General features: G+C 40.9%; 3 protein-coding genes and 1 long non-coding RNA gene across 5 annotated transcripts; all 4 read left to right on the top strand.

The window, feature by feature from the left end:
* Positions 1 to 28200: 28200 nt before the first annotated feature.
* Positions 28201 to 29761, top strand: LOC147453355 (uncharacterized). Its single transcript, XM_086517115.1, has one exon. The coding sequence runs from the start codon at positions 28253 to 28255 to the stop codon at positions 29612 to 29614; it is 1362 nt and encodes a 453-aa protein (XP_086373241.1). The 5' UTR covers positions 28201 to 28252; the 3' UTR covers positions 29615 to 29761.
* Positions 29762 to 30786: 1025 nt separating this feature from the next.
* Positions 30787 to 34767, top strand: LOC147453354 (uncharacterized). The gene is made up of 3 exons (XM_086517114.1): positions 30787 to 32203; positions 32481 to 33983; positions 34094 to 34767. Exons 2-3 carry the CDS (start codon positions 32514 to 32516, stop codon positions 34208 to 34210), a joined length of 1587 nt encoding a protein of 528 aa, XP_086373240.1. The 5' UTR covers positions 30787 to 32203; positions 32481 to 32513; the 3' UTR covers positions 34211 to 34767.
* Positions 34768 to 36974: 2207 nt separating this feature from the next.
* On the top strand, positions 36975 to 38303 carry LOC147453353 (uncharacterized). 2 transcript variants are annotated; one of them, XM_086517113.1, is made up of 3 exons: positions 36975 to 37901; positions 37971 to 38138; positions 38216 to 38303. In XM_086517113.1, the coding sequence occupies exons 1-2, from the start codon at positions 36979 to 36981 to the stop codon at positions 38053 to 38055; spliced, it is 1008 nt and encodes a 335-aa protein (XP_086373239.1). In that variant the 5' UTR covers positions 36975 to 36978; the 3' UTR covers positions 38056 to 38138; positions 38216 to 38303. The 2 variants fall into 2 exon arrangements, with proteins under 2 accessions (XP_086373239.1, XP_086373238.1); XM_086517112.1 differs by having other exon boundaries at positions 36975 to 38138.
* A 26471-nt stretch (positions 38304 to 64774) lies between these two features.
* On the top strand, positions 64775 to 65266 carry LOC147453352 (uncharacterized). Its single transcript, XR_015188740.1, has 3 exons — positions 64775 to 64868; positions 64966 to 65067; positions 65169 to 65266. It is a non-coding gene; the product is annotated as an uncharacterized LOC147453352 (long non-coding RNA).
* Positions 65267 to 72089: the final 6823 nt, after the last annotated feature.

Below are 72089 nucleotides of genomic sequence, written 5' to 3'. Positions count from 1 at the left end.
AAAATTCAGCATGCACAAGAACAACAAGTGGTAACCTTTGCTCAGCAACCCCAGAAGAATCTGCTGCCAGCAATGCAATCCCTCAATAAAAAGCCAAAAAGAAGCGTACCACTAAAAATCAAATAGGGAACTACCAACCATGGTCACTACATGAATAAGAAGTTACCTACCACAGTGAGAAGATCGGGGTTACCAAAACAAGAGAAACAAGTATGGATGCGGAAGGATAGAAATGACATGGTAGACAGAAAACAAGACACCAGAACAATTCAACCGAAGCAGATAATTCAACCAAAAACCAAGGGAATAAAACAGATATAGATCCCAAAGAAAATGCTCAGCAACAACTCAAATGCAACTCGCATTTGGATACCGAAACCAAAGCAAAAGGAACTCCCTTCAGTACAAGCAACATCAGCAGGCAGACAGCTGCAACTGCAACCGGCAAATCGACTTATGTGGATGCCAATAAGCAACAAAACAATGGCAATCAAGGAAGTAGCAAGAAACCTACAAAAACCGGCAAAAACAAGCTACCAATGGAAAGCAAAAGAGATAAGGTCTACGAACATTCCGGCCAAGCCAATGCTCTCCAAAGAGATAACTATGCCCATATCAACAGTAGCGTCAAAGCAAGCGACTTTTGCCCCAAAGACAATCAAACAGAGAGCAGTAGAGTTACAGCTTTTGCTTGCAAAGAAAACAGGAAACCTCAACGACGAATGCCAATAAGCATCTTGCTTATACCCTTCTCTTGCACAGCATTAATTTTTCCATGCATTGACCGAGTATGCATAAAATAGGGCCACAGTACACGGCCATGCATTAGCATAAGTTTTTCAGCCTATGCACGGAACATACTCCGAGGCAATACCTTGTTGTCAGTAGCGTCAAAGCAAGCGACTTTTGCCCCAAAGACAATCAAACAGAGAGCAGTAGAGTTACAGCTTTTGCTTGCAAAGAAAACAGGAAACCTCAACGACGAATGCCAATAAGCATCTTGCTTATACCCTTCTCTTGCACAGCATTAATTTTTCCATGCATTGACCGAGTATGCATAAAATAGGGCCACAGTACACGGCCATGCATTAGCATAAGTTTTTCAGCCTATGCACGGAACATACTCCGAGGCAATACCTTGTTGTCCGGGAGGACTCCGGCTAAGAGGGGGGGAGGCATTCCCAAATGCGGACCCAATAGCAGAAAGAGCAAAACAGGACATGTTTTTCAACTATTTTTAAGGGTTGTTGTTTGATTGCGAAATTTTCTAGACTAACCCAAGTACATATGTCCTTATACAACATGTTTCTACAGGTATATGGGGCCAAACGCCAAATCAAGTCCCTAGGTGTGTGTGTATATGAGTAGAAGTAGCCATTTTTCGGACATTACAGGTTTCCATAGCAGCTCACAATGATCTATCTTGTATGGTAGATGAGTATGCTATTGATCCCAATTTTAGAGATGTGATTTCAGCCCTTGCACTACGGAAGAAAGAGGAACCATTTACTTTACAAGATGGTTATCTTCTCTATGGAAATAGACTATACATTACTAGATCACTACGTGAGAAAGTAATGTATGAATCTCATGCTCCTCCTTATGCAGGACATAGAGGGATTTAGTCTACCATAAAGGAAATTGAAACATATTTCTATTGGCCTATCATGAAAGAAAACATACAAGAGTATGTTTCTAAATGTGTGGTATGCCAAAAGACAAAGTTTGATAGAGGGAAGCAACTTGGATTGCTTCAACCTTTGCCAATCCCTAATTCACCATGGGAGAGCATATCCATGGATTTTATCTTTGGATTCCCTAAGTCTATCCATGGGAATACGGGAATATGGACGATAGTAGATAGGTTCAGTAAACAAGCTCATTTTATACCTGTCAAAAAGACTATCAAAGCCCATCAAATGGCAACCCTCTTCATTTCACAAATCTTCAAGTACCATGGCTTGCCAATGTCCATAGTGTCAGATAGAGATCCTAGAATGACCGGTAATTTTTGGAAGGGTCTCTTTGAGAATTTAGGAACAAGGCTAAACTTCTCTTCGGCCTATCACCCGCAAACAGATGGCCAAAGTGAAATAGCTAACCTAACAATTCTTGATCTACTAAAAGCCTATGTAACGGAAGTAGATCAAAGATCCCAATGGGAGAAGTACTTACCATTAGTGGAGTATGCTTACAATAACACTGTACATACTTCCACGGGAAAAGCACCTTTTGAGGCAATTGAGGGAAGATCAAAAAGTCCCTTGCTACTTAAGGTACACGGGAAGATCTTTGCTGCAGATGAGTATAGCCAAGACCTACAAGAATCTTTTCAAAAGATTAAGGATGCTATCTCTATCTCACAGCAAAGGAAAAAGGCTACTGCTGACAAGTATAGAAGAGCCCAAGCCTTTAAAGAAAATGATTGGGCCTTACTCAAATTTCCCAAGGCTCGATTAAGGCACACAACGGGCAAGAATCCTATGGGACACCAAAAGTAATATGCTAAGTCAGTAAAAAGGTACTATGGTCCCTTTTAGATTCTTAGGGCAATCAATGAGATGGCCTATCAACCCAAGTTGCCCAACCATTGGCTCATACACAATGCTTTCCATGTGAGCCTACTAAAGCCTTACAAAGGAGAGCCACCTCAAGAACCGACTATTGAAGACCCACTGGAGATCGAGGACCAAGAAGAGGTGTTGCAACCCGAGTCCATTCTTTGACATGAAGATAGGGTACTAAGAGGCGGTAAGACTATCCGACGATATCTTATTAAGTTTAAGAATTATCCTTTTGAAGATGCTAGATGGATGCAAGGCATACAATTAAAGGATAACCTACACCTTGCTTACAATGCTTTCCTAGAGTAAGCAAATGTACAAACGTTAAAAATGAACAAATTTTTTGTCTTATAAGACTCTCTTTTTATTTATTGTGTACAAAAATGAAGTAGTATGCATGCTTAGATCAAGTTTGCGGAGACGACGCCTCCCAAACACCAAGTAGAGCTTGCCACTCTAATATGGAAGATTGATAGGACTAATGTGCAAACATTCTTGCGGAAACCTCAGGCTCTCAAGCGCCAAATGGACTAGTCATCCATTGTGGAATGATGTCGTAGGGTAACATAGGGATCCTCTACCTGCTAAGAAAAAAGACTCATGAATATGCTTTATCTTCTCTACATCATAGTCGAGGACAACTATAATTTCAAGAGAGAGGTAATTTCATAATAATCAATATCTAATTCTCCTAAATGATTTTCTCATGTTAAACTGATCATTTAATATGGGGAAGTGCCAGGGGAGAAAAAGCTAGAATAATGGTTAAGTTAGCAAACCGGCCATAGTAGGGATCCAAAGGGGGGGCCATCTGCAAAAGAGCTATGTGCAACAATGGTCTTAAAAGACCCCAAGGTTCAGCCCATTAAGACCTCCAAAATGCTAAGGTTCTAAAATTCAAAGATTGTGTCGAAAGGTCAACATTAGGGAAAATTTGATGCTTTGTGTGTGTTCCTAAAGTCTTTGTCAAGCCATACATAGGAGGGGGCGAGCCCAAGAAGTAGGGGATGGGAGAGAAACTCACACACACGCACACACAAGCTCCCTTTGTGCACAAGGTGAAAGAGGGACACATGTCAGCTCCCTAGCCCAGATGCCCACAAGGTGTACTCGAATCCTATTGGATGGCCTTTGAGGTGGACCAATGAGAATTAGGCTAGAGTAAAACTAGTTTAATTAATTTAAAAACATTTAATAAAAGAACCAGTGGGAATTAATCTCTCTAGAAGACTATTGGATAGTCTCCCAAGGGGACCAATGAGCATTCAACAGCCGAATGGCTTGCCTGATTTCTATTGGCCAGGAGGCAAAGGGGTCCAATGAGAGTTTAGTTGAATTATTAATTACCTAAAGCTCTCACAAAAGGGGAAAGGGGGACACATGTCAGAAGTCTATCACCTACGCTACTTAATTACCATTTGCTAAGCCTGGGGAGGTCCAATAGGCTGCTAGCAAGAGCAAATAGCAAGAGGGGTCGACCAAGAGAGAGAGGGGCTGATTTTTTCAAGGCATTATCACACACACACTAACACAATCTCATGTGTGAAGTAAAGAAGACTCTCTCTCCTTCTCAAGCTTTAATGAAAAGATTATCACCTACTCCAAGCTTGTGAGAAGGAAGGCCTACACCAACAACTCTTGGATTTGTGATGCAAATCCAACCAAGAGCCAAGCTTCAAGGCATGCTCATCTCCTCTACCATGATAATTTTTAAGCTAAGCTATGCTTATATGAGTGATTATGTGAGTAGATGTACATCTTTCTTGTAATAATACTCCTTCTTCCTCTCAATCTACTCTCATACCCCGCTAGCTCTCACCATCTTTGAAGGTGTGTGAGGTATTGGGTCTGAGACCGTGAGGGAATTGATGTTGTGTTTGATAATTGTTTTGCGTAGTGCATGAAGTTTCCATCTTCATTGCACTGGCTAGTATTGAAGGAACACAAGAAATTGTATTGTAAAATGTCTCTCTTGATGGGAGAAACCATAATACAAAGCCTTTTGGAGGGGGGACTAGCTCTATGTAAATCCAGTCCTCAACTGTTGTCAATAGCTTAATTTCTCTCTCTTTTGAAGTATTGTTCATGCGATCTAACTAGGTGTTATGATTTTTGTTACTCTCTCCACCCAAGCACTCTTGTTATTCTCATTAGGAAGCTATTCTAATGAAATGCTCACTATGTTCATGCTATTTTCCACTACACACAAGTTACTAGGCCACTAAATGTTACATTGATTGAGCAAGAGCAACAACTAAAACTGTGGTAAAGCTTGGCAACATTGAGGAGCTAGTCTTATCCCTTATAGACCATGGTTCAAAATTCAATCTAATGGAAAATAATTTACACCAGAAGGGAAAGTGGCCTATTGATGTGGACCACGGGTGGTGGATTCAAGCTACCAACATGCTTCTAGGCGATATTTATGGTGTATTTGCAAACGTCAAGGTAACTATTGGGGATGTCTGTGATGAGCAAAACTTCTTTATACAGGACCATTCCTCCTACCCCCATTGATTCTAGAACAGCCCTACATTACAGCTGTGTGAATGGAAACCAAGGTGCTAGATGATGGCTTGGCCTATGCCAGGGTTTGAAGCTAAGAAAGCGGTTCAAATTTTAATTGTATGTGTTGACCATGTTAGGAACAAAGACAATTTACACGATCATCCAATGCCAAAGATACACAAAGAGTTCACAGAACATAGGTTTTCTCAGGATTTTCTTGGGTGCCTCTATAAAGCAGGACTATGGTGGCACAAGTGAGGAGAAGTTCTCGCAAAGAGAAACCTTCTCTTCAGGATTTTTGGGATTGACATCTGAGGATTCAATATCTTACAAAAAATTTAATGATTTACTTAAGTGGGAGAAACAATATGTTTCAAGTATTCAAAGTGAATTGCAGGATGTGATGTGCTTGAACTAGATGATGTGATTTCAGGAATCTTCAGAGAGCTTGAGGATATCAAACAATACAAGTTACAAAGTGGAATTGAAGTTGTTAAAGTGCAGTCAATGGACATCTATGAAGAGCTGGACATATACGAGGCACTTATGCATATTGAAGATGACTTGGGTAAAGAAGTTGAAGCACAGTTAGAGACGAAATACAAGACAATTGCAAAGAAAGTGAGACCAGTGGATACACCTCTACTAGAAGGAAGTGAAAGGGTGATTAAAGAAGCTTTCGACAGCCTATGCTCAGAGATCCAAAGAACATTGATCATAAATTTACCAAGGAGACATTGCATAGCTGAAGGTTGGAGAAGATGGTTTTCTCAATAAAGAGGAAATCAAGTGCTTTCAAGGTATGCTCAAAATTCAAGTATAGTTAGCACAGACCGGAGACTATGTATGTTTAGAGGGGATGGAGGTCATGCATCTCCTCTCCCATGCTAAGAAAGAGACCAGGAAGATGCACATTGAGCTTAATAAAAGCTTACATGATCTTTAATTAGTGTTTAGGGCTTGTTAACAAGCTATTTGTACGATTAATATATGCCAGATGCGGCTTTACCGAGAGTTAGTGTCAGTACCAGTATTATAAGAGTCAGTGACTTGAGTTCTAGTGTACAACGTCAGAGTGTATCTTGGGAGCCTATATCACGAGAGCCAGAGTCCAGCGCCAGTATTATCAGAGCCAGCTAGACTAGTGTCCACTGTCGAGCACCAGTGCCAGGGAGACTAGTACCGGATGCCAAGTTATCACCAGTTGAAGTTTTGCAGGGCCAATTTTGTGTTGGTTCGGCTGTTAGTATAGCATTATAGCTACACCAGTGCCAAACAATGCCAATACTACCAGTTAGAGTTTCTCTAGAGCCTGTATCTTGAGTTCTACTATCTCCAGTCTTCAGCGTCAGTGTCTCAAGAACTAGCCAGTATCTCCATTTCCAGTTCCAGCATCAGCGCCAATATGGCAAGTATTGGTGTTTCCAGCGTTCAATATTAAATTGTCTCTCGAGCATCAAAGTCTTGAGAGTCAGTGTCAGTACTGGTATTACCAGAGCCAGCTGCACCAGTTCCAATGTCAGCGCTATTATGACTAGAACTAGTATTCAAGTATTGAGCCGTGGAGCTTAAGGCAAGCTAAGAATAGCATTTAAAGGGGCAAAAAATAGGGAAAAGCAAGGATTACACACGCCATTCAGAAGCTAAATAAAGATAAAGGGGGGGGGGGCTAAAAATAGGAGATCGGACGCGCCTTAAAAAGGACAGTAAAGAGGGGGGGGAGAGTGTTTTTTCTTTGTAGAGAAGAAGGAAAATAGGCGTGCATGAGCAAGGGGTAGCCACTCTCTCTCTCTCTCTCTCTCTCTCTCTCTCTCTCTCTCTCAGACAAGCATGGAGATGAAGAAAGAGGCCACTTTCAGACTTAAAGGTTGTAGAATCCAAGGGCAATTGAAGAAAATTTCCATCATCGTCATCAGATAGAGATTGATTAATCATCTTGATAAGTCTTGATGTCATCAATGGCCTGGTTAATCTTATAAAAAGGGATCTTAAACTCCTAATTTTTAGTTGATCCGAGTGACGGTGCTGATAACAGTCCGCCTTGGCTAAGGATTGACTTGTAATCTAAGAATTTGTCAATTAATTGATGATTACGGTGATTACCAAATGTTTCGATAGCTGTTGTTTTCTTTCTTTGACACCTCCCATAGCAAGAGGCCCAGTGCCTTCCTAGGTCACGTTTCAAACACATATCCCCCGGAAATGTTCCAAGAGGATCAAGAGACAATCTACCTCTCCGTGCCCTCAAGTGGCTAAGAAGCCTCAACAATCATGAGATACTCCACGTGGCTCTATCAGCACTGTCGATTTTGAGCGTGCAGAGAAACACAATTTGTGTTTGAAATGTCTTTTGGACCAGCATAACAAGAAGGATTTTCCTCTTTTGCAAGGTAAAGAAAAGGCCATGCACACGATGCAATGCCTCACATCATATTCATCTCCTAAATATTGTGTTGTAGAGGTTATTCATATGGAAGAAAATCACCAGTCTTGTGTGCCTACTTCAATGTGGCAACCCACCTTTGGTCCCCATGAGTTTATTCGCATGCATGGCACTAATAATGGACAACGTGTTTGTATTTTAGTGGATGATGGTGCAACTGATAACTTCCTGAACTATAAGCTAGTCAAGAAATTGAAGCTTACACAGACTCCCTGCTCCCATAAGTATGTGGTAGAACAGATGTTTGGAAATGATAAATAAGTATGGGACACCGTAGCTCAAGGGGTTGAACTTAATGTTCAAGATCATATGATGACCCTTGGCTTTCAGGTTATTGACATGGATTGTGCTAATGTAGTCTTAGGATGGGAGTGTGTGCATGGTTTATGAAACACATTGCACACTAATTAGTTGTGTTCTTAATTAGTGTGCAATGTGTTTCATAAACCATGCACACACTCCCATCCTAAGACTACATTAGCACAATCCATGTCAATAACCTGAAAGCCAAGGGTCATCATATGATCTTGAACATTAAGTTCAACCCCTTGAGCTACGGTGTCCCATACTTATTTATCATTTCCAAACATCTGTTCTACCACATACTTATGGGAGCAGGGAGATAAACAAGAGATAAACATATGCTCTTTCTTGGTGAGAAAAATATACCATCTGCACCTCTTATATGTACAGCCAAACTTTCTATTTTATAGAAATAAGATTTAATAGATGAAAGTATTTTTGTGATGGTGCTTGTCTCCAAGTCTTGTGAATTCTCAAGAGAAAAGTGCTATGGATTCTAGTTATGGTATGCAAACTGCAATGAGTTTTAATGAAATGCAAAGTGCTAACAATTCTAAAGAGCAAAGTGCTCTCAATTCTAATTATGTTGAGCAACGTACAACTGTTGTAAAACAAACATGAAAGAATGACAAGATTCTCCATCCCATCATAAATCTAGTTTACTTTCTCCTTATGCAGGGAAAAAGCTAACTCACTGACTCACGGAGTACAGTGATGTATTCTCAAGTGATTAACCACTGGGTTTACCCCCTACACGTGATGTGCAACATGGCATAGATGTTTTGCTGGGCACCAAACCGTTGAGTAAACCACCTTATTGTATGAGTGCTAGTGAGGCCAAGGGTGTTGAGTGTCAGTTGGATGACTACTGCGCTCGTGGTTTCATTAGACCTAACACTTTGCCTTGGACATCGCCATTTCTATTGGTAAAAGATAAAGATGGTACTATGCGCATGTGCGTAGATTATCACGGATTAAATGACATAACCGTTAAGAACAAGTATCCTCTACCTTGAGTGGATGAGTTTTTTGATCAAATCCATGGGGCAAGATACTATACAAAGACAGATCTTCATTCAAGATACCACCAAGTGCATATCCTTTTGAAGATATCTCTAAGACTACCTTTAGAGCATGATTTGGGTATTATGAGTTTGGGTATTATGAGTCTGGGTTATATCTTTTGGTTTAACTAATGATCCAGATCCATTTATGACACTCATGGATAGTGTCTTACGTCCCTACCTTGGGAAATTTGATGTGTTTTCCTTGATAACATTCTCATTTACAGTAAGATTGAATATGAACACATAGAACACTTACGTGATTAGTGTTCAAACAACTACGAACTCATGCCCTATATGCTAAGCCAAGCAAGTGCGATTTCTTTAAACAACAATGCATTACCTCAATCATGTGATCTCTTATTTTGGCATCAAGATGGACACTGACAAGGTCACTACCATTTTTCAATGGCCACATCCCAATATGGTTGAGGAGCTTCAAATTTTCTTAGGCATGCATGGCTGGACTTTATCGACAATATATCCGCGATTATGCCAAAATTTTTGTTCCTATGACAAATCAAGTTAAAGAAAAAGGTAAGACCTTTTATTGGGAAGAATCCCAACAACGCAATTTTAAATAGCTCAAGGTAGCTGTAGCCACTGCTCCCATCCTAGCAATTGTTGACCCACTTAAGCCATTTGTGGTAGAGACTAATGCTAATGATAAAGCAATTGGTGTGGTACATCTCCAGGAGGGAAGACCTATAGCCTTTGAAAGTAAAAAGCTAGGTAGAGCTCAACAGAACTATTTTGTCTATGAGAGAGAGCTCTATGCCATAGTTCATGCTTTACGAAAGTGGCGACACTATATATATGGTATCAAGTTATTAGTGGTTTTTGACCATGAGAGTATAAAATGGTTTACTACTCAAATAGACTTGAAGGATCGTAAAGCTAGATGGACGGAGATCCTTCAAGATTATGATTGTAAGCTACACTATCGCAAGGGGCGATATAATGTAGTAGCGGATGCACTAAGCTGGATGCCTCAGATTAATTCACTTGCTTTCGCATAAATAAAGAGTGAACTTTTGGAGTCATTACGTGGCAAGTGTGCACAAGATCAATCATATGCTAAAGTGTGGAGTGTAGTCTTAAGAAGGGATCCCTCACACTCACATGTCTTAGCACAACCAGATCAACATGTTTTTGCACGCATAGATAAAAATTCCAACACATAGAGCTCCACCCCTACTCAGGACGAGCTTAAGCGATGAGAGAATTTTTCCATTGATGATGGCTACTTACTCTACAAGGGTAGAGTATGTGTGCCAAAGGACTCAAACACTAGGCTCCAAATATTATTTGAGTGTCACAATAGTCCAAGTGCTAGTCATCCAGGTAGTCATAAGACGTATGCCTTAGTTCGATGGCAATTTTATTGGCCAGGCTTACATCATGATGTTCAAGAGTACGTACTAAACTGCCAACAATGCCAAGTTAATAAGGCAAAACACCTCAAGATAGGTGGCCTTTTTCATCCTTTGGAAGGGTGGGTGGTAGGATGCATTACCATCCCTGCGAAGTTTCATAACCATTTGTTACCATGGAGCTATACAATCCCCAATTTCTTACCACAAGGCTCGCTGAGGTCCCTATGGCAAAACATTGGTGTTTGCATAGTCCCAAACCAAAGGTAGAGAGTAGGATGTATTACCTATCCGTATAAAGTTTCATAGCCATTGGCTACCATCTTGTGGGTATGAGGCTACACAATTGCCACTTTCTTACCACAAGGTTTGCTTCAGTTCCGATGGGAAAAAAATGGTGTTTGCACAATCTCAAATTGGCGAAGTGATAAGCGATGGCCATGAAACTTTGTAGGAGAAAGTACTAGGATGTATTACCTACCCGTACAAATTTTCGTGGCCATTGATTAACATTTCACCAATATACAACTACACAATCACCAATTTCTTACCATAGGGCTCAATGAGGGACCTATGGTAACAAATTATCGCTTAAACAGTCCTAGACTAGCGAGATGATAATTGATGGCCATGATACTTTTCAAGCATGGGGTGTAGGGTGCATTACACACTCTTGCAAAGTTTCATGGCCATCAATTACTGTCTCACTAGTCAAGGGCTTCACAAACACCAGTTTTTTGCCATAGGACCCTCAACAAGCCTTGTGGCAAAAAAATAGATTTTGCATAGTCCCAGGCCAACAATGGCCATAAAAATTTACAAGGGTAGGGATTAGGGTGCATACCTACCCCTATTAAGTTTCATGACCATAAGCTTGTGGGGTATAGGCGCTTGTGCCTTGCCCGGCCGCCCAGAGTCTGGGCGCCCACTGACTTGTATACCTTATACATAGCATAAGTGTATAGGGGGCTGTTCACTCTTTGAGTCTCCCCACCCATATCTGTGTCTCTTTCTCTCTCTCACTCTCCGTCTGTGGTGCTCTCCGATCCCCTTCAATTGGTATCAAAGCGACAGGTTTGAGAGCGTAGATAGACGAATTCGCGATGAACTCCTCGACTATGGCGGAGAGGTCACAGATCTGAGCAAAGAAATAGAGGAGTCTTGTGGACAGCCATATAGAGGCTTGTAGGAGAGCTCTTAGGATCTTCTTAGTGCTCACAGATCAGTCCACAGTTCCTCTACAGATCAGCCCACTGTATACAGCATTTTCCCTCTACAGATCAGCCCACTGTATAGAGCATTTTCCCTCTTCTCGGCAAGCTTTGTAACGGCTACATCGGTGACAAATTGGAGCTTGGATCTTCCATAGACATGGAAGCATTGTGAGATTGATACATCCAGCTCATGCATCGAGGTGGGAAGTGAGTTTGAGCCTTTCTATGAGCTCAAATAAGCACATAAAAAAGTCGTTCAGTTTTTGATAGTTTGACAGCAGTCCACTGTTTTGCTCATAACTTGAGCTACAAAGCTCCGATTCCAAAACTTTTTGATTCAAAACGGAGCTGGCTTCAAGGTCTACGACTTTATAGAAAAAATTGTTTTCTGATTTGGAGTGCAGGTGGTCTGAAATTAAAAACACAGAGACTGTTTTTCAGGACATTTTTGGGCTCTGTTGTTTTCTTTGCTGCAGACAGCTTACCCGTGCACACTGCAGGTAGCAGGCACATATGAGGTGTTACAAGATCGGGTTTGACTCCCAGGTACAGGTTGAGTCTAGTACTCCCACAGGTGTTGCCAGTTGCAGTTGAGTGGTTCTTCTGCAGTGTTGTGGCTTGAGTACATGGTCTTTGAGCGGGTAATGCTCTATGTATGCTTATGTGGTGAGCAGTAGATCTTGTGAGCAAGTGCAGAGGTTGGTTGTGGATGACATGTATGGTCACCTGTGATACTCTTTGTGAGCATTTGTTGGACACAAGTTTGCAGAGCTTATGCATGTATGTTGAGTGTAGTTTGATACGCATTGATTGCTCATTGTATTGAGCTTGCAGGACAATGGTTATTTTGTGTCAATAGCCATTGTGAGTCGAAACTCTGGCGAAATTTTCCCAGGAGTTTTATGCGCATCATTTATGCGATCTAGGTAGAGATTGCGGGTTGCACTCAGCATTTGTGTGCGGTGTTCTCTGCAGGTGGGAGATTTGTGCATGTGTATGCATCGATACCGCACAGTGTGGGCTTGGTGATTAGCTCATGGTTTGACAGGCGTAGCACACTTACAGGAGTGGATATTGTGATGTATGCTTGTGTGGCTACGAGCTAGGTAGCTGGATTCGAGCACTAATGGCTTGAGGTTTTTCAGCACGTTTCAGCTACAGGTTTACAAGTTTACAGGCAGGTTTGAGGGCTTATTTGGGCGCTGAATTTTCAGCCATTGTTTCCTCTTTGCAGGTGTCCATGTATGGCTCAGTTGTAGGTTGATCTGGGACACGTTTGTGACTTGTTTATGCAACTATTTAAAAGTTGAATTTTGGGGCTGTTTTGGGGCTGATTTGCAGCCATATTTTACAGCCATATAGGAGCTTGGTTTACTCTACAGGATCCTCGTACACTTGGCATTTGGAATTTGCATCATTGCCATTTGTGGAGCACAGTGTGGTTACACTACTGCGAGAGATTTTATACGTGGATTCGCATAAACATTGTAGGTGCTAGTGAGCTCTTTTTCGGAGAGCATTTTCTCATTGCAGGTTGCTTCTTTTGGATTAGTTGAGTGCATTTCATTGCTACCGTACCTAGAGTAGAGTTACAGCTCTTGGTTATTTTTGACATTCACTTATAGTAGTCAATATGTGTGAGGCTTTCGAGTCTAGGACAATGACTCATGAGAGACGGTGTTCTCGTTCGTGTCGACACTTGAGATGTTGGCATTGTGGTCACACAGGGCACATTAGATGACGATTCTTTCATTGTATGAGACAGCACAGGAGACAGGCTAGTCTCAAGGATGTAGTAGATGCTATAAGCTCCGTTGACTTGACAGTTGCAGGATCAGATACAGTGTCTGAGTACCCTAGTGATAGTGAGGTCAGATTTGCTTCCTGTATTACTCCTGATTTTTTGATGTCTGAGGATAGTGAATTCTTTTGCAGTGGGTGCTAGACAAGGATGCTACTTTTCATGTCACTCCATTTTGTGACTGGTTCAGTAGCTATTCTAGCAGAGTGCATGGTAGTGTGTGATTGGTAGATGGGTCAGTGCATGAGATTGTTGGTTCAGGAGATGTGAGACTGTCATTACCGAGCGGTGCATCGTGCGCGCTCAGGGATGTGCATCATGTACCACATTTGACGATGAGTTTGATCTTAGTTGGTCAGCTTAGGCATAGTGGATGTCGGGTATCGCTGCTTGAGCGATCTTTTGCGTTGCAATTGGGTTCGCTAGTGATTGCGAGAGGTGCTAGAGTTGGCACATGGTACCCATTGCACGTAGTACTGGTACGAGATGGTCGAGTCTCAATCTTGTTGTGCGCTCCTTGCCGCACTATCGAAGCAAGGGACTTGCCAATACACCGTATGCGAGCCACAAACGGCTCCAAGCACACAACAAGCCTAAACTAGCAAGCTCAAGAAAACAAAGGGTGTGTCACTCACCGCTCTACGCTCGCCTTCGTGGTGGATTCCTCGCCGCGATGAAGAAGAAGCTGCAGTTGTGCCGCGCTCAACCGCTTCGCCGCCGTCGTGCCTTCGTAATGCTCGATCGCACACACACTCTCCCTCTCTCTCTCTGTCTCTCTCTCTCTCACACACACACACACACACACACAAGGAGGTGAAGAAGAAGAAGATGGAGATGGAGATGGAGCAAGAGCACTCTTCAATTGCACAAATGAGAGAATGAGTAAAAATTAGGTTTAGTTGGCTTTTATAGGAGCTCACCCCATTCACACTTGGGCGCCCATGCTTAGCCAACTAATCCCTTGAATGTCCAAGTTAAAGTGCGCCTCTCATCGGCGATCACTCTACCCTTCCCTATTGGTCCGACAAGCCCGGTACCTGACTCTAAATAATACAACGTTTATAGATCATAGGGTGTCCGTGTGCCGTGAGGGTTAACAACGTTTATAGATCATAGGGTGTCCATGTGCCGTGAGGGTTAACATGCCCCCCTTCCTGATGTAGATTCCGTCCTCGGAAGCTATTGAGTTGAAGCTGGTTCGTCGAGGTGGAAGAGCATTTGAGATGAATGTCCTTAGCCTTCTTCAGTCACTGCAAAATCAAACAACATTGGCACAGTAATTGCATTCTCTTAAAAAGCATATGCAGTTTTAGGTAGACACATTGATTGGTAAAAGAATTTCAAACAATTTGTTAGCAATGAACATTAAATTGCAATGTAATCAAATGCATAAACAGATGTAAAGGTAGAAAATTAAACAAGTCTGGGGTCGCTAATTTGACGGTCAAAAAGCACTAGAGATCGAATATTAATACCATGGGTAAGCTTCTTAACTTTCTGTGGTCAATTAAGTTGTTTAATCGCGAGAGCCAAGTATTCATGTTCGAGGGCTGACTAGAGGCTATATCTAGAAAACCTTGTAGTTAAGCTACCATAAAAGGAATTTCTCATGAAATCATCGCCTGACTGATTACTTTTTCTTTGACCCCCCAAAGTCTTTTCACATTGATTCAATTATGATGTGTGTGCTTATTTTGTATGCCTTGGGTTTTTTGCTTTTCAAGGAAAAGCGCCCACACTGGGAACCTCTAGGGCTCTAGTACCATAGGCAATACATGTGAGTGAAGTACCAAATCAAGCTGAGATTTCTCTTCCAGCTTAAAATTTTACATTGTGGCACTTTGATTTTTTGCTTGTTCATTTTCAGCATTTAAATTTTGTAACTTTGGGGGGTCATATAACACTGTTACCCTCCCCAGGCTCATCATATTAGTAAACTCCCTTTATAATACTTAAGCTAAAGGTCAATAGGGTTAAGCCCACTAGAAAGCCCTAGTACATTTCATACAATGCTGCCTAAATCGGATTAAGAACCTAAGTAACCATTGTTTATTAGGAAGGCATTCCCCATGGTATTAAGAGAATATTTCTAATACCTAGCTTGGTCAAACTAGCTTAGTCGGACTGCTTGATTTTTAAACCTAGACAAGTGATTATGACAAAACATTACATTGAATTAAATGTTTGATACTAAGCCAATGCGCTGAATATTATGCTACCAATCACAATCAAAGCATACAATCATAGATGCAAAAAGATAACGGCAATGCTAATGGACAAGAAACACCTGTTTGTGTTGATGGTCGTGCTTGATTTGAAGGTTCCATGAAGGTCCAAATCCTATCAATAGCAACACGCTCCTGTACACACTATGAAACACAAACAATACCTCTAGGAGGCACATCAGTGGGAAAAGAGAACTTTGCTAATCTCTCAACTCTAAAACAGAAACACTCTATCGTACTAATCTTACCTACCCTCCATCACTCAAGTGATGAGGATCGAAGGTGTTTTATGGCATAGGTTTCTGTTTCACTGTACCAAATGTGACATGTGTAGGTCTGAGTCAATGTTTTGACTTTTAAGGTGCATACTCGCTTGCTAATTGCTCTTGCTCTTTTTTTTTTTTTTTTGTGAGTATAAAGCTTTATATGTACATTCCCTAAGATTGGAATTGAGAGGTCAGGGAAAAAGGTTGAGAGGGAAACAAGTGAATGATGGATGTCCACAAACACTCCCCCCTTCCTTGGGTAGATCTTACCGTTTGAAATGAGCTTGTCACCCTTTGAAACCAATTGTTCCAGTTGGTAATAGGTGAGGATTTTTGCCAGTAGTTTTCTATTACCCTAGGTGCCTCGTCAAGTTGCAAGGGTGGTAAGGTACTCTCCCAGGATCGAACTTGAAGTGGTTCATCAGGTGATTCTTGAACACTGGGAAGTGTGGATTCCTTTGTAGCTTCATGGAGGTCCACTACTATAGATGGAGGTTGTGTAGAAGCTTTTACCTCTATGGATGTATTACATGAGGAGCTATAAGCTTCATGGGACTCCCCCCTTCCTAAGCTAGGTGGAACAAATCGTTCTTTCTTTGGTACCCAAACTAGCTCGGGAGCGGGTGTGTAGCATTCTGTGATTTTTTCCTTTCCACGATCATTGATTCGTTTTGGAGCTACGGGATTGGGCTCACTTGGGTCAGGTGATAGGTAAGAGTACAATCTACGTTTTGGCACCCAGATTTGATCATTTCCTTGATAGTAGCCTTGGGCTTCCAATAGTCGTTTAGGGATCCATCGCAACATTTTCTTACTTTTCTTGGAGCGAGTGGTACGTTTCTTACAAGGCTTCTGTTTTTTAGCACTAGCTATGGTCACTAAAGAAGCTTTAGGGACCCACTTGTATGTTTTCTTTGTTACCTTAGGATGAGTCTTGTCGAAAGCGATACGCATTGCTTGTAGCATATTTAAGGGTATAGGCATTTCATCCCCCTCAGGTGTTACCCAGGTCGTCCCCCTATTTCCCCAAGTGTCTATGGTTGATGCTAGGTGGACCCAATCCACATTGTCTGATTCCGTCATACCCGGTAACACATCCATATAAGGAGAATCTTGGCCAATGTCTGTATCCTTCTTACAAGTGTAACAATATTGTAGTGGTGCCGAGTGAACTGTGGTGTCAGAGCGATGATCAATAATGGTTTTACTCCCTAAGGGGTGTACCTTACCAGTCACCAAATCCACTCTAAGGACAGAGTCTTGGAATTGCAAATAGACATGATTTTTAGACCAATCGTGAACCATTTGTGCTTCCCTCATGAATGGTCGTCCTAAAATCATTTCATAGGACATAAGGTGTTTAGAGAAATCCATTACAATGAACGTATGTCATACCTTGTGTCCTAGAACTTTGATCTTAAGATCCTTGAGCATCCCCATAGGTTTGGCTATGGTACCATTTGCCATCTTTACCACAATGTTAGTAACACTGAGGCGGGGTTTTCCCATGGATTCCCAACAATCTTTTGTAACGATGCTAACCCCCGCACCACCATCAAGAATTCCCTTTATAGTTAATCCCTTGGTAGTGATGGGTAGGGTCGCATTAGACTCGTCGCCTTCAAAATACTGCCCTAATTCGTTAATGGGTACCTCGATCACAGACTCGTGTCCATCTAAGTCAAGTGATTGCACATGATTTTCCTCATCAATCATAATCGAGTCAGGCCTATTTGGTTGCGCAAACTGCGGTAATCCCGTTCGTAGCTCTCCATTAAGGAATGCTCGAAGTGCAAGGAATAACTCAGGATCTCCATACAGCTTTGCTATGATCGTGGTTCGGACCTCAGAAGACATGAAGTCCACTAGTTTGGCAACATTCATTGGCGTTTTGCAGGGTGTAGGTCCTTGACTAGGAACTGGTGAGGATGGAATCTCATATTCCTCAATGGGATCAGGTATTCCTTCGTTAAACATCCTTTCCAACAAGAAGGGTGTATGCTCACTTTCTGATGTCCCGTCCTCGCTCCCTTCATGGATGATACTAGATATGGCTAACGGTCTATGGTTCATGTGGGGTGGATGAGCTTGCGTGGGAAACACTGTGTCATGAATTTTGACATGCATGGGTTCTGGTTCTAGTTTCCTTTGAGTCTCCTCCACTAAACCTCTTAGATGTTTCACCTGCTCAATCTCGTCTACTGGGTTTGGATACGTCCCAATCTTCTTTTTACGATTTTTCCCTTTTTGCCCCTGCGGTTTATCTTGGGGGTCTTGGATTGGATTTGGAAACACTTGTGGTGTTTTCAGAGGCTCTTTATGATTTTCTCTTATTCGGTTTTCATTTGGTTCCATGTTACGGTTTTCTTTGTCGGTCTTTCTCTTTGTGGTATTGGTTCTAGTCTCCATTGTCTCGACTGAATCTGAATCATCCTCGAGGTCATTCATATACACAGGGTCATCTCCTGTTCCTATGTTTGTTTTGGAACTTGGCTTTGATTTTCCATATTCTGCGACTTCTTCCTTCGTGTCTTCTTTTTCTTTGCTTGGATAATTGACGCGGTATCTCTCTCTTCGAGGATATGTCCTGGCCGTGTAATCGTGTAATCGCATAAGCGGGTGCGACGGGTGGTATTGGTGATGTCACACTAGCAATTTCGACCAAATTCAGGGGTGTGATTTTAGGCGCATTTGGGTTATAGGGGCATTGGGCAATCAAGTGATCTATGCCACAACGATTACATGTGAGTATTGGCATTGCAGACGTGCTCCCTTGATTCATTTTCATCTGTGCAGCATTCTTTTGCAGCCTAATAGGGCACTCCGCTACTCGATGTGGTCCACCACACTCGTAGCATTGAAGAGGTGGCCTCCTAGCCTGGGTGTTGATATTTTGACCTCTGGATGCGAGAGCAGCAGCTTGATAAACCGGCTTGACTTGCCCCCAACAATCTTCCATGTAGTATATAGGACACTCTTCCAATGTATCAAGTCCGTAGGCAATACTAATGTCTATTTCCTCCTCACAGCCATCTGGATAAGCATTTGATGGCTCGCAACCCACTTGGTTCATAGGGGCGACTCTTGGATGCGGGGGCTGCGGTCCTAGCACAGGAGGTGGTAGCGGTGTAGCTTGTACAACATTTTGAGATCTAGGGACCATGTGTTGCGGTAGTTGCTCAACAGGTGGAGTAGGCATCAATACAGAAGCTCGAGGCGCATCCGTCCAGGCTACAGGTGGTCTATTTGCCATCATACGTTTGATCATTAAACAATCCTTAGCTTGGTGACCATACCTACCACATGCGTTGCAAGTTCCATTAAATTTTACTCTAAACGTAGGGCACTCACTAGTGCTATGTGGACCTAAGCAAATGGAACACCATTGTTGCTCCCTTCTTGGATACATGTGACTATTTTGAGGGGGTCGATTATCCTTAAGAGACTCTTGGATTGCCTTGGTGAGGTTTGTCAAGAATGTCTCAAATACCTTTGGCTCATTGGCAATGGGCTTTGCAGTCACGGGTTCATACTCAATGGCTTGTGAGCTAGTGGATCTCGTGTCAGTAGACACCCTCATGCCTGCTATCATCAAGTTGTCCTCTAATTGGATTGCATTGGCAGTGACATCTTCCCAGGTTGTGATACCTCTAATCACTAGTCCATTATAGATTCCTTCATTCCTCAACCCTCGAATGAATCGATCAAGCAGTTGGTTATTGTTGAAGCGCTCATTTACAGGGCAGCGAGAGTTTAAGTGCTTTAGACGACTAATGAAGTCCCTTACTGACTCTCCTTCCTTACGTTCGGCCTTCTGTAGCTGAGATGCTACACCCCAAAGCACACCTCTCGTATGTACTCCTTTAGAAACAACCTTCGAAGGGTAGGGTAGATTGTTTTCTCGTCCACCCTTAGGGTCCTATACCAATCTCCAGCCTTCCCACTTAATGTCAAGCTTAAGGCATTGCACTTATGTAGTTCGTTGCGTTCCCCTAAGGAATCACATACTTGTTCAAACACTTCAATGTGTTTCCTAGCATCTTCGTCCCCATTGAATTTTTGCGTGAGTTTGGCAATTTGTACTGCCTTACTTCTAGGCTCTCTATCAGATGCGTGACGCATATTTTCCGCGATAGATCGACCTATGGTTTGAGAAAACGCTGCCAAGTCACCTATGTGAGGAGGCAGGGCCGGTGGAGGTACTCTTGGAATCATATGTGGGAGAGGAACGGGTACCGGTCTTGGCATATGTGTAGATGATGCAAGATATGGAACATAACCGGACATAGGTCCACTCGGATAAGAGCTAGGGAGCGGCACTCGAGGAGCATAAGCAAGTGGTACAATTGGAGGTGTGGGGGCCATGTGTGCATAAGGGGCTAGAGGCACATATGGTCGAGGCCCCATATTAGGTACTACGACACTAGGTAGTGGCACTGCGCTAACCGTAGATGTCATCGGTACATTCTCTGTCAGGCTTATCCCTGGAGTGAGCACTGGGTTTTCCTTGATAGAGGGTTGAGCCAAGTTTGGGAAGCTAAAGTTTTCGCTCGGAGGCTCAGATGCATGGCCTTCTCTCTCAGTGTTTTGGGTAGGGTATGCTTCCATGATTTTTGAGTCGGAGGAGGAATCACTAGCGGCTATTTTAGGGTCTTGGGTGGTGCTACCTTGTGTCCCCGCTGAGGGTCTAGAGCTTATCGTGGATGGGTAATGCGTGTCCGTATGAACAGAGGCACCCTCAATATACTCGTGTTCTAGCACCCGCCCAGAGCGTAAGTGCATGTGCTTTTGATACCCTAAGGTGTCAAAAAGCTGCTCTAGGAGGCCTTGTGACTAGTTTTTAGCGTGTTTTTTGTTTGTTTTTTTGCTAGATTTTTTAGAGCGTGTCGTGGAATGGGCCGTGTGATAGCTCGAAACGAGCGTATCGGTCAGAGGGTCGTGTCGTGCTTTACAGCCCTCCGTTTGGTCACTCTATGCCCTCGGAATCCCTAAAACTGTCAATTTTCAGTAGGGAACTAGGCCCAAACTAGAAAGTCTAAGGGTGCAAGTGGGAAGAGAAAGGAGGAGAGTGGAGGACTTGTCCCACATGCTCTCATTCTCTCTTGAGGGAGTAGGGTATATATATAAGAGTGGGTCTAGTATATACCATAAGATTGAGCTTGGGCTTGGGCTTGGGCTTGGGCAAATGATCCCGATCTATCTTTTATACAAACCAACCCGTTCGTTTTAAGAGTCACGTTTTTTATTTTCGAAAAATTTCGCCGCCCGCTCACTCGCGTTTTTAATTTCCGTTTTTAATTTTTTTAATTTTTTTAATTTTTTAAATTTTTTTTCCCTTTTTTTTTTTTGGAGAAAAACTAACAAATTTTAAATTTTTTTTTTTTTTTGGGTGCAGAAAATACAGAAATTGAAAACGCAGATATGCAGAAATTTCAGAAAACGCAGAAATTGAAAAAACGCAGATATGCAGAAATTGAAAACGCAGAAATTGAAAATGCAGAAATGCAGAAAATTGAAAAAACGCAGAAATGCAGAAAATTGCAAAAATTGAAACCGCCGAAATTGAAAATGCAGAAATTGCAAGAAATTGAAAAAAACGCAAGAAATGCAGAAAATTGAAAAAGTACAGACAATAGCAGAAATTGAAACTTGACAGAAAATGCAGAAAACGCAAAAAACAGAAATCTCCACACACTCCTTCCCTGCCTTTCCTATGATAGAAATTGCACCACAAGGAAGCGTAAAGTGCTAACCGAGCTTAGTGTAGGGCATATCCCCGGCAACGGCGCCAAAAATGTGCGCTCCTTGCCGCACTATCGAAGCAAGGGACTTGCCAATACACCGTATGCGAGCCACAAACGGCTCCAAGCACACAACAAGCCTAAACTAGCAAGCTCAAGAAAACAAAGGGTGTGTCACTCACCGCTCTACGCTCGCCTTCGTGGTGGATTCCTCGCCGCGATGAAGAAGAAGCTGCAGTCGTGCCACGCTCAACCGCTTCGCCGCCGTCGTGCCTTCGTAATGCTCGATCGCACACACACTCTCCCTCTCTCTCTCTCTCTCTCACACACACACACACACACACACACAAGGAGGTGAAGAAGAAGAAGATGGAGATGGAGATGGAGCAAGAGCACTCTTCAATTGCACAAATGAGAGAATGAGTAAAAATTAGGTTTAGTTGGCTTTTATAGGAGCTCACCCCATTCACACTTGGGCGCCCATGCTTAGCCAACTAATCCCTTGAATGTCCAAGTTAAAGTGCGCCTCTCATCGGCGATCACTCTACCCTTCTCTATTGGTCCGACAAGCCCGGTACCTGACTCTAAATAATACAACGTTTATAGATCATAGGGTGTCCGTGTGCCGTGAGGGTTAACAACGTTTATAGATCATAGGGTGTCCGTGTGCCGTGAGGGTTAACACTTGTTATAGCCATGCAGAGAGCGAGAGACCTGGACATCCTCTTTTGCTCATGGGTTGCAGGGTGCTTTGCATGGAGTGCAGAGTAGTGAGCTCGTTGTGCACACAGTTGGGACACGACTTGAGCAGTCACACAGAGAGGTGACAGAGTCAGACATGCATGCTTTTCTAGTGACTGAGCAAAGCAGAGAGTCAGTTGTGCGAGATACTTCTATGCAGGATAGACAGGTAGAGCGGTCTTGTTCTAGTGAGTCACGATAGGAGGACGTTGTGCAAGAGTCTATGCATAAGGAGTTAGCATGAGAGCTCTAGTGAGTCACAGCAGATTGAGTGGTCATGTTTGCAGTGGATGATTGCAGAGGAGGCTGATATGTCAGCGATTATGCAGTCATTCCTTTCTATGCTCGACAGTGAGCATGGGGATATAGTTGTGCAGGATATGTCTTCCAGTAGACACCTAGAGCAGCTAGTTTTCTCTGAGGTTGCACGACAGGTTGATGCGTCTATTGCGGACAGTCAGGAGATGCATGTGGCTGACACGCCTTGTCAGTCAGAGATACCTATTTCCATGGATATATATGTTGATGCATGCTCCGTAGAGCTAGCAGGGCCCGCTAGCATTGCATCGTCATTCGGTGGTCTCATGTATGAGATGTTGATCTTGAGACCGGATATCGCAGCTGCAATGGGAGCATTTGCAGTTGGGGTTGTCAGTCATTTGTTGACTGATGATGGCATAGTGCACGAGGGAGATATGCAGGTATTGCATACATACTTGCATTATGTGTGCGGTACGTCTGGTGGTGTATGGACTTACACGGGAGTAGGACAGCCGGATGCACACAATCATAGTCAGCCAGTGGGCACCGGTTGAGAGTGGTTTTCTCTCACCTTTTGTAGTCTTTAGACTAGGTTCTCTTGCTTAAAGGCACGGTCGCCTTTAAGTGGGAGGTTGTTGGGGTATAGGCGCCTGTGCCTTGCCCAACCGCCCAGAGTCTGGGCGCCCACTGACATGTATGCCTTATACATAGCATAAGTGTATAGGGGGCTGCTCACTCTTTGAGTCTCCCCACCCATATCTGTGTCTCCTTCTCTCTCTCTCACTCTCCGTCTGTGGTGTTCTCCAATCCCCTTCAAAGCTAATGTCTCATCAGTGTGGGGCTATACAAATGCCAATTTCTTACCACAAGGCTCGTTGAGGGTCCTATAGGAAAAAAATTACGTTTGTGTAATCCCAGACATACAAAATGGTAAGAGATGTCTATGAAACTTTGTAGGGATGAGTGGTAGGATGCATTCCACATCCCTACAAAGTTTCATAACCATCTGCTCCCATCTTGTTGCCATGGGTTTACACAATCAGCAATTTCTTACCACAAGGATTTTTTAGGATCATATGGCAATAAATTGGCATTTTTCATAGTCCCAAAACAACGAGACGATAGGTGATGGACATAAAACTTTGCATGATCAAGGAGTAGGGGTTGTTGCCTACCCCTAAAAAGTTTCATGGCCATCGCTTGTAGTGCACCTTCCGCGTGCCCCTACAAAGTTTCATGGACTTTGGTTATCATCTCATTGGTCAAGGGCTACACAAATGTCATTCTTTTGCCATAGGGCCCTCAACAAGCCTTGTGGTACAAAATTGATGATTGTGTAGCCCTTGATTAGCAAGACAATAATTGATCGACATGAAACTTTGCAGGGGCAGGTAATGTATCCTACTCTTCATCCTGACAAAGTTTCATGGCCATCGCTTACGGTATCGTTGGTCTCGTGCTACACAAAAAGTTAGCTTTTGTGCATCCCTAGAACGACAAGATGGTAAGGGATGGCCATAAAATTTGCATTGGTAGGGAGTAGGGTGCATTACAAGAAGTGGACATAAAACTTTTAGGGATAGGTAATACACCATACTCTCCACTGGTGTAAAGTCTCATGGCCATCGCTTATCATCTTGTTGTTTAGGGACTGTGCAAACATCAATTTTTTTCCGCAGAATCCTCAACAAGCCTTCTGGTAAGAAATTGGTGATTGTTATCCCCATACGAATGAGATGGGAACATATGGTTATGAAACTTTATAGGGATGGGTAACACACCCTACAACCTGCCCCTCCAAAGTTCCATGGATATCACTCATCATCTTACAAGTCTAGGATTGTGAAAATGCCATTTTTAAAATCAAAGGGCCCTCAGTGAGTCTTGTGGTAAAAAATTGGTGTTTGTGTAGGCCCATATCGATGAGACCATAACCTATGGTTATGAAACTTTGCAAGAGTAGGTAATGCACCCTACTCCCCACCTCTGCAGAGTTTCATAGCCATTGCTTTTTGTCTCGTCGGTTTGGTACTAGACAAAATCCATGGTTTTACAACAAGGGTCATTGAGGGCCCTATGGAAAAAAAATTGGTGTTTGTGAAGCCCTTGATTAGTGATATGGTAATTGATGGCCATGAAACTTTGCAGGGATAGTTGATAGGGTGCATTACCCATCCCTGCAAAGTTTCATAACCATCTATTTTATCTCATTTGTATGGAGCTACACAATTTCAAATTTCATACCACAAGGCTAATTGAGGGCCCTATGGAAAAAAAATGGCATTTGCATAGTCCCAGAACGACAAGACAATAAGCGATGGCCATGAAACATTGCATGAGCAAGGAGTAGGGTGTATTACCTGTCCCTAGAAATTTTCATGGCCATTACTTGTAATGCACCCTAATCCTAGCCCCTACAAAGTTTCATGGCCATCAATTATCATCTTGCCAATCCACGGCTATGAAAATGCCTTTTTTTTTGCCTTAGGTCCCTCAACAAGCCTTGTGGTAAGAAATTGGTGATTGCATAGCCCTTGATTGGCGAGATGGTAATTGATGGAAATGAAACTTTGTAGGGATATGTAATGCACCCTAGTCTCCATCCTTGCAAAGTTTCATGACCATCACTTATAATGCATCCTACCCTCTGTCTCTACAAAGTTTCATGGCCATTGCTTAGCGTCTGGTATGTCTGAGACTATGCAAACACTATTTTTCTTCCATAGGACTCGTAGAAAATTTGCGATTGTGTAACTTCATAGTGACAAGACGATAACCGAAGGCTTTCATACTAGGCATAACTATTACTGAGGATTCACAATTCGATGAACCTCAAATCCAAGATATAGATGAAGAAAACACATAGATCGACATAGGGATGGGAATACACATGGAGACCCAACCACAATATGCTTTGCCAGTTGAAGAAGCCGTTGTTGATGAGGAGGATCAAGGAAATGAAGAGAATGATGAAGATGAAGACTTAGATGAAGAGGGCTCTGAAAAGAATGATCCACTTGATTATATTTACCAAGAAGGCCTTCACCTAGATCTCTCTACCACTAGGGATTTGATGGATGATGCTGGCAAAGCTGTTATGGATGATTAATATGTAAATTGTGAATCTTTCCACATGACATGTGTTGTTTTTGGATGTTAAGATTTTTTGTGATTGCAATACATGTCAATATAAAAAATAACCATAATATATTTTTATTCATTTGTGTACCTATCAAAATGCAAATAGTTAGATTCTATGTGAGGAATAGAAACCTAGGACCTTTTATTACTATGAGTACAATAATGGTTACTATGAAAAATTATTTTGGAAATTGATTGTATAAAATATAAGGACAAAAGGCAGTTGTTTCTTCCATACCTGTCTATCTTTGTCATTAAACAATTCAAAAATAAGTTTCAAGATATTTTCAATCAGCAGTCAAATAGATCGTGCTCAATTTTTTCTTAAAAAACATATAGTAGATATTTGCGTAGATATGTGTTTTTTTGAAAAGCCCTACTTCTTCTCTCTCTCTCTTGTCACGCTACTTATCTCTCTACTCTCTCAAATTTAAACGCATACTGCATGGCAATACTGAGCACCTCTTATAGCGTAAGGACTTGGCCACAAGGGTGATTCCAACAGCAAAGAATTGTGTATTGTAGTGCATATGACTCTAGTGGAGTCTTACCACCATTCTCTTGGATGACATAGAAAATAAACCTCTATTTTGTGATATCGGCTCTCCATTCACTTCAATAGGTCCCACACTCATTGGAGACCTCCACGGACACCATACGAGTATATCTCATGATGGAAGGCAAAGCATATAGGGGTCATTATTGACCCACATACTCTTGAGATTCATATGAAGAACTTGATTTATCACGTGCATTTTATGATAGGCAAAGTGTTGATCACACTACAAGGGCGCTTTGTAAGCAGGACGCTTGGGGATATTTTGCATGGGACACGAGCTCTATCGAACTTCAAACGTTGTAGATAACTTATAACTTTCAATGTTGTACTCTGAAAGCATTAATTATGTTGTTAATCCACTTAAAGGCACTTGTATGATGTGTGTTATGAACCCCGCAGCCTAAGAGAGGAGGGGGGGTTGGGGCGCGGGGAGGGGAGGGGAGGAGGTGAGGGCTATTAGCAAATCTTAGATATCATGTGCATTCAAGAGATATCTTGAAAACCTCTTTGAACACATGCTTCATCTTTAATTAAATAACCCCTTTTTTCATAAATTAGAAAAAAGTTTTTTTCAGTTTGCACTTTTTATCTCTCTTTTGTAACCTTTCCAGTAAACCTTTCTATTAAATGCATGTAATACACTTATATATATATACATACACACACACACACATATCTGAACCCAATATTCGAAGCCCCTATGTGAATTATGTTAAGGTGCAAACCTCAACCTTATTTTAGCACACAATGCAACAAGGTAACGAGGCATGAAGGTCTAATAAGTTAATGGAGGATAGGGAAGAGTAAGTTTAAATAAATGCCTGCAATCATATCTAATTTTTGGACTACATAAGGAGTCCTTAGTACATCATTGGATTTTTGGTGCAATTGTGGACCATTGGATAAAGCTTGCAGTCACATGGAAAAAAACATTCTTTTTAATATTTATTTTAGGTCTTTGTGAGAGGTGTTGACATTTGTGTACCTCTTTCTTTAAAGAGGGCCATTGAACATTGGGTCACACACAATCTTTCTCTTCTCAATTTTCTTCAATGCTTCCAAGTGGTTTTCTCGACATTATTTTTTATGTTTTTGGAATATATTGTAGTCTAAATATTTATTGTTATGCTTTTTCAAGAAAAAAATGTTTTAAAAAATTAGTGTCATAGTAAGCCATATGTAAGCCATGAAGAACTTTCACCTTGTTGTTGTGTTTTAATATAAAATTGTATTATCTATTATACATACATAATCACAATTGGTATTTTAACCCCACTTAAATAATAAGGTAAAAAGTGCACATAGCATTTTCAAACAAAATAAAATAAAAAAGATATCAAAAATTAAAACTAAAGAATGTTTAAATGTTTCTCATAAGAAAAGATAGATTTAATAAACATAAAAATTAATAAAACTATTTAGTGAAATAAAAATCTTAGATGTCCTTAAATAAAAAGACCTTTTATCAATACCTCACATTATGGGATGCAATTTGAAAAATTCCATTTAAAAAGCTATGATTTCTTTCTAGACTTTTGAGGTCCCTTATGGACACTTGTCTAACAATAAAAACAATATGGACACTTGTCTAACAATAAAAACAAGTGCCTGTGGAGATCTCATCATTTCATCATTGGTTTGTGCCCAAGTATCACAAGCAATTGTGAAACTTCAGGAAACTTTCAAAACGGGTGGACTCTTTGGGACACGTTGAGGGAACTCTCAAAACAATAAGCCATACCATGTGGAGAATCTAAACTTGTACAATTCCGTTGAAAAGTTGTGGAAACTTCAAAAACAACATGCTACACCATGTGGATAATCGAAAAAGGTGAATGCTTTAGAAAATTCTAGTGATTTTGATGTGTACAATTACATTGAAAAGTTTGTTAAGGGGTTACGTGTGTGGGTGTCACTCGTTTAAGTTACGTGTGTGGGTGTCACTCTTGCCTCTTAAAATGGCACGAAAAACTTTGCAATTGCAAAACTTAGTATCGAGGAGCTCTTGCATGTACTTGACTGTATAAGTATACCTAGATATCAGCAACATGAAGGGTCTACTACTGTATTGGGTAGTGATGCTATTGCAGCTAATTCTGCTATTGCATGCATCCTCCGCTGCTAACTGGGGTAGCTTCTCCAAAGGCAGCTGTGTGCTGCCTGGCTACCGCAAATATTCATCAAGGCTATGGAATATCAAGGGGGACTGGGAATCCCAGTGCAAGGGCACGTCCGCCACTGTCCAAGGCACCTACTTTAGCAGCCCCGACAAGTGTGTGAACCGGGGCTTGGGAGGGGAATGGGGTGAGTTCTACGTTCTGGACAGCGGCTGCAACCCCAACTGGGGCTCCTTCCAGAACGACGGCTGCAAGGGCGACGGCCGGCGCCAATTCTCCAGCGTCTTGTGGAGCATTCCGTCCGGTGAGAGCTGGGAGAAGTGGTGCGCGCAGTCGTGGGCAGTTGTGGATGGCGTCTTCTTCTTTCAGCCCTCCCGCTGTGTTAACACAGCTCTAAACATTTGGGGCCAGTTCGATGTCCCCGACCCCTGCTGCGGCAACGGCAAGGCTGCCGACTCTACAACTGCGCCCATTCATGATCAGCTGCGCCGCCGCCGCCTCCTCGCCACTTGCGCTGCCGCTGGCGGCAGCGGCGGTATACCGCCTCACGATAACAACGGCTTCCCCAGAACACCCACCGACGCCTGCGACGCTTTCGGCGCCGATGACTTTGACGCTGACGAGCTTGCCGTCTACCTCATCGTGACTTCACCGAACGCTGGTCGAGAGAATCAATTCCAGGCATCGGGCGGCAGCTCCGGCGGCTTGCAGTCGTTCGACGTCTACGTACCGTCACAGAATTCGGGGCTGCGCTTCTTCCCGAGCAGCCTAGGGCTAAGCAGGGGAGCGGTGAGGAGTCACACGATAAAGGCGCTGGCAGTGCCGGTGATGTCAGCGAGCTATTTGAGCGGCGGTAATACAATACCGTCGGGAAGTTGGTATTCCATCAGTCTACAAGATAACGACGCGGCGGCGCATCCGACGCGCATAATAGCCACCAGTCAACTTTCAGGGTGTTGTCTAACACTGGGGTGGGAGAACAGTACCCGGACACTGTACATGGGACATGTACAGCCGGATCGGGGGGCGAGCTCGCAGGCTCTTCAGAGTGGTGAGAATCTGGCCAACCACCTGCGCCAGCAGGCTCAACCGTTTGATGGCGTCACCCTCACCTCCGGCCACATCTACCACATAGGCGCCAACAGTGAGCGATACGGCGGCTATGGCGCCACCGGCCTCGTCCGCGCCAACGTGCTGGGTCTCATCGGCCGCAACGCCATCCAAATCGTGGTACAATTCGTGAATACCACCAGCGGTCTTGTCGAGCGGTTCCGTGATATGCCTTTCTTCTGAATTTGCAACGCCTCATAGAGTATAATAACATAGAATTTGCTAATCTCAGCTAATAATATCTGCCACATTGAAGATAAAAAGAGAGAGAGAGAGAGAGAGAGAGAGAGAGGAGAAAAAGGGCGAGAGAAAACGTCATAATCTCTACATTCTCCTCAACAACACATTGTATAATCGAGAGAGAACAGAACGCGAAATTGTATATTTTCCATCATTAGTGAGCATGACTAGTGGTTTTCACAAATATGACATTCCATCTTCTCGTCACTTTTTTTTGGCTTTTTATAAGAAGCCTCGGAGAAGTGAAAAGGTCTTCTTGATTCGTCTTTCCCAAAACTTCCAATAAAGGAAGAGGACAACCTGAATGCGAACTTTGTTGAAGAGTTCCTGGAGGCAAAAGAATTTGTCCCCCTTTCCCAATGATGGATACTCTCTCTATTCAATCTTGAAACGTGAAGGGATTAAAAACCCGGAAGAAGGGCACTCTCTTCTGGGAAGAAGTGAAGAAAGAGAAGACAGTCAATTGCTGGGCCATCCAAGAGCACCATTTGGATGCTCATAGCAAGAGAAAACAGATTGTAGGAAAAAAACTTATCTTTTATGGGGAAGGAAGAGACGGGTTCAGTGGTGTCTTGTTCATTGTTGACAGAGATTTGGAGCCAAAGATGGTTCTAAACCACCCCTACGGAAGAGTCCTTGGTATTAGAATCAGATGGGACGATCAACCCATCACCATAGTAAATGTTTACGGCCCTTGCAACGCAAAGGATAGAGCTAAACTATGGATGTAGCTCAGAGATACTCCGATCGAAGGGGAATGGCTGATGGTTAGAGATTTTAATATGGTCAAGAAAAGCAAGGACAGAACAGGCTCCGCTAGCATACTGAGTGGCTCAAAAAAGTCTAAATGGCTGAGCTTATGTGAGAAGTGGGCTATGATTGAACTTGTGGAAAGTGGGCCCATGGAACAGCATGCCTGGATTCACCTACACAAGTCTTCAGTATGTCCGCACTGCCTCCCGGCTGGACAGATGCTACTGCTCTCATCAAGCTGACTGGATCTCATCGGCGTTAGAGATGAAGGTAATCTCAACAAGAAGCCTCTCCAATCACATGCCATTACACTTACAACTCAAGAAAGATAGAGGGGGGGGGGGGGGGCAATCCCCAAGAGGGGAGAAAAAACCTTATGGTTATAGGGACACACCTGTTCAAAGACCCTCTCTTCAGAAGCATCACCAAGAAAGCGTTGGGAAAGCTCAAGAAAGATGTGGGGTTGAATAAACCTAGTGCTTGGAATCTATTTGTTCGAAGTGTACAAAAAGCTATTAAAACTTAGGGTCCTCGGGATAAAAAAGCCAATGAGGCACATATCAAACATCTCACAGAGGAGGTAGTGCAATTAGCCTCTAGGTCGAAGGCTGCCAGACTGGCTACCGAAGATGAGCACAAGCGATGGCTAGAAGCTAAATCTCACCTAGCCAACGAACATCTGGAGGAAATCAAGAAGTCGAGATTGCTCTCTAGGGAGACTTTCCTCCAACCAGAGCCTTCTAACCGAGCATATTTTTTAGGGCTCTAAAAGTGAGAAAGAGTCGAGGCCGAGTGCAAGTGCTTGATGATGAGAAAGGGAATACAATTCAAAACCAAGATGAGATGGCAGGACTTATGCTCAATTATCTCAGCCAGATTATCGGCCAGCCAGAGACCCAATCTCAAGAAGTGGAAGAAGCCCGAGCGTCAGCGTTGAAAAGAAGGTTACCTACATTAGGGGAATTTTGAGGTCACTTTTGTGCCCTATAAGAATATGTAGAGAGAGAATATATACTTTATCTAAAAAATAGTGAAATGTTTGTAAAAAGGTGAGTTTGCGCCCTTTTTACCTCCGCCGAAACATGTCATTGTCAAATCTTTCTAGGATCTTTAGTATTCTCCCTCCAAAACTAACGAAAACGTAAGTTTTGACCCAAAATTCAAAATTTTCAAAAGCTGAAACAAACCTTTTCTGTGTCGTCTTCTTCCTCGTATCTGCAGAGATTTTCCCTATAGTACTATCTCTGACAAATACTGTTAACAGACTTCCATGGAGAAGAGAAGCTTATACCATCTACACATTGAGCTAAATGAAGAATATTGTCCAGTGCGCAAGAGAAACAAATGTGAAGAGGTGTCCTCGTCCATATTTGAAGCAATGCGGAAAGATAAAAAAAAACACATTGATCTCTGGACTGATGGAAGATTGTATCCAGTGGACCCAATGACAAAGAGCACTCCCCCATTCTCAAATTGTTCATCTTTGATAAAATTTGTGGGTGATGGTCAAAGAGGGTTGCTGGGTTATACACAGACTAGTCTTGCGGCAGAGAGAGATATTCTTAAGTTAGAAGATCATTTGACCAAACAAATGATAAATACTCTTAAACAACAGCTTGAGGAATGTAAAGAGAGCAACGAAAATCTACAAACTCAGCTCAAACAAGCTAGAAGAAAGAATACAATGTTAGGAAACAGACAAAGAGAAAAGAAGTTAAAGAACATTGAAGCCTTGAGACGTGGTGGAGGAGGTTGCAGCAAGAGAATCAGAGCAGCAAGGTATATATGCTTATTTTATATTGTTAAGTTGCTACTATTCTTTGTTAATATGCTTAGGTTACTTTTCTTTGTTAAGTTGTATTATGATTCTGCTCCACATTATCTTTTGTATTATGATTCTGCTCCATATTCTTTGTTAGGTTGTTATTATGCTATTGTTCTTTATTAAATGATTAATATTCAGTTAACTTTAATTTAGTTGATCAATGTTTGTTTATTTTGTTGGTGTCATTTGGACAAGATCAATAATCATTTAATTTTGTACCTTTTGATTTAGGTGACCTTGCTACAACCAAACTCTGCATCAAACATGGAAATGGCAGCTAAACATTATTGTGATGTTTTACCTCCCAAGGTTGCCAAAAATATTTTCACAGAGAAGAAGTTTAAAAAGGCAAAGGAGCAGTGCATTGAGGGATTTTTGCAGAGCTCTTGCTTGGACAAGGAGGATGTGCAATATACTATGGATAAGGTAGGCATTAGCAGAGATGGTTATAGCAAGCTGTTCAGAAATATGAAGTCAAGGTTAAAGCAATGTAAAGTCAAGTCCTCTTTGCTTCCAAAGCCATCCATTGTGCAGCAGGCAAGGCAAAAGATCAATGAGAGGATAATGGAGATGTTGGGTGAGCCTCACCACATTCATGGTATCTATCATGGTAAAAAGAGGGATCTTCAATTTGACGAGTTCAATAATATTTTCCTTGACTTGAAGACACTTGAGAAGGAAATGATCAGATTATATGAGCTGGAGAATACAGAAGCTAATGGTGTTGTCAGTTTTGTGATAAAGCTTGATGAATGCGAGATTGTTAAGAACAGAAAAATTGAGAGGATTTCCATAACTTTAATGAACATAGCATTGAAACCGAAGGATACCAAGTACTTCAGCGTGCAATCAAAGAAGAATGTCTGGTGGCTAGGTGCTTTTGAAGTAGAGAGTGAAGACTTTGATGTTCTGGATTGGGTTTTCCATCAAACAACAATACCCGAAGTCATTAATGCACAAGAATTAGGGGAAGAGCTTAAAGTTGAAGGGTTTGGAAGTTACATGGTGGAATGGCACATGGGAGGAGACCTTAAAACCCTTAAATGTATGTACAATGTCTCCAAAGGAGCTATGGCAAAGAGCCCTTGTCTGTATTGTATGGCATCAGCAAAAGAATGTAATCCTGCAAATTGGAACAGAGCACCCAATAGGCATACTCAAGATCCAAACTTCAAAGAAGTTTTAAATATTCCACTTGCTAATGTCCACATATGCACTCTGCATGCTCTTTGCAGAATTGTGGAGAAAATTGTACATCTGTATGTGGGGTTTGCTTGGGAGTTACAGCCAAAAGCAGCTAGAGATGCTGCAATCAAATGTATTGAAAGGGTTTTATCAGAAATTGGCCTTCACAGTGGTAAGGTTAAGATTGAAACAGACCTGAAGAGGTCTTCAAATGGAAACAATGTGCCTACAAAGGTCTCTGTTGGTGGTGTGAAGGCCAGAGCTTTCCTAGGGTCTCATGGAAAACTAGGAAAGGTAAATGCCAAGAAGGGTTCATCCAATGTGAAGTATAACCAGTGGAAATCTCTCCACAATGCCATCAAAGATCATGGTCTTGAAGGTACATCAAGAAATAAAAAAGCAGAGGTATGGGAATCACTAGACAAAGTATTTTCCTACTATGATAAGACATCCTGGGGCAAAAATGATCTGCCAAATTTCAAGAAAGTGCTCAATAACTTCAGAAGTGCAATGAAAGATGCTTGGTATCAGGAATTCACAAATTACATGGTAAGTTTTTTATTTATTTTCTTACCTTTTTAATATGTACATACTTTTAGTTTGGCAGCATATGATTAATCTCATACTTACTAATTATTGACACACTTTTACTTTGCCAGCATATAATTTACAATCACACTCCCTGTCCATATGGTCTACACAAGGCATGGACAAATCCCATTATCAAGCAAGAACCAAGTTTTTCAAGCATACAAGACATGGGGGAGGTGCAGTGAAGGCAAACAGCTTGCTTGAGGTTTTCCAATCGTTCTATAGACAAATATGGCATAGAAATAGATAAAAAATGACAAAGAAAGCACTACTGAATTGTAAGAATTTTTCATTTTCAGATGAACTATTATATGAATTTTGTCTTTTCTGCTTGTTCCTGTGTAAGGCATTTTCTAAATCTGACAAGAGAGAGACAAGGTAGAAAGTGGGCCAAAGTACAGGTTTGAGCAAAGTCAGAAGTCTTCTAATGAAGGAACATCAACTTCACCCCTAAACTTTAGAAACTTCTGCTTATTGTAGCCTATCATTTGTCTCTTGAGGTCCCCAGAGTGGGCAAGCACATAGGATACCATTGTTGCAAAATAAACAGCTCTAGAACCAGTAAGGCCAGGGAAGAATCCAAAAATTCTAATGGATTCCTCCTTTTCCACCAATATTAACTTCTCTAACCCTGGAGTAAGCTGATATGAACCAACAACCTTTGCAAGTGCTTTAATTGCAAGCATTGGCAGCAATGGTTCTCTTGTAAACTTGTTATGGAATATAATGACAGTCTCTTTGTTGAGCTTCCCAATAAAGTGTCCCAAGCTCTAGTTCCTTCCTAAATTTAAGGGTCTGGAACCCTTCCCCCTGCCAAGGAATTTGTCTGTGTCCAGTATTTCAATCTGCAAAAATATGTCTTGGTTAATTGTTCAGCACATTAATTAGACAAAGCAAAATGGTCATAAACATACCTTAGGAGACTCATCCTCCTCAAACAAGGCAGGTTCCCATATATCAATGGATCTAGTTGGCCTTACTTCATAATCTCTGGTCTTTTCCTCTCCCATATGCTCTATTTTAAGCCTTTTCTGGATCTCATTGAACTCCTCTTCAGAAGGTACACCCTGTTGCTCATATCTCAGAACAATGTCCTGCACATGCTTTCCAACACTTGAGTTGTCAATAAAATTTTCTGCCTCTGTGTCCAAGACTGCTAAGGGGCAAGGTGAGTAATCAGTCTGTGTCCAAGACTGCTAAGGGGCAAGGTGAGTAATCAATAGATCCCCACTCAGCCAAAACTGCCAAAGCATAATCTTCCCTTAGATCAAAAAGATGCTGAATGTCATTCAGCAAAACATATTCCTTTTTGTTAACTTTGTATGTGGGAAATGGTGCTGTGCAATGCAAAGGATCAACATCTTCATCCTCAATGTCAACATTCTCCACTTTAGTGATGTTTTCTGCTTTAAATTTTGCAATGTCCAGCATCTCAGTGCTTTGTAGTTTCTCTTCCTCTTCATGGAACTCCATCTCTATCTCCTCTTCTTCCTGGTCCTCCTCAGCCTGAGAAATCTGCTTTGGAATCTCTTTGCACTCTGGTGTTGGGAGTACACTGAAGAAAATGATAAGTCCATGGTCATACTCTACCAACTGGAAATGCATATTACCATGAAATTTGCAAGGCTTTATGATCTTTTGCCAATCTGGATGAAGGCTTGACCACTTCATTGCAATACCTGTCCTTGACAAGCTACCTGCTTTGCATATATCAACAAAATGAATAAGATTGTCAAGCCTGCGATCTCTGGTCAATGCTGTATATATCTCTTTCAAGTCACTAATTTGTGTGGAGAAGCCATCCACAAGTACATGAAGATCAAAGGCAGCATTAAAAATCTCTTTGACACTTTGAAATCTTGTAAGTTCATTAACTTTGTAAGGAAAAGACACCAGCCTGTCATCAACGGTCTCTTGTATATCCTCTGTATCCATTATGACAATCCACAAATGTCTAAGAAAGAGAAAAGAGAAGTCCATCAAGACATTAAGAAATAGACATGACATGGTGTGTAAATTTCTTCTATGACTAAAATATATAAATAAAACACCCTTCCTTCATAATGGAAAAAAATAATAATGGTTTTTAAACAAGTATGCAAGTTGTAAATCTAAGCAAGCAAGAAATAATTACATCAAATTGTGTCACTTGCTAAGTTTGTCACTTGCTACGCGAGTTGTGAGGGTTAGGAGAAAGTCGGCACTCACTAAATTCGTGCACGGCGTGACACTTGGTACGCAAAATCCACGTGCTAGGAAGAGGTCGACAGCCTCTGAAATCGCGCACGGGGTGTCGCGAGGTGTCGATTGGAGGGTTGGAGGCTTTATTTCTAAGCCTTGTGAAGCACAATAAGCGGAAAAGCGGGTTGGGTAGGTTGTTTTTATGGCCAAAAACGCCGCCTCGGGGGGTGTGCAAAGCGGTTTCCGCCTCGAAGTGTGTGCCCAACGGCTAGTATGTGCCTAGGGAGGAGCGGCGCGCCTAGGGACTTACGCATAGCACCCTATACAAGCCCAAGAAGCTCCTCAAAACCAAAATCAAACGCATTTTGAAGGAGGTTTTACCCGATTCTTGCGCTTCCACAACCCGATTCTTCCAGTGCTTTGATCAACCGTCACCCGGTGCGCGATCTACGTGAGTGTGAAGACATTGCTCCCTTCGTCATTTCGCGTACAGGGTGTCACATGCAATGTGTGCCACTAAGTCCACCAGGAGGAGTTTACCATGTGTTTGTATGCCTACCGCTTGTCACTCCGTGCGTGAGCCGCTTGGACGCTCGAAGCCTCCAATGCTATTGTTATCGCGCACGGGGTGTCACCAACCATTGCCAACACGGCCAGAGGCTTATCTATTGTTCTTTGTGAAAGTAATAGTAAAAATTATATATACATCTTTTACTTTTTTTACTAATGTTTGTTGTTTGTTGTGCAGCAATCATTCCTATTCTTTTTGAAGATGGCAAGAACCAAGAAGACTGCAAGGAAGGTTGATGAGCCTCTATTGAAAGATAAAGAAGAAGTTCCTCAGCCTAGCAAAGCTTCAGCTGTTACTTTACCAAACCAACCATCCACTTCCAAAGTTCCTGGCAAACCAACCTCTGCTGGCGCAAAGAAGAGCACATCTCAGAGGAAGGATTCTTCTCTACTTGACCCTAAACCAAGCAAAAGGAAAGCTACACATCAGAGGAAAGCTTCCAAGCCTCTGCAGCTTAAGCCTCTCCTTACAAAGAGAAAGTTCAAGCAGGGGGTCAAATGTCTAAGAGAGATAAGGAAGGCCATAAAGGCCATCAATCTTGCAATTCCCAAACTGCCCTTCCAGAGACTGTGCAGACAAGTTGCAGAGGAGTACAAGATTGACATGAGGTGGACTAGAACTTCATTGGCATGTATCCAGGAGGCTTCTGAGGACTTTATGATTGAGCTTTTCCAAGATGCCTATATCTGTGCAGCTCATGCCCATAGGGTTACTTTGATGGACAAAGACATGATCACTCTCAGGAGGCTGAGATACAGATTTTCAAAAATTTTGGAGCTTGTCCCTAGGCATGATATTAAGGCATTCAATATTCTCAACATTCCTCCTTGGAGGAAGCCCAAGGAGCCTGAAGTAGGAGTTGTTGATATTACTAAAGAAGAGGAAAAGGAAAGGAAAAAGAGAGCCAAGGAAGACAAGGAAATTGCAGAGAGAAAGGAGCTTGACCTGTTGGAACCTCAGCTAGTGCCCCTCTTGAGGAGTGTCAATCCTACTGGTTTTGTTGTCGCTCTATTCAGTGAGGAGGATCCTAGGGAGGATTACAATTCACTTGACTCTGAGACCTTGGAAATTCTCAAGGACTGGACCAAGGAGATCAATTCTCCACTCCTTATCACATGCCTCAGGTTGTTTTTGTTTTCCTCTGTATTTTTGTTTATATCAAGAACTCTTTATATAACAATATCTTGTACCAGGTTAATGATGCATACATATGAGCTAGACCTTCAACAAAAGGTGGAATTTTTAGACCCTTCTATCTCCCACTTTCTCAGGACATAGACAAACATTAGAGAGCTCACAAAGTGGTTGACTCATGTGGACTTGGAAATCTGTGAAATTTTCTTGATTCCTTATCATGAGAGGTAAGTTTCCTACCTACACCTTGTGAAGAGAATTTGCTAATTCATGTTAGAAGGCTAACTGAGGCTTGTTTTTATAGCTCACATTGGAGTTTAATTGCAATTGATATTGTGAAAAGAAAATGCTACTTTGTCAATTCTCTTGCTGGAGTACATGGTCAAGCAAAATTGTAAGTATAGCAGCAGACACATTTTGTAAACCACAAGCACATACTTTTAGTAAAGCAGAACCTCATTTGTAAAGAATTTTGGACAGTGCTGCTACAAGATTTATATAGACACTGGAGAATTGTCCACCCATGCCAAAGATGCTGAATGAAATCCAATTTTCAGTTGTGAAGGTTGGAATTCTTTATGCTTTGTTCACTTCAATGGATTATCCTCAAAGATTTTTTCCCATAAATACATGTAATGAATTGCAAGTTCCAATCCAACCTGAAAACCATTCATGTGGATGGAGGGTAGTGACAAATGCCAAGCTCCTCTTGGACTTCATATACTGCAATGACAATCAAGATATAGAAGTATAGCATAATATTTCATATTTGCCAGCTGTATTTTTTCTCATTTTATTGTTCCTAAAACTTGCTTTCTATTGCCTTGTATAGATCAACAGAGAGTGCTATAGTGAGAACCATGCATGGTTGACAAGAGCAAGGATTATCAAGTATATGATTGAAGCAAATGGACAACTGCAAGAGGTATTTAAAGATGATAAGGGGAAAGCAAAGCTGGAAAAGGCAAGTGAAGAGGAAGAAGAGAGTGGTGAGCAGGAAAAGGCAAGTGAAGAGATGGATGATAAGAGAAAGAGGAAGCAGCCTTCAAGCCCTCCTACCAAAGAGCCCTTTTCAAAAATAAAATCTCCCAGGACAAAAGAGCCCACTTCAAAAAGAAAATCTTCTGCAAAAGCACCAACTCCATTAAGGAAGTCCCCTAGGGACAGGAAAACTCCTGGCAGAAAACTATTCTAGCTTATTGTAGCCCACTTGTATCAAGCTTCCCAGTTCTCTATTGTATCCAATTGTCTATTCTATAGCCCACTTGTGACCAATTGGCCCTTGTATGGACCCTTGTATGTAAGTGCAAATATTTGAAATTGAATACATTTTGATCACCTTGTTTTAAGACTCTGTTACAAAATCAAATCATTGGATGTTTGGAAAAGTTGCATTTCAATAACAAAATAAAGATCCTTTTAGATCCTTGCAGGTCATGTGATACAAAATAAGATCCTTGCAAAATTGCCTTGAAGGATGTTTAAGGCACCAAATGTACAATGCCATCCAAGATGTCCTTGCACTGTAGCCTCTTTTCATTCCTTTTTGATACCTACAAAAACAGTTCAAGTTAAATAAAGAACCAATAAGAGAACAAGAGACTTTTAGGCATAACGGTTACCTTTCCACCATTTATTTGAAAGCAGAATGTTGTGGGCAGTTCAATTCATCATTTTGCAGGTCCAATCTCAATTGCTGTAAGCTACACATGCCTCTTATGTTTACAATTGACAGATGCACATTGTTTACCCATATATCAATGTCTTCTATTGGGTTGTCAATGAAGTCCTCCATGTCTTGATCAAGTGGAGTTAGCTGACCACCAACATAGTGCCATCTTCTGTAATAAAATGACATAATGAAGTTTTGTGTCCCTATCATGTATTTGCAAACAATTGAGATAGCTTGCACATTACAAGTGATTCCATTCACTGTTTTGGTGTTCCAACCCTCATCCACAAATTCAAGTACATTTGCTGAGTCTAAAGTCTTCACTGAAAACATTGTTCTAGATTTTCTGACTTCAACATTAGAGAAGAAGTCTACAAAAACTGTAATGGGCATGAATATAGAAATTCTACTCTGTTTGCTTGCTATGTTTGCTTTCAAACACTTTTGAATCTCACAAAATAGTTTTCACCTATAGCCCTCACTTGTATTTGAGCTAGGGAGTTTAGCTAGGGAGTGACCATTCTCCACTTTTGAAATCAAGCAAGTCTAGCTTGGTTGTGGCTCCAAGTTCTCCAGTCCTTCTAGGTGGAACATAATAATGGTCAAAGAAGAATATTCCATTCTCTGCCAATGAACCCTTAGTCCTTCCCTTGTATATTTCTTCACCAATTGATCCATGACACACATCCAGAATATTTATAAAACATTCTACTGGCTGCCATTCCATAATGTTTGAAGGATACAAATCTGTACAACAAATAACCTTATACAACATGCATTACAAATAAGAATTTAAGTTAAGAGACTTACAGTTTGGTCTATGTAATGGCAAAGCAGAACTCTCTGAGTCAATATGCAGATCTTTATGCATGTACACATGCTGCACCAACACCTCTTTGATTGATTTTTTGTTGTCGCCAAAGCTGAAATCTTTAACAATGCCCTTCCATCCCGCCAAGAAAGAGTTTTTGGTGGAAGACTTTATTCTCTTGTTCTGTTGCATCAGTATACACGTTCCTTTGTGTATAGTTATTGGAATCCATTCTCCATTTTGATCAGTCGTGTTGTAAGTGACAATGGCTTCAATGGAAGTTCTTGGTCGTTTTGATCGTGATGAAGATTCCATGGTGAAAAAATAAATGAGCAGAGAAGTTTAGCCTGAGTTCAAGAGAAGAATAAGCAGAATGTGCAAAAAACGGTCCAAATTTGGAAAAGATCATGAGATAGAATCCAAACGTTGTTTTATGATGACGACGTGCAAAATGAAAACAATATAATATGAGAAGTACGTCTTTCTAAAAGCGACATCTATTGAATGCCTTTGCACTTTTACTTGTTTACATTGCTATTTACCAGCTCAAAGTTGCGGTAAAGATAGAATATTTGCTTTTTTTGTGAGTTTTCAAAAATAGAGGTTCCGTAATGGAAGCTCTTCAACCATTGGTTGAGACCACTCTCTCTCTACACATTAAAAGACACAAAAATGACCTCAAAATTCCCCTAATGATAGGTTTCTGGCACTGAAAAACTGTATTTGTCGGGAGAACATTTTCTTTTTTTAAAAATGGGTTAAAAAATGATGAGTGTGTAATGACCCAGGAACGTGGGTAGTGAACCACAAAATGACTGGATCCCATAGAGCAACAACTCGTCTCCCTCTCCCTGTGTGTGTGTGTGTGTAATGCCTTTCTTGCTTCGTTTTGTTAGAGCCAGGGCATCGTAAGATAGTCAGGCTTGAACGTAGATCCTTCTCCTTTAGCTTTGGTAAAACTCTACAAGTATCTGCATAGTTTTCAACCATCTAGAAGTGTGTGCACAGCTGGTACAATGCAATCTGAAGAATCTTGTGACGTAGAGCCATCACAAGAACTGCCACGCAACTCATGTAAAGATCGAACAAGAGACATCATAAGGCAATACGAGGTTGAACATAAATGGAAACAATGAGAGAGGGTCAAACTAAACGAACCACTTTGTTCTACAGAGAACAATGATAACAATGAGCAAAAAAGATGCAAGATATGCAATGAAGTGGCACATTGTTTTGATACACGCATGAGGGGCCTAAACTCAACAACAAAAAAAGAAGCGTTTGGTCAAATCCTCCTAGATCCATCTTTGAAGGAAGTTATAGATATAAGGGAGGTGCAAGCTCTTCAAGCAACACTTGTCTCAATATATTGGAAACACCCTGACATTTGTGAAGCAACCAAGATCCTCAGATGAGATTTTCTTGAAAAGATCAGCTATGTTGATGCTAGTGAATCTTTTGAATCGTAGGAGCTAAACATTGGAAGAGATTCTAGAGTTTTGGGAGTCCACAGGAGGAATTTCTACTCAGCTGAACATCGCATGAGGCTGGAAGAAGAGGATGGCTCATTTGCATTGGCAACATGCCGAAGACAACAGTGTAGGAGCACCCTTACCCATGAAGTGAAAGAGATTTTTTTTTAACTTCTGGACTAATGAAACAAGGGTCTCTCCGTGAAAAAAAGATGTTTGCCGTAAGCGTGTAGGAAGAAACCCGCATGTCAAACATCCTACTCATTATGTTTATATGTATACTATTTTACTTTATTATACAGTTATTCAATTAGATATTGTTTTTCAAAAACCTAATATTTTTACGATTGTATGAATGTATAGGTGGCTTGTGAACTTGTCATGGACGCCAATGCTTGCTCTCCTTTAAAACATCAATGCAGCTACTTCTAGTCGCCCATCGATTGGTGGTAAAACTTATGGACACTTTTTGGTTGTAAAGGAGAGTTCAAGCTCTTTTGAACATTATACAAGACCATGTAAACCTTCCCTATATTGGGTAACTTAAGATCAAGCTGACGCAAAGATAACATCACAGGCCTCATCACCAAGTATGTGTCCCCGAAATCAGACCAAAAGTGGCTATCATCAATAAGCTCTTTCACAGATCAAACCTTTACCTGTACTGGTTTCTCTACTTTCTACTCATAGAATCTTACACAAACAAATGTCTCCAAAACAACATTTTTATTTTGCAAAAGACTCTCCACAGTGTAGAAGTCAGTGCAAAATTTGGTTTAAGTTTCAGAAGAGCTTATGGACATTTTTTCCCATAGTTTTCCCACTCATGCAAAGGAGAGTATGCTTGAACTCTCCTTTGCTTGAACCCCACTCATGCAAAGTCTTATGGACATCCAATATAGTTTGGGTATTCCCGACCCATATTATGTGCTAAAATGGGACGTAAGGCTCATACGTCCCATTTTAGCGCATAATATGGGCCTTGATTGCCCACACCATATTATATGGTTATGTAACATTCTAAGAGTGGATTAATGGTGATCACCCTATCCTTGCAAAGTCTTGTGTCCATCCAATATGTTTTGGGAGGTCCCTAACCTTACTATGTGCTAAAATGGATCGTATGCCTTACAGGGCCCATTTTAGCACATATTCATTAGGAAGAGAATGGAGTCTAGAAGGACCTCTTTACTTGGCAGTTTAAGGTATGGATGTCGCTACATCAAATGCATGTACAAGGTACATCAATGGCCATGGAGTTTTGTATCAAAATGTTTCATGGATAGTGTGTGTACAACTGAAATGGGCTTCAATTAGGGTTAATCACTACCTAGGATATAATTTGGTGTAATTTCCTGTGGTTTTGTAGACCATGATTGGGCTAAAATTCTTGCAAAATATGTTCACTTTTGCAATACTTGAAGAAGGTAGCATTGGATGCTCATCTTCTTGCCTCAAGTTCAATTTGTCTTGCTCATGCCATAGTACCTTGTATCATGTCATTTTTGTATAGCCATACAACCCACAAGCATATGATAAAACTAGACAACCCTTCACACTCATCATTCAAGATGAGTGGATGCTGAAAATGGATCTTTGGTTCTTGGGACATAATGCATGGGCCATAGAAAGCACATTCAAGACAAACATCTTTGGGTTGCCTCTCTATGCCATTATCTTGCCCAACCAAACGGTGTGGGAATTCCAATATGGTTGATGCTGTGCGCAAGTGATGTGTGCACTATCCCAGAAAAATGGGCCTTGGAGTTGGCCTTTAAGATGGTCTTTGCAAGGGTAGGTGTAGTTCGGCCCACTACCATTGTCATTGACAAGAATCAATAGGAGCTGGAAGCAATAATCAAGGTGGTCCATAAAGACTATCATCGTTTGATTGAGCTGGACGGTGGACGACAACAAGTAGCAGGCCATGTGTTGCCTTGCTGGTTCCATGTAAAGAAGGCATGGGTAGAGAACCTCATGCCATAGGTTTTTGATGTGATAACTGGTCAATATTCACACCATTTTTTTAACATGACATGCAGATACAAGCGAACATTTACATTGGTGTCAACTTGTCTATGGAGGTCCCTAAAGACAAGCGGGATGATGTGTATAATCTCTTGCCAAACCTAATGCATGCATTACTCAAGGAGATGTTCAATAAGAGATACATGACGTTGGTGACTACATACACAACACACAAGAATATATAATATTATGTCTCAAATGGCCGGTGTGGTCCAACATGTATGTGTTGGAGAAGGTGACCATGGTTTGGGTGTTTATTTCCACATGTGAATGTTGATACTACAAACCAAGTTGAGGGGTTTTGGCAGTATATCAAGTATACTCTACTCGATGCAAATATAAACAAGTCAATTCTAGCTCTTACATGCGCTTGTCGGAGGTTCACTTCATGGAACAGTTGTCGTTGGAAAATTTCTTGAATTATTCTAGTCAAAGCAAGAAATTGGCAAGAGCTAGTACACAACACTAAGATTTATTGCACTTGCACCCCAGTTGGATCAAACTTTCAGGTATGACTTTTGGCTCTTATTTCAATAAAATCTGACCGTTTTAGCCAGTTTGGTTCAAGTAAGAAATACACAACTAGATTGGTAGCAGGTGAAGCAACCCTCAAAAGGTTTGAGAGTGACTCCTCCACATTTGAAGTGATAGATGAGAGAAATTTCCTCTTCAAAATCCTTAGCATGTGATCTCCATTGCAATGGTAATATGTGAGCATGCAATGCAACTACTTTGACTGTGTAGACTGGGGATCAAAGTGCGAGAACCTTTATGGGATCCAGATAATAGTTGAAAGGAACTTCCCTTGCCTACAAAGAATTCTCCCAACCCTTGACCATTTGCATGCTCTTAGTCAGGCAGTAGATGTACAATGCCTAGATGGAGCCGAGGAACAAGGGTCCCTGTCTTCAGATACACCAGAAACCATGATGGTTGGGGGAGACATATGGAGCATTGATGAACAAATGAGTGGTTGCATCTATGACTTGACAGTTATTCAATAAAACCTTGAGAAGGACATGCAAAAATGTGACATCAAGATGCTCATCTCAAGAAATAGCATCTCTAGTTTGATTGTCCCCAGTGAGATTGAAATGCCAGCAAAGCACTCAGTTAAATAGATCCAAGCTCATGTTACCTTATGTTGGACAGATACACCGCAATGGACGTCAGCACAGCAAGAACTCACCTAACAAGATTTGTCAGCTAAGGATGAAGCTCGACCCGCAAGCGCGTGGAAGCAAGCATAGGGTGTCAACCTACGCTTGACCGACTCCTAACTAATTCCTACAGATTTCTCTACCCAATGTCTAAGTCACAGCCTTCAGGAGTGCATAAGAGGAAACTTCCTACAATGCTTTCTAGAGCCGAACACCCATCAAACAATCTCGAAACACCATAGAACTTGAAGGAGACCCTACTAATACCAATAGGTCACTCTCCCTAAGGTCTATGAACCAAAACCCCAACCCAAAACACACGGTGAAAAATCACGTAGGATGTATGGCCAAAATCTGCAGGTCATCGTTTCCAAAATCTAAAGTGCCTAATGTGTAGCTCTACTCAATGTGAACGCGTGGATATGCTGCAATGCAGAATCGGACAACGTATGCTCATCGAATCACCAGATGAAGCTCGTAGATGGAGCTCGCAAAACCAGACCGTATGCACGCAATGTAGGTATCGGCGTGTAGCTCTCATTGGGGGCAACACGCTGCACTTCTCCGCACTCGATTCCGACCACCAGTGCACACGTAGCGTCAAGATGAAGCTCACACTCTCTCTCGTACACAATAGGCTCACTCATAGACTTCCAAACTTTTTAAAATGACAAAAGGTTTTTTCATTAAGGTCAAAAAGTGGTATAAATACCTTACAATTCTCAAACCCTAAAGTTCCAAACTAACCATCTACTCAATCTAAATGTCAAAACTGGGATACAATCTGGAAACTTCTGTAAGCTACAATATTTACGAGGTGAAATGTCGGCTATTCTCAATAAATGAATAATTACAAAAAATGATGATCTGTCGAGCCGTCATTTTTCGTAGGGTGTGTCCAGCTTCTAACACTCCCCCCCTCCTTGCTCATGTCATCCCCAACATGGCTGTTGAGCTTCTTCTTCATCTTATGGTTTCTCGCATCTTGAGCAGCGACTCGTATCTTGCATGTAAATCCACTAGTGTTGGGCCGAATATGTCGATGCTAGTGGTGAAGAAGCCAGTGTAGAAAGCTTCTTCAAAGGCCTAGAGGTGATAGGATGGCAAAAACATGATCCTTTGATACAATGCATGTATCACCTCCTTGGAAGGCTGACCAGACAGATCATATGCACATCTGTACGTATCAGTGACCGCTTCTTCAAAGGTAGAGGGTCCACTACAAGTAACCTTAGTCTTTAGGAAAGGAGACAAACCCGAAATAAATTGCTCCATTTTTACATAATCTGGAAATGTAGCATCAAATCCACATCCTCCCATTGACGAGAAAAAGTATCCTCATAAGCATAGTAGTCTTCACCATGTTGTTGAAGTCTCCCTAATGAAGCCCATGCTTTCTCTGTTGTTGGGACTTTAGAGAATCTGGTCTTCAAAGCTTTGGAAATTTGGGTATATCCATCTTCAATTTGAGAAGACATACTCCAAAACCATTGCTCAGTGTTGCCTCTAGGTCATAGCAACAAAAATACCCTTTTTCAATGTCATCTCTTTTACCAAGGATATGGCAAACCATTCTAAAATCAACAAGAAAATCATGAACATCTTCTTCTGGATTTCCGAAGAAGATTGGGATATCCTCAAAGGTATAGCGTGTCATAGTCTCTTAATGCTAGAACCACACAAAGATTAGTTCCAAACAATCATTTTCTCTCATGACATCAACTAAATACACAAAGTTTTGAAAGGCCTTCAACATGAATTCTAGATTCTTAAGTGAAAATGGTTTCCCTTTCTTATGTTATGCTAATCCAAACCATATTCTAGATCAATTTTTGTTGCCTTGAAATTAAACTGGGTCATACAAGTTTTCATGATTCATATAATTTAATTGATTATGCAAAATTCAAGCATTCATGCAATACAACAACAATAAGCACAAATTCTTCCTCCGTGGGGGCACTAAAATTGAGGCGGTCCGGAGCGGGAAACAAGAAGAGCAGCCTCTAGACACCCTTCGAGGCTCCCATGCTACTCAAATGGGGCTCGGGCAAGCACAATCAAAGACAACAACAACCCACAACCAAAAACCAAACAAGAAAGGGGAACCACCTAGTTGTAGATGCGAACTAGGATGCACGTGATATCTCCTTGTACTCAAACACACAAAGAGAGGGGAATGCAAGATAGCCACACACACAAAACACAAACATTCACCACACCAGAGTGAGGTAAAGAGCACAAATCAACTTGAGCAACTCACTCTTAGCCTTAAAGACTAGATGCACACAAAGCTTGGTGAGAAATAAAGAGACAACACAAAACTTGATCTTGTTGCCAATACACAAATTTTCTTAAGGTCACGGGAGCCCCCTCACCGAGCACCCTCTTACAATTGACTTTTTTGGCAAACAATTCAACAAGCCTTCAAACCACCAAGCATGAAAGGGCACAACATACTTCAAGACAATATACCTTCAGCCACCTGATGAGCCAACTTATCAAGTCAATTTGGAGAGAAGAGTCGTAGTTGTTGCATACAATTGCACCCAAAACTATATATGCACAAAAGTAAGCTACAAGTGTGATGAAGAGTATGGCATCACTCCACTCCTCTAGATGGCATAACTAACTTCAAGCTTTTCCATGCCCAGTGTAGTGATGGAATAGAGCACTCACAATGCACACCCTCTACACAACTAGGCTTGAAGAGTGGTTTGTTATGTGTGGAGAATGGTGTGGTGTAGTGTGATCATGTGATAATTTACAAGGGAGAGAAGGGATCTATTTATAAGTTTTAGAAGCCCCAATTAAGATTAGACCTAATCAAGTTTATTTGAAGAAATCAAAGATTATGCATATTTTTATTTTTTAAATGAGGATGGGTTTCTCTTATCCTTTGAGTCACATGGATGTGGTCTCAAGGGAAGAGAATTATTGAGGATGAAAGGAGAGAGTATTGAGTGAATAATTTGGGAGTGCCTACTCTAATAGATAGTAGAGGGTGCATTTTTACAATGAGGTTAGTGGTTAGTGGTTAGTATTTGGTTAATATTTACAAAATCATTCACCAAATGCTGAGATATATCATGAGAAAAGTTAGAGAAGGGATAAGCTTGTAAAGAGAGGTTGAAGCTTTGGAGAAGTTGACATTCACCTCTTTATAGCACTGGTAGAAGAAGCGGTCAGCATGGCGAAGTTGCACGTGTCGATGAAGCTATGTTATCTTAAAACCTTGGATAATTCATGATAAAAGCCTTTATTTGTAGAGGTTAACCTTGAATTTTTGCTAATTTTTTGGAGTTCTTAAGAAAGCTGAAGAGGATATGGTAATATGGACATATATGTAGAGAGAAAGGGGAGCACATAGGGGTGTAGAAATGCAAGATAAAGGCTATGGAGGTGTGAGAGAAGTGGAAATGGTGAAGAGGGTGCAATAGGACATGGGAGTTTCAGGTTTGGGTGTGGGAAAGAGAGGAATGAGTGTGTGTGTGTGTGTGGAAATGTGGAAGGAGGTGAGAGAAGACTATGGGCTACTTGTGAGAAAAGTGGGCAGATTGGGGTCCACTCAAAAAATGCTAGCTCACCGGTGGTTGCTCCAAAAATCACCAACATTTTTGAGGTGATTATTCAGCTCTTGTTTCACATTTTCTCTTTTGACCACCGCTTCAAATTCAGAGTGGAGATGGATATAAAAAATCCCACCAAAATACTTATTTTTCTTCACAAAAAAGTCTTCAGTGGCCCCCCTTTTGTTGAATTTACATATGGCTCCAAAGGTGAGACCTTCCTTGCATTAGAGCATGACCTAATTGATTCTTAGGGGTTTGAAAATATGCATGGTTGTGGATTATGAAAAATATAATACATGGATAAGATGGGAAAAACAGGCTAGTATATATAAACAATTTATGGAATCTAGAATAGTGTCAGCTATATATAAATATAAAATGGAAAAAAGAGATATATGAAAATATAAGAAATCAAATGAGGAGACACGCATTTGTTTTTATTGAAGTATATTTATTTAAAGGGATAGAAAAAGTACCTCTAGGAAATAGGAATTTAGTGAAAGGCAATGACTGATGGTGAAAGGTATTTTTGAAGTTTTCCCTTGGAGTGGATTCTTGCCCAAAAATAAGAGAAGCTTGCATGAAATGATTTTTTATAGAATACATAGGTAAGAAAAATTATGGTAATGGTGAGTCAATGTACATAGCATACACAGAAAAATAACGCACACCTATGTAGAAATATTTAAATAAATACAAAAATAATTATAAAATTTTCTTATATTTAGGCCCTATGTACAATGAAATATTTACACACAAATGGGCCATGATAAATTTTTTTTGATTTTTTTTGATTTTTTTTGGCTCAACTAGCCTAATGACTAGCTAGTTGAGGGTTTTAAGAAGATATGGGAAAGGTCCCCTAACTCACACACGTCTATGTATAATGAAAAGGTAAGAATAGCCATAGTGTTTAGGTGATTTTGGTAGGGTGAGATAACTCACTATGGCAATTACGGAGACCCGAAAAACGGCTATCACTACTTTGCTAGTAGGGTCATGAATGCCTTGGAGAGAGGCTACACAGAAGCAGAACTCATGAAGCTTGGCCTCATGTTTGCGATGAGAAAATTTAGATCCTACCTGTTACCAAAACCTTTTGTAATATTCACTATATAAACTTTGTTTCCTTGGGTGTCATCTCAAATGAACCTTAGTACTAGGATTTCAAAGTGGATTATGGAATTGCAAGAGTTCCAATACTCTTTCAAGGTGGAAGATAGTGTATGTGGACATTTGATAGGGACTCTTTCTTACTTATAGGGTGCATGAGAAGGAGATTAAAGTGCATGAAGTAAAAACCCCATCATTGTCACCACCTAAAAGTATCCCTAATTAGCACTAGGTTGGTAATGGGACACTTTTATGTCCTATTAAGTGACCATTTTCCTTGAATTATGTCAAGAGTTTCAAAATGGATTTTGAGGGGCTTTATATCTAGAAAGTTGTCTCATGAGCTGAAAATAACGCGACATTTTTTTGGAATATCAATACCATCTTTAACCTTGTCCTTGGACAACATTTTGCAACCTAAACTGTGTGAAAAAACGGGTCCTGTTTTTGGCTTTTTTCAACTTTTTGCAACTATATTACCACTCCAGAATTCATGTTTGTGAGGTCTATACTGCTACGGAACTATCTTTAGTAGTCCTCAACATGTCCTGATGCTTCTAGAGAGAAATAAATGTTAAAGTTGTAAGTTATCATCAAATTACAAAAATTGTCAAATCCTGTTTTTTAGCCAATTTTAGCTCTTCTATGATTTTTTTGGTGGCTTTCACGATAGCCAAATGCAATTTTGATTTTCTATGTCGCATATTGTAACATAAAGCTAATATTCCTTGAGTTTTGGGGCATCTAATACCCTATTTTTTATAGTACACAACGATGGTTGATTTTTTCAATTATAGAAGAAAACAACACATTCTAGTACATCAAGTATAGCTTTTTCAATATTCCTAGTTTCTTGTGACAACTATATGCATTTTGTAGGTAGTAACCATATCTAGTCATAAGGATCAAATTTGGCTAGATATTGAATAATTTCTATGGGATTCTACAACTCACAATGTTGAACCCAGTTTTTTGATGTTTGATGTATTTAGCACTTCATCTTTGTTCCCAAGATCCCCCTTGGTAAGAGATGACGTATTATGCTTTTGACATGCTTCATGGCTCCTTATGAACCTAAATGCCAACAAGGAACTAAGAAAACATGCATATATTATTTGTATTGAGCGTGGCTATAGAAACTCTGATGATAGGTTCGCAAAATGGTAAAAATTAAACTTTTTTATACCTATTTCTTTTGCCAAAACAAAAAATAGTGAGTGAGAATCAATCATATGTCTTGATCACCAACCCATTGAAGTTAACTAGGAAATTTATCTCAAGTCCTACAAAAATCCCTAATCTTATTTTTATGCAAAAAAACGTAAGAAACGACTGTTTTGATGAAAATGTACTAGTCCATCAACTTTGGAGGCTTGGTGTGACCAATAGATGAGAAATTTTACAAGTTTCTTATTTTTTCCATGTGTAGTAGGCCTTGAACTATAACGTCATGAAAGGATTTTACAAAATGAGTGGATCTACTATGGTTGGAGGTTTTTTCCAAAACCCCGAAAGGACACTTTTATGTCCTATTAGGTTACCAACCTAGTGGTAATTCATTTACCTTGTTCTTTCATGGAGCCTTTTGATGAGCCACAAGTAAAGCAAGGGGAGGGATAATGTTACTGAACCCAAGTGGAGAGGTGTTCATGAAGGAGAAGGTCAATCTACCATGTTTAAAAAGAAACAATGAATCAGAGTACGACATTTTAGGGATATAATGTCGCATGATAAATGGGGATGCACTTCTCATTGTACAGTAAATCCTAGGCGTTTGGGCATGCAAAAATGAAAGCCTAAGGAAAAAATTTTATTTATATTTATAGGTTGTTTAATCAATTTGAAGAGGTGCAACTATATCATATTCCTAGGAAAGAAAATGAGGATGTTGAAATACTTGCACAATAGGCAATTTCATGTGTCGAGGAAGAAGTGCACGCCATCATGGTGGTAGCATCTGTCAAGCAACCAAGGTATGAGGGGTTGGAGTCATTGGCTCCCGTTATTGGCTACACTTTGGAGGGAGAGTTCCCACAAGACTTCACAAAGGCTCAAAAGAGGAGGCTCATAAAGAAGGCATATATTTACCTCTTCCTAGACGGCTCCCGCTATCAAAGAGGAAAGGATCAAGAGTGTAGAAGAGTACCAATGATGGAGAAAATCCCATCGGCCATTCTATAAGGTTTTCATGAGGAAGCATGTGGTGGTCATTTTGTCCAAGATTTAACTGTGAAAAAGATCTTGCTTACGGGGTATGTTTGACCAAGCTTGCATGTTGATGTTCAGCATTGGTGTAGAAGCTGTCACAATTGCTAGGTGAATGGAAAAAGCAGATTATTCCATGATCCAAGGCAACTAGTGCCTGCAAATGGACTCTTTGAAAAGTGGGGCATTGATGCTATGGGTCCACTACCAAGAACAAGAAATGGTAAACTTTACATCCTTGTGGCTGTAGACTATATGACTAGGTAGGTGGAAGCACAAAGTGTCGCCAAGAAGAGGACAATGAGTAAATTTGTCTACACTCACATATGTTGTGGATTTGGCACACTTTTGGAGATTATCTCTGATAATGTTCCATGATTTAAGAAGGGTTTTCCCACCAAAGTTTGTGAAGAGCTTCACATTCTACATTTTCATAGCACACCTTACGATTCCAAGTCAAATTGCATGGTAGAAAAAGCTAATGGTGTCATTACATGCATCATCAGAAAGATGGTGAAAAACAAAACAAAGTTGTGGGATGAATTCTTGGATGGAGCCTTGGAAGCATATCGGACCACATATAGGGAGGCCACAGAGTTCATGCCATTTCACTTGGTTTATGGCCAAGAGGCTTTGCAACCTATCGAGCTTAACATCCCAACGATGCAGCTTCACAACAAAGGGACACAATAGGTGTGAGATCCCTAACCTGCCAATACCAAGATCGGGATGGGATCCTTGACAAGTCTCTAGGTCTGATAAAAATCATAGTCTCTAAACAAGAAAAATCAAAGGAATAGACCTTTACCATTGACAATGGCTTGGGTCTATAGCCTTAGAAGAAGACCTAGTTCTATCTCGTAGCAGAAACTGGACAACGTATTAAAAGCCCAAAAAAACTATTTTGGCCCTATAACTTCCACAATTGGGCTAAGGTATCCTCAACCAATGCTTTTTTCCCCCTAACAGATGTGAGGGCACAGCGGCTCGTGGACTCCTCTTCCAAGTGAAGAAATTTTCTAAACGTTTTTAGTACGTAGGGATGGATAGCTACCTGACTAATCAGGTCCACCCGTCCTTGATTGACAATCTTAGTCAATCCCCACTTGCTACCCCGCACTCACACATGATTCATTTATTTGGTAATTACTATCACATTGTTTTAACATTTAAAATAATGGTTTCTTTTAACGTTCCGTCACAATAATTTCTCCAATCAATTATTATAAAGACAACATTGAAAGCATTCTTTTAGAAAATAGACATCTTTAAACTTAAGACAGGGTACTATCAATCAAAACATTGTCCATAATAACCATGACTAGTACTCTTCTTGTCTCCAAACCACCTAAGGGTAAAAAAAACAGTATCCATTCCTTATTCACAATTCGGAGTGGATAATAAACCACCACCCAAGGTTCTGGGTACCCATACACCAAACTAGTTGCCCATACAATCGGGTGGCTCCCCTAGGATAAAAACGGTATCCTAACTTATGTAGAAACATCAAGACATGACACGGAGTAGGAACTCATCGTTCATGGGGGTAACCGACTTATCTGTGGCTGGAAAGCCATCACTATTCATCAAAATATACCAAGGAGTCGGAGGTGTCTTGAGACAAGCTGTCTTAAGGATGATCAATTGTATCTTTCCTAATTCAACCAGTTTTAATCCAAATAATTCTTTCCTACATTATAATAAATGCACGTTGGAAGTTACCTTTCATTTTTTGTCAATTATTCTTCTTTTGATCCTTACTCACTCCTTACGTATGCAATGCTAACTTATAAAAGAACTTAAACTATTTAAAGACTTAATTGAATAATGGGAAACCCACCTGAGACTGATCGGCCATCTGATGCTGCGCTGGCGCCTGAAGACTCTCCTCTGTAGGCCTACTACTAGGCCCAACTTCATCGTTGTGAGTGCGACGCTCTAGTTCTTTTTAGATCTCTACTCTCATCATTAGATGTAGGATTGGCTCGGGTCCTTTTTGGTGCTATAACTTCTTATCCTTATAAAAAGCACGTCTAATCATTAGGTAAATTATTTGAAATCTAAACTTAACTTTTGTATTCAATCGTAGTAAATTCTTGAACTAGTAATTTCTTATTTGTGTATATAGGCATAATAACTTTTTCCATAGCTTTCCTAAGGGTTTTCTAAGCTATCCTAATTAACTTATAATTTTGTATATCTTTTTCCTAATTTTTCCATCGAATTTTAAGCTTGGAATCTTCTTATTTTAAGCTTAATATTTATTCTATTTATTTTCTCTCAAATATTTTATTTCCTCAACTTTATATCATAGGTTTACACTTACTATAATTTTCCTAAAAGATTTTGACCGCAAAGTCTATTTATTTTAATTAATCCTTTGCTAAAAATAGGACTTTTGGTCAATTGTAATTTCCTAAACTCACTAATTTACTATGGTATAATTATCAAAAGTAGATAAGGATATTCTTCACCTTTGGTAATTATCTTCTAGTTTTCCAACTCAAATTTCTAATTTTCATCTTTAATTTTCAGCTAAAAGTAGTATAATTCGACTTAGATAAATATCTATACTAATTTTCTAACCTTGACATAATTACCACGACCTTTTTATCATGTAATATAGCTCAAATAAATAGCATATAATCATATCACATGATTTACTAAATTCCTCGTTTAGTTTTCAGCTAGAATTAGTATAATTTGACTTAGATAAATATCTATACTACTTTTCTAATCTTGAAATAATTATCACGGCCTCTTTATCCTATAATACAACTCTGATAAATAGCATGTAATCATATCACATGATTTACTATTTTTTCCCTTTAATTTACCCTCAAAAATAGTGTGGTTAAGATAATTATCATGGGTTTGTTAAGGTGTGACTTACCTCTGATAATTATCTCAAAGCTTTTTAGTTTAATTTACTATTTTTTCCCATTAAGTTTTCCTTAAAAATAATGTTTTTCTACTAAGATAATTAATTAAACTAACTCTTTGAGATTAAGATAATTATCGAGAGTTTCCTAAGATGTATTTTTCCTCTGATAATTATCTCAAAGCATTTTGGATTAGTTTGCTATTCTCCCTCTTTTATTTTCTCCTAAAAATAGTGTAATTCTATTGAGATAATTAGTTAGACTAATTATCTGAGGTTAAGATAATTATCACGGGTTCCATAAGATGTAGTTTACCTTTGATAATTATCTCATAGCATTTTGGATTAGTTTGCTATTTCTCCCTTTTATTTTTTTTCTAAAAAATGTGTAACTCTATTGAAATAATTAGTTACACTAATTATTTGATGTTAAGATAATTATTTTGGGTTCCATAAGATGTAATTTACCTCTAATAATTATCTCAAAGCATTTGGAATTAGTTTTTTATTTTTCCCCTTTTATTTTTCCCTAAACCTAGTGTAATTCTACTGAGATAATTAGTTAGACTATTTATCTGAGGTAATGATAATTATCACGGGTTTCATAGGATGTAATTTACCTCTAATAGTTATCTCAAAGCATTTTGGATTAGTTTGATCATTTCTCCCTTTACTTTTCTCTTAAAAATAGTGTAGTTTTGCTTAATTAATTATGAAAATTACTCAAAACATTACAAGATAATTTTTCTAGCATAATGAGAGTCTAACACAGCTCTGATAATTATCTCATATTAATCTAAACTTAGTTAGTATAATTATCATTATTTTATGGTTAAAATAAGTAATTTCAGTCCTAATATGAACATAATAATTAATTAGCTTAGTGTCCCTAAGCTTAATTACAATAATCAGCAAAAAATTTTGAATTAGGAGAGGATTTTGAGTTTACATAGTTTTAATCTTCAATTAATTAAGATATTTGTAAATAAGTTAACCTAGCTTTACTAATTAAGAAAGGTTAGTGCTAATTATAACCGTTGATTAACCAACTAGAGCTTTGCTCTCTAGTGATTTTTGCGTAGAGGTCTCTCTATATGAGAAAGAATGTACCAAGGCTCCGAGTCTGTCCGAAATTGTGAAGCAAGGGGTCCTATTTATAGGTTTCTAGCACTCACAAGCTCTCATAGGCTGAAAAAAACAGTTGCTTGCAGCTCAAGCAACCCCGAGGCTCAAAATGGCGCCACTTGCTACTAATTTTGTCTTGGGAAGGTTCATTACGGTCCCACACAGCCCTCCCAGCTTCCAGAATCCATTTCTGCTATTTTTTCTGACTTTTAATGATTAAACTTGAAAATATCTGCAATTTCTAAAACCTTATGATAAAAAGTCTTTAGCAATAATAATTACTGAAACCATTCAATTTTACTTAACTAATTAAATTCATAGTGTAACCTTTCAGAGCCCGTAACTTTTCCAGATTTTATCGAAATTCGGTTTTGAAAAATTCTAACCGAGTAAAGCTCTTGTTACGGTTCCAAAAATATCAATATTTGCCATAATTGGATCATTCTACAGTGTTTTCTCAACAGCCAAGTTAATTTGATCGGCTTTGTACAATTTCTAAGGTTTCAGAAACTAGAAACCTTACAAGATGACCAAGAGGCATGGATGGATCGACTTCTTACATTAGTGGAACTTGAGTGGAAGAGAGGCTTACGAGTGCTACAAGAGGAAAGCTACACAAGAAAATGAGAAGCTTGACAAGAAACTGAAGGACAAAGACATCAAGGAAGGAGATTGTGCTAAGTGTGACAATCGAATTGATAATCGTTTTGATGCCAAGTTTGAAACTACATGGCAAGGACCATATCTAGTCAAGAAGTCTTTCAACTCAAGTTACTACCAGCTCATGAACTTGAATGGTAAAGAGAACTCTAAGAAGGTAAACTGGTATTGGCTAAATCCCTATTTGAGTCGCCTTCTACCAAAGATCTGTCAACCAAAGAGCGACTATCTCATGTAAGTTTTGTTGCATAAAGCAGTTTTGCAACTCGAGCCAAATGACAAGGCGCCACACAATTAAAATCTTATCAAGGTATCAAATATGACAAAAGACTCGAAACCACTCTCTTTGAAAAAGACGCTTGATGGTGGTACGTGAATATACCATCATCTTGGGGGAGGCAAATGATAGCCGTTTTTCAACTATCCGTATTTGCTATAGTGAGACACCTCACCCAAGCAAAATCACTTTCACACTATGGCTATCCTTGCCTTTTCACTATACATAGGTGTGTGTGAGTTAGGAAAATTCCTCCATATCTCCTTAAAAACTCTTAGTTAGCTAGTCACTGAGCTAGTTGAGACAAAAAATAAAAAAATATATTATGATATTTTTGTGTGTAAATATTTCATTATACATAGGGCTTAAATATAGGGACTTTTTTTATTTTGATATTTATTTGATTATTTTACCTAAGTGTCCATTATTTGCCTAAGTATCCTCACCATTATCATGATTTTCTTACCGTTGTGTATTCCCACTATTTTTAAACCTTTTCATCGAAGCCTCTATACATTTTGGTGAAACTCCACTACAACACAAACCACAAAAACTAGTTTTATTTGTGTGGGTATTTTCACTATTGTGATTTTTTCCTTTCTATAATTACTCTCCTTTTCACTCTCATAAATCGAAACACCAAAAATGTTCATCTTTTTATGATAGGCTGGAACCTAACGTGGATGGATAATGGGTTCCTGTGTAATTTGAGGTATACTCTAATGGATCGGACTTTATCATTTGTCGAGAGCACAAATATATGTGAGGCGCGTATCCCAAAAGTTTTGAGTGACGAGTACTCTAAGAGGTCTCGCCACTAGAGACTTTATCGTTTTACTTGGTTTTGTTTGTTTTGTATTTTTTTTAAAACCCCTTTTTATGTGCGTGAGACGGAACAAGTCCTGTGATATCTTGAAACAAGTGTATCGTTCAAAGAAATTTGGCTTGCTTTAGAACACATGATTTGGCTACCAAAAACTCTTGCGACCCCCAAAATAGTCGAATTCTAGTTGGCATCACTACAAGAGGCTCTTCATATTAGCGACGCTCACACAGCGACGCTCAAAAAAAATTTTCCCGGCGTCGCTATGAGCGTCACTATGAGCGTGGCAGATTTCTTTGTAAATTTGCGACGCTCATAGCGACGCCGGCTGGGGTAAAAAAATAACCGAACGCGCCCAAAAACTCTGATCTCAGATCTGAGTTTTTCGGCGCCCTCAAGCAAGGAGCAGGTAACGCTCTCCCTCACTCTCTCTCTCTCTCTCTCTCTCTCTTTTTCTTCTCCACACACACACACACACACGAGGAGAGGAAGGAGAGCCAGGTATGCTCCTTCCCTCTCTTCATTCTCATGTTCCCTTCCCCTCTTTCTCTCTCCCTCTCTCTCTCTTTCACACACACATACACACACACACACACACACATAGTATTTTTGAGAGAGAGAGAGAGAGAGAGAGAGAGAGAGAGTACAAACAAAAACAAAAACGCACACACACATACATAAACAAAGAATGCACACACACATTGAGAGAGAAAAAGAGAGAGCGAGCATGCATAAACAAAAAACGCACGCATTGAGAGAGGAAAAGAGAGAGAGAACATGCATAAACAAAAAACGCACACATTGAGAGAGGAAAAGAGAGAGAAAACATGCATACGATCCAAAAAAACGCACACACATTGAGAGAGAAAGAGAGAGAAACTAATTTAACGTCGTAGGAAACTAATTAAAATTAAAAGACCTAAAGATCTAGCCGACGAGGAGTTGAACTCAAGACCTATTATTCAAGAGGGAAATGGCATAATCAATCTATCATACTTGGCATGGGTGATAGAAAGGTTATACCATTTATCTCTTTTTATTGGCACACACATCCACACACGCGCACACACACAAGAAGAAGAGAGTTATAACGTCGTAGGAAACTATCTTAAAAGACGTTAAAGATTAGGTTATATGTAGACTTACATTAAATTAGATTTAGGTTTATTTTTAACTAGATTTACGTTTATTTAAGCTAGATTTAGATTTATGTTATATTAGATTAGATTTAGGTCTCCATAAACTGCGATGCCTGCATGAAGCGGGTGAAGAAAGCCCTCAATGGAATATAGGGTATTGCTGCCTTCACTCATGGTGGGCTCCGTCGATCCAAAAGTACTGGTGAAATGTCTTCAGAAGATAGGGAAGAAGGTGGATCTTCAGGGCGGCAAGAGTCACTACATCCCCGACACAATGACCATCTAGACAACCTCTAGTCATTAGACTTACGTTAAATTAGATTTAGCTTTATTTTTATTTAGATTTACGTTTATTTAGATTTACGCTTATTTACGTTAGATCGAGTCCACGCAAGAATTACTTACGGTTTAGGGTTTAGAGTTAGACGAACAGTGAAAAGATCTACTGTGAAAAGATGTTAAGATGAAGTGAAGTGCTACAGCTAGAGAAGAGGCAAAGGGATTTTGTCCACTACATGCAGTATCATGTAGACGTGGGTGTGTAGATTTCTTGTACCCACAAATATAGGTATTGACCTATAAAGACGAGATTATAACCCGGTGGTTCTGATCTCCGTGCACCTCTAGACCGAGGTGTGTGGGGATTGGACATGACTAGAGAATGTGAGGTAAAGAGAGAGAGAGAGAGAGAGAGAGAGAGAGAGAGAGAGAGAGAGAGAGAGAGAGAGAGAGAGAGAGAGAGAGAGAGAGATAAGACGAAGAATGCCAATAGAATATTAAATTTGTTGTCCAGGTTATAAGTTTTTTATCCTCATTATGAGTAGCGACGAGGATGTGGGACCGTCCAACCAAAACACCTATCTCTCAACGAGGGTCTTATGTCCTTGTAATCAATGCAAGCATGTTGTGCGACGGACAAGACGTGTTTCTTTGCAGCTTGTTCGCGAATTTGGCGAGTTCGATCCATCTATTATAGATCGAGTTTTTGCCAATTATAACTCGTCGGACTCTGACGCTGGCCAACAAGCAGCAATCTTGCAACCCAATAGACGTGTTCGCAGGCGCTTTGGTCAAGCAGCATATGGGAGGCCACAAGATGTAGCCTCTGACAGCTCGGGGGATGATCATGCAGAGCACATTCCCAACGAGGCAATGTTTGAGCCCGAGATTGATGAAATGATCGAGACGATCATGGATTCAGAAAGGCTTATCTATGATGATATGAAAAGTGAAGCCGATACGCCATTGTATAATGGACCACGTATGTCTAGATTGAAAGCACTCCTGGTTCTTCTCAACATGCATGCAAAGTTTGGATGGAGTGACACTAGCGTCACAGCGCTTTTCAGGTGATCTATTACAATTAGTTTACTTTAATAGAACTCTAAATGTACAATGATCTGATAGATTTTTACACGACTGTATCATATTTTTATGTTGTGTAGATTGCTGAAAGAGCACATACTACCAGCTGACAATGTGATGCCAGATTCCCGAGATGAAGCAAGAAAGATTTTGCGAAACTTGGGGATGGATTACAATTCTATCCACGCTTGTCCTAATGACTGCATTCTTTTCAGAGGGGAATACACAGACATGGAGAAGTGTCCGAAATGTGATTCCAAAAGATATCGAGTAGATCTCCACGGGACAAAAATTCCACAAAAGGTTTTGCGACATTTTCCTCTGCTTCCTCGCATCAAGCATTTCTTCGAATGTAAGTCGATGGCCGCCCTAGCATCATGGCATGAGGAGAATAAATCTTCGGATGGTGTGCTACGAATTCCTGCAAATTGCGCAGCCTGGAAACATATAGATGGAACATGGTCGGATTTTGCCAGGGAAGCTCGAAATTTGCGCTTAGGCCTGGCTATGGATGGCGTAAATCCATTTGGTCAAAGATCAACATCTTACAGTGTATGGCCCGTTGTCATCGTCAACTACAACATTCCCCCGTGGTTGACTACGAAGAAGGGGCACCTATGGCTAAGCTTGATTGTGCCAGGGCGATATAAAGTGGGGAATATGGATGTGTATCTTCGTCCACTATTGGAAGAGCTACAACAATTGTGGATTGGCATAGAGGTGGTGGATATGAGCCGACACACAGGACGACGGAATGCTTTGATCAGAGGCATTCTAATGTGGACCATGCATGACTATCCCGAGCTAACAGAATGCTCAGGTGATCTATTGACACTCCTCACTCAGACACTGTAAATATTGTTTTTTCCCATAGTTGATCTATTATCATGTGTATACATGCAGGGCTTCAAACAAGCGGATATAGAGCATGTGTCACATGTGGACCTAGACTGAATGCACGTAGGGCACCCTCACTGAAGAAGCAAATCTACGAAGGTCATCAAGCGTATCTTCCAGAGAATCATGTGTTACGCGACGGCTTTTTGGGAAGAGAGCCACCAAGGATGTCTGCACAAGCATGGTTAGAGCAGAAGGAGATGTGCGATGACGGATTGCCTCCAGGGATGAAGAGACTATCTCTATGGTACGAGTTACCATACTGGCCCCGACTCATGATCAATCACTTGCTCGATCCAATGCACATATTCAAGAATGTGGGTAATCTACTATGGGACCATTTGACTGGCAAGAAAGATACTTTGGGAGCCAGAGTTGACCTTAGAAATGTGGATCGTATGGAGCAATATTGGCCGCAAACAGCGTCTGATGGATAGATAAAACTCCCTAAAGCACCATGGATTTTCACAGGAGCCCAAGAACGCAAAGTAAAAGAGGCCATTCGATCTTTGCGGACCCCCACTGGCGTAAGGCACTCGCTCCGAACGTGTTTTACTAAAGAAGGAAAGCTTACCGGTTTGAAGTCACACGATTGGCATAAAATGTGTCAGGTACGTTCATAGTGGTCTTTAATATCATTGCATAAAATGTGGATTGTAATATCATTGCTGCACATACTTTACAGTTTATTTTACCGGTTGCCATTGAGGGATGTTTGTCTCTCGACATCCGTAACACAATCTACAAACTTGCAAAGCTGGTGCAATGGATCTCACAAAAGGAGATCAACGTAGACTCCATACCATTCGCCAAACTAAATGCTGCGGAGCTTGTGTGCATGTTTGAGAAACATTTTCCTACTACCATGCTAACCATTCAGGTGCATCTTCTTGTTCACATAGTTGATGAGGTGGAAATAGTTGGCACAGTTCATTCCAGATGGATGTTCTTCTTAGAGCGTTTCATGAAAACGCTTAAGGGATATGTGCGTCAAAAGGCACGTCCGGAGGGTAGCATGGCAGAAGGTTGGTTAGTATCAGAGTCCCTAGTGTACATTGGAGAGTGGCTAGACGGATTTGATAAATCCCGGGACACGCTATGGCGAACCATAGATGATGAGTGCATATCTGGGATTGTCATGTGAAATCTCGGTGTTGAGAAGAAGATGACCGAAGATCTAGAGGCTAAAATCAACCGATTTTGCATGCTTCACAATCCAGTGATGCAAAAGTGGATTTCACAATATGAGGATGCAAAGCAAGAGCGACAAAGGGCACGAATCGAGTGGAGATGGGGAAGACGACCACCGATGCACTATCCAGCGGTTCTGGAGAGCCTACCAACCTTCATGAGCTTAAGATGGTTGCACAACCAATTGAAAAGCTCACAACAATGCGGTGACGAAGTGACTGAAGAAGAGTGGGAGTACTCTCGGGGTTGCGCGACCAAGGTAAGTTTGCAATGTACGACTAGCAAGTGACTTTATTTATAAACGTTTGAACGGCCACTCATAATCTTTGTTCGTTGTAGTATAAGTCATACACAGCAGCATGGTGTAAAGGTCGACATTTTAGGGTGGAACGAATCGACAAAAAGCGTTTTACTCAAGATTGTGGAATCATGGCAAAATTTGAACAGTCTAGTCGACGACGTTCCTCTGATGCAGATCCTGTGGTGGCGGAACTCACTTACTTCGGCACGCTGCAAGAGATTTTGAGGATCGATTACAGAGGATTTTTTGTCGACTTGTTCGACGTGCAATGGTTCAAGATAATCATGGAGGGTCGCAACGCTACTGTGCGTAGAGGAGAGTCTGGTTTTCTTGAGGTGGATTCTACTAAGAAATGGAATGACCTAAGAGACACTTTCGTACTACCCGAGCATTGTGAACAAGTAAGTATATAAATAGTTAACATCCCCCTTTTACAAGTTATGTGCTTGAAAGCTCTCATGTAAGTTATGTGGCTCTGGCAGGTAATATTTCATCCTACAAAGTCTACATCAAACTGGTGGTACGTCATAGAGGTAGCCCCTCGTAGTGCAAGGACGTATGAAGGCTACCATGTGCCAATCACAACGACATCAATGGAGGAGATCAGAGAAGATGCTCACCCGAGCATTGTGAACAAGTAAGTATATAAATAGTTAACATCCCCCTTTTACAAGTTATGTGCTTGAAAGCTCTCATGTAAGTTATGTGGCTCTGGCAGGTAATATTTCATCCTACAAAGTCTACATCAAACTGGTGGTACGTCATAGAGGTAGCCCCTCGTAGTGCAAGGACGTATGAAGGCTACCATGTGCCAATCACAACGACATCAATGGAGGAGATCAGAGAAGATGCTCAATCAGAAGCCGCTGTGGTGGTGCCAGACGAGCATCAAGATGCTACTACTCTATATGGGGTGCATGCAGAGGAGCTACAAAATGAAACAGAGGATATGTGTTTAAACGGAGAGCTCTATATAGATATAGGAAGTTATGCTGAGTTATGCGAGGATGAGAGAGAGATCTCTTAAAGCCACAAATATTGTATTTGAACAATTTTGCTCCGTGTTGTAAAAGCTCTGGCTCTCTAAGTACCTTCCATGGTGTATAACGCTCTTTTCTACTCGCGCTCACATCTTTTGATTGAAAATTCTGAGTTTTTGACTTGCCTCTTCTATCACTCGATTCATTGCGTCATTGTATTTATATGCGTCATTACGTCATTGTATTTAATGGTCTTTGCGTCATTGTCTACTCTATTCATTCAATATTAAGTTTAAATATTCGTGTGTTTAATGCAGGTATGGATGATGAGGAGTTTCTTTCTTCTTTGTCACCGCAGCAGAGACAGTGGTACGTGGAGCGTCATCCCTCTGGCGCATCATCGCGCATTCCTACACCATCCGCATCTCCCTCTCTTTCGGAGCATTCGGCGCGCTCTAAAGCTTCGGCGTCGACGAGACGAGCTTCACACTCATCTAGACACCGGCGCTCTAGTGGTGGCGGTGGCGGTTGTTGTGGGGATTCCGCCACCGATGCCTCCACACCGCCTCGTGTTCGACGACGCTCTTTACCCTCCCCTTCTTTGCCGGCCCCCACACCAGCCACAGCATCGCCATCTACGCCAGGTTTTGCACGGCTGACTGTTCCTAGAATCTACACACCTCTACCTACTCCGCCACGAGCCACCCCACTCGACACTCCTCGCTTCGGGGCCCAGACGCCGGTGGAGACACCTGACGTCCGTACCCCCATCGACACGCCGCTAGAGACCCCTGCCGGGACACCCAGGTTCACGCGTCACCGGCCAAAGGGCTTGCCTTACTCCGTCGACATCAGCGGCGGCATCATCATGGATGATGACGGCAAGAAGGTGATCTCGCGCATGCGTGGTCTTTGCTCTCAGCTGTTTAGACACTACATACTAAACAAATGGAGTGAAGTACCAAGTGATTTAAAAAACAGAGTCATCAGCATACTTCATGATGAGTTTCCCATTCCAACACGGGATCAGTGCTTCAATGAAGACCTGATGAAGATTCGAATGCGCGAATACTGCAAACACAAGCGTTCCGAAGTGCAAAAAGCAATCAAGAATGGGTGGAACAGGCCAGATTGGCTGGCCAAAGAAGATTGGAAGAATGCGAAGAAAGCAACGCGCGAGAATCCCAACAAGTGGAAGCAACAAAAGGATGCAGCCAGAGCGCGAGTAGAGGCAGGGAGCTCGCACCACTTGGGGAGCGGTGGATGGGCATCATTTGAGGCCGATTTTGTAAGTCTTTTCACATTGCTCTTTATGCATGTTCGATAGTTTAGGGTTTATGAGTTTTTTAGTTCTAACATAATGAAATCTTTGTATGTTTTGACAGTGGTCGATGACAGGACGTGATCCCACACCGTACGAGCGCGAGTACGCAGGCAGAAAGGGCTTAAACGCCCTGATGGACATTCTCAGTTCTCGCGGCGGCATGGTTAGTATTAGGGTTTACTCTTTTTTATTTTTTGTATTGTTTTATAAATGTCATTATATGTTTATACTTACTGAAAGCTGTCTTATTGTCTTTTTTTGCAGAATCCGACAGATACGCCGCTTGGACGCGATGAGACGTCTGACTAGACGACGTCAGTTTAGCCGTAGCTAGATAGCATTAGTTTAGGGTTTCTCATAGCTTATGTATCATGAGACTGATTTTATACGTCTTTTTGAACCATGTATATTATTACATTTGTCACCGCAGTTCCTTTTGCCAATCAATTCTTTATGCCTATGATGTTGTAAAATTGTCATTATTACATTTTCCAATCAATTCATTTTGCCTATGATGTGTACAATTGTCAATTTTGCAAACAATGCGTCTTGTGGGTGACTATTTTGGGTCTATTATCTACCTTTGCACTTTTTTTAAAAAGTGAATCAAGTACAATATGGTTGATGGGTGGCAGGGCATTCAATGCCCTGCCACCAAAAAAAAAATCTCTCGGGCGTCGCTATAAGCGCCGCTATTTATGGCTCTGTAGCGTCGCTATAGTCTTCTGTGTAAACGTCGCTATAGGCGTCGCTATATTCATCGCTATATAGCGACGCTCATAGTGACGCCTATAGCGACGCTCTCGTAGCGACGCTCGTAGCGACGGTTTTAGCGACGCCGGGGGTTATAAAAACCCAATGTATTTCCGTCGCTAACAGCGTCACAAGAGCACACAACCTCTTGTAGTGCATGCAGGGAAAAAGGGGGAATGTCCAAGGAAGCTAGTGGAAGGAAAGGGTGAAGCCTATATCCCACATGCTTCCTTTTGACCTCTAGACTTGTGGTATATATAGTATGAGATACTCTATTCCTTCACTTGAAAGGAAGCTATGGAGGTCTCCTCTTCCTCTCTCTCTCTCTCTCTCTCTCTCTCTCTCTCTCTCTCTCTCTCTCTCTCTCTCTCTCTCTCTCTATATATATATATATATATATATATATATATATATATATATATATATATATATATATATATATATATATATATATATATCAAAGACCGAGGCCGGGGCTAATGGGGTCTTTTCTTTTTCAAACACTCAAGGGCTAGCCATAGTATTTTTTTTGTCAATCCAAAATCTGTCTGGGCTTTTAGGGGTTTCTTTGCTTTTTTCCCTTTTACTTTTTTTGTTTTGTTGAAATTGTGGAATTACTAAATTATTGAAATGTAAAATTACAAAAATGCAGATTTACACAAATGCAACGGAAATTCATATTTACAAAAATACAATACCTAGGCACACAGATCTAAAACAAAAATAGTTTTGACAAAAAATTAAAAAAGACAATGACAGCTTCACTATATCTGTTCTAGATCTGCAAAAACAACCACAGACATGTACTCTTCCCAACCTTTCTATGTAAACAAAAGAAAATATTAACCTTAGCAATGTAATATACAAGCTACATGTGGAGCTTGGCACAAACTAGTCAATGCGGCATTCTCATAATCTCCCGATTCTTGTTATTTGAGAAAATGTCACTTTCCCTCTCTCTCATGTCTATATGTATGTGTCGTGTATGTGTGAGGTTTTAGTGCGAGTGTGTGAGTGCTTCCTATGTGGATATCAATGTGTATTGTTAGATACTAATTGTGTATTTGTTGGAGAAGGTTCTCTGAAAGGTCATGGACATAATCCATTATGGTATGCTTTGTGGTTGGTTGTATGTAGTCTGGGTTGGCTGCGTACAGTCATGGGCAACAATTGCTAGCAGATTGGGTGTTTATGTGTGTTCTAAATAGGGGATAGGGGTGTTGTGGAATCCCTGGGCTATAAAGAGGCATTCGAGTTGTGTGCTAGGTGTCTTCCCATTTCCCCCTTTTCAACACACACTATCTTCCACCTTGAAAGAGTATTGGAACTCATGCGATTCCATAATCCAGTTTAAAATCCTAGTACTAAGGTTCATTTGAGATGACACCCAAGGAAACAAATTTTTGTAATGAAAATTACAAAATGTTCTGGTAACAGGTAGGACCTAAATTTTCTCACTACAAACATGAGGACAAGCATCATGAGTTTTGCTTCTATGTAGCCTCTCTCCAAAGCATTCATGACCCTAATAACAAAGTAGATGGGCCACATCTTGGTATTGTGGGGATCTTGTTGTAACAAAACAACACCAATTGTTTACTTCACAACAGTAGAGATAACAAAGAATGTGCACTCCGAAGAAGGAGGCATGAGTGTTGGTAGCTTTGACAAAATGACTTTAATGTTACAAATGTACTCCTCAAGCTCATTAGACCATGAAAATTCTACTTGTTGTGTCACCTTTTGCAAAGGGTGAAGTAACTTTGAGGCTAAGTGAATGAAGCGGGACATATACTTCACCTTTTGAATGAATGAGATGACCTCTTCGATACTTTTGGTTGATGATAACTCCACCTCAATGCCTTTATAGGAAACCTTGTGACCGTGCAAGATCACTCTGTCCTCACCTATATGGAATTTGTCAGAGTTGAGTTGACCTTCCAGGTTGTAAAGTTTCTTTAAATCTTCTTCTACCTTTTGATGGAATGATTTTGAACTATAAATGAAAAAGTCATCAATAGACACCCTAATTGACTTTCCAAAGAAAGCTTGGAACACCATGTTCATGAAACGTTGAAAAGTTACCGGAGCATTTGTCAGACCAAATATGGCATGGTATTAAAAGAAAATCATCCCCAAGGAGTGATGAAGGCTGTTTGAAATAGGTATCACCTGAGTAGCCATCACACACAATGTACTTCTTATGACCGACTATCTCATTCAGTATCTCATCCTGAAACGGGAGAGGAAAATGATCTCACCTTGTTGCATCATTGAGTGGATGGTAGTCCACACACACCCTCCACTTGTTGTTCTTCTTGGAAGTGACGACGATGACAGAGACCCACTCTGAATTCTTCATTAGATAAATAAAAGTAGCTGTTAGGAGCCTTCTTACCTTCTTGAGTAGATCCCTCCTTGATGACTCCTAGCCTTTGTAGCTTTTGTGCCTTAGGTGTGCCCTCAGGATTTTACTCAATCTTGTGTTGAACAACATCTATTCCATGCGCACCCGTGTAGTCTTTAGTAGAATGCCTAAAAACTTCCTTATCACACATTTGAACTCCTCTCTTTATTCCTTTGTAAATGTTGTTGACAACATATCTTTTAGCATACCTTTGTCTTGCACACCTTGGTTCTCTTGAGGACCTACCTCTTCCAAGATTGGGCAAGAGGTCTCTTGGTAGCTTGGCTTAAACCTTACCCCCATGAATTTGATGGAAGACTCCTCTTCACTAATGTTGTCGCTACCTTCTTCTTCTAAAGTTCTATTGGTCCATTCTTCCTCCATTTCACTTTGGGATGATTCTTAATGGAGCTTCTCTTGATGTTGCTCCTCTTAACTTCCTTTGTTAATTCCATCCTCACTTGTGGACACAATGCAAGAAATTGAGGCCATGAGATAACAGGACCCTTACCGCTCATGTCATCCAAGAGATTGTATGGAGCCATACCATGAGGGAAGTCTTGGAGGTTGATACATTGTTGAGTCCTCTTGGCTTCCTTGGTCTCCTTCTCCTTCTTACCTCATCCATGATCACTTTGCAATGTGACTCCTTTCTCCTTACCCTTTCTACAACTACACTTAATGCCATTTGCTCCCATGTCCACCTCATTTGAGTTAGTCGCCTCTACCACATGCACATTTGGATCCGGCAAATCCTTCTTCAATAAACCAACTATGAACATCTCCTTCTTCAAAAACTCTATACCATCTCCTAGGTTAGCAATATTCCTTACCCGTAAAGCCCAAAGATGTAGAAACTCATACTTGTAGGTGTAGTAGTCATCCAGGTCTTTTTGCTTGTGGAAACAATGTCTTGCAGCAGTTTTTGAGTGTTTTGGGGCTTGAAACTCATATCATCTAGTGAATCTTGCTTTGACTAGAACATCATGGAGGGATATCCTACACAAAACCCTAAAATGCCAAGTCAAGACATGCATGCCTCTGCCTCATGGCAGGGGTCTAGCATGTTTAGTTGCTTAAAAGAGACATTTAGTCAAGCCACCTGTTTGGAGCCCACAAGTGGTGAACTGATCGAGGGAAACGGGGAGGTAGATTCACCTTTCACTTCTCATGTAGACCTTTAATCCCCAAGGGTGCCCATGTGGCCATCCTACCTACTCCATTCATTAAAGACCCTACCAATCCATCACCCCCTAAGGTTTTACTACCCAATGGCAGGAGTCATGCCGAAGTGCAAGATATCGAATGATATATGCAAGCAACAAGGGAGAGGGAAATTGAGAACCTACGAATTCTAGAACAAAGGTGAGCTATGAAAGAAAAGACCCCCATGACAACAACCATGCTAGTCAAGCAATCAAGTGCTTCCAAGATAGTAGTCATGGAGGGTCAGGCGACGGGGATCCATAATGCTTCCACTTCAAGGGGAACCTCCAGCAAGCTAAGCTTAGAGGGGATATTTGTCACAAAGAATTGGGAGTATGACCTACAAACTGAGATGTTGATCGACCTATACACACGTTGTACATACCCTATGGAGTGGTTAGAGGTGGTACAATCCATGTTTGGGGACACAAGTTTAGAGGAGAAACAATGAATGACCTGTGATTTCAACCATGCTGCCGTCCAATTAGGGAGGCAAGGCCAGGGAATTAATATTCCTTCAATGGGTCCTGTGAGATTCTTGGATATGGGAAAGGCCAAACGACCAACCCTATCAGAAATGGAGACTCCCTTAGTGGTTCCCATTGATCCTTCATATGTTGTTTTACCTAGAGTCTCGATACCCTCTGAACCCACAAGCAATAGTTTCACATTCCGTAATTTACCTCATCTTTGCCTCAAAGAATCTACGGCTACTATGCATGTCCCACCAAAAAGTACAGCTTGGACCTCATTCGTGAGTAAAGCACCACTACAAACTAGCACAATTCCCACAAAAATACCTACAAGTGTACATCAATCATATGTACCTATGGGCCCTCATACCCATGTAGCTCTCACACCCCTGATTGTTTCGATAGCCTACACTCCACAACCGCCCTATCTGAGTACTCATTCTAGTTGGGCCATACCAGCTAGTATTAACATGTCATATCATATGTCTGCTATGACTAGGGCCACAATTATAAACTTTGGGCCACCACATGGCACAACATCATACCCAGCTTGGGACTCGAAGATCACCCGTATGCCTAACCCGATGCCAACCCCCATTCCACATGCATTTCCAAAAGTGCATGTCCCCACTAGACCTGCTCACTTGGGTGACTTGGAAACAATTTTCTCAAGCTATCGGTTGATCCATTGCTGAAAGTATGCATAACACGCCTATTAGAGAGCCTAGAAGTAAGGTAGTACAAGTGGCCAAGCTCACACAAAATACAGTGGGGACGGGGATGTTAGAAAGCATATTGAGGTATTTGAGTACGTATGTGATTCCTTGGAAGAGCACAATGATCTGCATAAATGCAAATATTTGAGCTTGACTCTAAGTGTGAAGGCAAGGGACTGGTATAGAACCCTACAAAATGAAGAGCACACGAACTATCCTACTCTTAGAAGATTGTTCTTGAAAGAGTGCATACAAGAGGGAGTGCTTTCGGGTGTATCATCTCAGCTCCAAAAAGCCAAATGAGAGGAAGGGGAGTCAATGAAAGACTTTATTAGTCGCTTGAAGCATTTGAATTCTCGTTGTAATCCAAATGAGCACTTCAATAATAACCAATCATAAAGCCTATTGTTAAAGAGCCAAAGATATATGAGATGAATTTAGGAGATCTCTCCAAGGACATTCAAGAAAGTCTTAGAGATAATCATGCCTCACAAAACAATCATATGTATCCAAAAACGGAACAATAATGGTGCTCAGTTTTCTTTGGTCCACATGGCACTAGTAAATGCCCTACATTTAGAGTAAAATTAAACAAGAATTCCAATGCATGTGCTAGGTACAATCACCAAGCTAAGGATTTTATAATACTCAAACGTGTGATGGAAAATAGACCACCCTTGACCTAGATGGATTCACCTTGAGTTTTTGCATTGATGTCTACCCCACCTGTTGAACAACTATCACAACACATGGTTCCTAGAGCCCAAAATGTTGCTCAAGCTACACCCCTATCACCTCCAATGCTAGGACAGTAGCCCCCACATCCAAGAGTCACCCATGTGAATCATATGGGTTGTGAGACATCTAGTGCTTGTTAGGAAGGCTGTGAGAAAGATATAGACCCTACTATTGCCTATGGGATGGATGAATTTGAAGAGTGTCCACAATACTACATGGAGGACTACTGGGGACAAGTCAAACCTTTTATCAAGTAGATGCTCTTGCAGCAAGAGGCCAAATATCAATCTCACTGCCAAGAGACCATCTCTTCAATACTATGAGTGTGTAGGTCCACATCATGTAGCTTAATGTCCTATTAGACTACAAAAAAATGCCACACTAGTGCATACCAATCAAAGGAGTACATCTACAATGCTGATACTCATGTGTAATCAATGTGGCATAGATCATTTGATTGCCCAATGTCTTAATAATCCAAATGCACCAAGGATCACATCATTGAACTTAATTGAGATTGGTGAGGCACCATCACAAAGTACACCGGTGGTATTAGCAAGTGTACTCAAGAAAATCAATGCTCCAAGACCAAAAATATATTTTTGAAGAAAGAGACATGGTATCAATCACCCAATCCAACAAGAAGAAGAAAAAACAAAGGAAGATATCACAAAAGGTAACAAAGTCAAGCCCTAGTTCAAAGACTAACATAAGAACTGGTGACAACCCCGTGTATATGAACAATGCTGAACATGATTCTGATTTAGGTGAGACCATGGAGACTAAAACAACCATTAGAAAATAAAAAAACAAGGAGGATCATAATGAGCCACAGTGGACACAACCCATGGAACTTAGGAATAAGATCAAAACTTAACCAAACCCTATAGAT

This window comes from Adiantum capillus-veneris, chromosome 7 (genome assembly GCF_014529385.1).
Source record: "Adiantum capillus-veneris isolate H3 chromosome 7, ASM1452938v2, whole genome shotgun sequence".
NCBI lineage: Eukaryota > Viridiplantae > Streptophyta > Polypodiopsida > Polypodiales > Pteridaceae > Adiantum > Adiantum capillus-veneris.
The sequence above is the reverse complement of the archived record's forward strand: the minus strand, read 5'-3'. Positions and strand labels throughout refer to the sequence as shown.

Coding starts and splice junctions, on each gene's coding strand:
- LOC147453355 (XM_086517115.1), top strand. CDS start 28,253: ATGAAGGGTCTACTACTGTATTGGGTAGTGATGCTATTGCAGCTAATT.
- LOC147453354 (XM_086517114.1), top strand. CDS start 32,514: ATGGAAATGGCAGCTAAACATTATTGTGATGTTTTACCTCCCAAGGTT. Junction 33,984..34,093: donor AGGAATTCACAAATTACATG/GTAAGTTTTTTA, acceptor TTACTTTGCCAG/CATATAATTTACAATCACAC.
- LOC147453353 (XM_086517112.1), top strand. CDS start 36,979: ATGGCAAGAACCAAGAAGACTGCAAGGAAGGTTGATGAGCCTCTATTG.